This window comes from Anabrus simplex, chromosome 3, assembly GCF_040414725.1.
Source record: "Anabrus simplex isolate iqAnaSimp1 chromosome 3, ASM4041472v1, whole genome shotgun sequence".
NCBI lineage: Eukaryota > Metazoa > Arthropoda > Insecta > Orthoptera > Tettigoniidae > Anabrus > Anabrus simplex.
Window position 1 is genome coordinate 434,196,652 of NC_090267.1, and position 72,089 is coordinate 434,268,740.

Sequence of the window (72,089 nt, forward strand, 5' to 3'; positions counted from 1 at the left end):
ACTGCCTTGGTCTAGCAAGGAAACTAGAGGATGTACACGCTGCTGTCCAGAAGAGATTGAGAATAGAGAGCGACCAAATGAAGGTACGATAGACCAATGAGTGGACACTACCGGATATCAGGAAGAAGACCTGGTATGGCTGTATAACCCCATAAGGAAGACAGGTTTGTCCCTAAAACTCCAGTGAGCGTGGGGAAAGCCTTTACCGTGTTGTCAAGATAATAAATGACATCTGTCGCATACAACGGAGCCCGAGAAGCAAGATGAAGTTGGTGCATCTGGACCGATTGGCGCCTTACCGGGGAACGGCAGAGAAAGTAACCGATCGGGATGAACAGCTCTCGAAGGGGGGCAATGTTACTTGCCCAAGCGACCTTTAGCCCTGATGCAGTCCCTTAGGTATTACCAGCTCGGGGAACTTCCCAGCCCACCCGAGGAGACATGCCACGCCCCTTCTTCTAGTTTCTCCATGCGATTTCTGGAAGATACGACAGGAAAGTTTGATCTCCAGCAGAACCCTGAATGTTCTAGTGGCCCAACATCAAGGTATAAATACAAGGCCCCTGCAAGCGAGCTGTCATTGTAGTGTCAGAGCGACCAGCGAGTAGATGGGCTGGAGATGATGGAAACGAGTACGTGTAATACCTGAGAGTACTGTGTGCTTGTGTATTTCCATGGACTGAGGATAGGCCATGAGTCAGGAAGGAAACCCGCTATCGTGAGTGCAAGGATAAAAGGCAGTGTTAATGTTCGCTGCTGTATCGTCCTGCTGTTGAATACTGTACAGCTGTTTAGTTGTTCTCTGCATGTGACTGTGTGAATTACTGGACTGTCTGTGGAGTCGAACCAGTGAAAAGTCATCGTATGTTGAGTGGCCCGTAGCCCTGAGTTCAGATCCAGCGTCTATACACAACTGCTGTATGAGGTGACTGGACTTGGGGAAAGTGAAAGTAAGGATTAAGCATCGGCAGGTAGAGCAACGGGCTGGACCGCCCGCTATGCTGTAAGACAGAGGGACTTGTAAATAGATAGCAATTAGTGAGTGTGGCCATTCATGGTTAATTAGAATTGTGTGGGTATATATGTGTGTGTGCATTTATTAGGCCATTCGGAAATAAATTGGAATAATGAAACAGATGGAGTTTTATTCGTTACAATATTTATCACAACATTCCTGTGAAACGAATAGCCTTTCTGATGCTAAACCTGACTTATTCAGGCCATTCTGTGTTAAGGTACAGCCAGGTGTGAAACTGGAAAATAATGGAAAATCATCTTCAGGGTTGAGCCAACAGTCGGGTTTGAATCCACAATCTCCCGAATGCAAACTGATAGCTACAAGGTCAAAATACTAAATAACATGTTCTACGACAAGAGCACATAGCATATCAGACTACAGAAGCCTTAAGAGATATATGGACTTTCGATTGGCCTGCCCGTTACCCTGATTTGTCTGCCATAGAGCGTATCTGGGATGCCATTGGATGGCATTTGTCATACCAGCCTCCAGCTACAAATCTCTCAGACCTTACCTAACAATGCTTCAAGCATGGCAAGAAGTTTCTCAAGAGGACACCTGAAGAATTTTTTATTCAGTCATTACGAATATGAGAATGTATCCATGCAAGAGGTGGGCACACCTCTTACTAAAACTGGCCTTTGTTGTGGATGGATTAATCCCGGAACGGACAAACTTTCTATAATTTGATATGTAATATTTGATCATCTCCACAAGATGTGGCACATTTATGAGAAGTGGTGTAACACTTTAAATTTCTGCTAGTGTAAAATGGACCAGCTGGTTGTCTCTATGGATATCAATTCTTCTCCAAATTACAAGCAATATTGTCCCATACTGAGGAACCTGGAAGTAGTCCTGAGGGGCCAGAAGAAACTTTAAGTGATAACATGTAACACTACCCCTAAATACCATTGAACATCCAACTTGCTGCACTCAATGTGCATCCTGTTGGAGATGAGCAACATTTCCATAATCCTTCCAAACACATTGCAAAGTTTATTGGATACAAGTACATTGTTATTTGCTTTACGTCCCACTAACTACTTTTATGGTTTTCGGAGATGCAGAGGTGCTGGTATTTAGTCTTGCAGGAGTTCTTTTAAGTGTCAGTAAATCTACCGACACGAGGCAGACGTATTTGAGCGCCTACAAATACCACCGGACTGCGCCAGGATTGAACCAGCCAAGTTGGGGTCAGAAGGTCAGCGCCTCAACCGTCCGAACCAATCAGCCCGGCTATTGGATACAAGTCACATGCAACATTTATCAGAAATACCTCATGTCAATACTGGACAGTCCATCCCGTATGATGTGTACCGTCTTAGACAGAGAGAATATGAAGAAAGAAAGAAAGGAAAGAAAAAAAAAAGAATTGCAGTTATCACCCAGCAAAGTACATAAAAGTCACCTTTTGAGATTTAGAATAAGCAGAATGTTATACATTGGAATTTTTTCTTTTTATTTATTACTTGACACAAATTCAAATATAAAATAAACAGTTTCTGAGATCTACAAAAATATACACAGTTAATCATATGTAAACACAGAGAAAGAAAGAGTGGCTGAATTTGAGATCACATACACTGTTACTATAGCAAACAGAATATAATCCTATCCAAATAATTTCAAACATTCAATATCCAGCTATTAACATTAATTTGGATGTTATCTAACTATATCCCACTTTCCTTTGTCTGTCAGCATTCTTACATCACTTAGAGGCCATACTTTACACAAAGCTCGGCCTCTAATCAGACCTTGAGGCACTGGACCATAAGACCGAGAATCTGCAGAATTGCTTCGATTGTCACCTTCCAGCCAAACATGTCCTCTTGGTACCTAGATGAAGCATAAATAGATTAATGATGGACTGAAGAGGAGACCTTTACATATATATAAAACACACATTACCTAATAAATTGTCAGAAATCTTTAATACTAATTGTTAGTTTGGGCAAATAAATTTCAAGGTTTATAATGGAATTCAAAATGCTGAGACCTGCATATGATAAGTCTTGCATCTTATAATATGATTCAAACAGTCTTCTTCCACCGCTTTTCCCATATCCTGGTGGGGGTTGTGACATCAACCCATTACACAAGTGGAGGGAGCTTACATTGTTGTGCATTTTGGTTGCATTTAGTAGTGTGGAGTGTTGTGTATGTATAGATAGTTCTACTGAGACAAACACATCAGTTTGAGCTAGAGGAATTAACCAGATGCGGCTAAAATCCACGGCCCAGCTAGGAATCAAACTAATGAACCTCTCAACTTAAGGCCACAGTGCTAACTAGTGATGAGCAGCCTGAGACTAGATCTCAAGATTTCTCGAGATATCGAGAGCGTTGTCCCAGCATTGTGCGATGAGCACTGTGTCGTAGGCCTACAGGTAGTCGGAGCTGAATGTTGTTTGCGCCGAGTATGCGAATTGCCAACCACAGGCCTTCTCCATTTCGTAAATACGTGTCAACAAGCGACTAGAGCGTTCATTTCTACCGAGGTGTAATTTGACGCAGTATAACATAATTATAAAGGATACGCGTTATGGCATTGTACGCAGTAGGTACACGAATGAGTGATTTAAAAAGAACCTGACGGCTACTGTAGGTACACGTACCTGGATACTAGAGGTGTGCATTATTCGAACTCGAGACGAGGTAAGAAGCGCCTTGCTGCATATGCAACCACCATTACGCATGAGTGGAATGTGTAATCTAAAATGCTTCAGTTTGCTCCAATTCTTTCGACAGATAGGTGCACATCGTTACCAGACCCCACATTCAATAACATACGACCCCTGCTTGTGTTTACTGATATTTTGGTGACGAAGGAAATAATTCCTTACAATGTTATAGAGTGTTCCCATCATAATGAGGTACTTCGATATATGACGGTGCAATGTAAAATTGTACTAGTTGTAGAAGACGATGTCCGAAACGCAGCGTAAGTCGTGGATGTCGGTTATTTTGAAGAGATGTCACATAGCACAGCCTGCTGTTTTGCTTGTTCAAAAGAAGTAAAATACGTCGGCAGAAATACTTCTGGGATGATCCGGCACTTAGAAACGCATAATATCCATGAAGAGGAATCGTCACAGAACACCTCCGCCCCGGTCTACATCACAAGAAGCTACCCTGTCGACTAGTGATGGGCAGTCCGATAAGAGGTCTCGAGATTTTCCAAGACTACTGCAGACACTATTTCTCGCGAGAAATTTCGAGAGCGTTGTTTTTGCCGAGTATGCGAATAGCAAACCACGCACCTTCTCCATTCCGTAAATACGTTTCAACAAGCGACTAGGGCGTTCATTTCTAGCAAAGTCTATTTTGACGCAGTATATCATAATTATAAAGGATATGCATTCTGGCATTGTATACAGTGATAAGTACACGAATGAATAGGTTAAGTATAAAAACTGATGGCTACTTTAGGTACACCTACCTGGATACAATACTAGAGGCGTGCATTATTCAAACTCAAGACGAGGCAAGATGCGCCCTGCTGCATATGCAAGCACCATTATGCATGGGTGGAATGTGTAATCTAAAATGCTTGAGTTTGCTCCAATTCTTTCGATAGATAAGTGTACATCATTATCAGACCCCATATTCAATATCATATTATGAGCATTGCTTGTGTTTACCGAAATTTTGGTGACAAAGGAAATAATTCCTTACAATGTTATAGAGTATTCGCGTCATATGTAAAGTTAGCATAATCACCCAACAACAACAAGAGTACAACAAGCAATTCCATGATAAGGAAATATTACAAGAAGTACCACTAACTTAACATTCTCAATCCAGCATCATCATAAACAAATTCAGTATTTCCAGTGCTTAACACTACCGCTTACAATACTATAGGTTGAGCTTTCTACTAGCTTAACATTACAAGTACCGAGCTCGATAGCTGCAGTCGCTTAAGTGCGGCTAGTATCCAGTATTCGGGAGATAGTAGGTTCGAACCCCACTGTCGGCAGCCCTGAAAATGGTTTTCCGTGGTTTCCCATTTTCACACCAGGCAAATGCTGGGGCTGTACCTTTATTAAGGCCACGGCCGCTTCCTTCCCACTCCTAGCCCTTTCCTGTCCCATCGTCGCCATAAGACCTATCTGAGTCGGTGCGACGTAAAGCAAGTAGCAAAAAAAATAAAAAAAAATAAAAATACAATGATAATAAAGTGAAGTTAAACCATCATTACCCTACAACTATAACGACACCAACGAAAGAAAATATAACAAATACTACTAGTTCAACTTTCTAAATCCATCATCATTATACACAAATTCACACACAACGTAAGTATTTCCATTACTTAACACTATGGCTGACAATACTATTATAGGTTGAACTTGCTACTAGCTTAACACTACAAGTGACATTAAAGTTAAAACAAAACTACCCAACAACTACAACAACAAGCAATTCCATGGAGAGAAAATATTAGAAGAAATTCTACTAGTTTAACATTCTAAATCCAGCAGAAAATCACAAATTCAGTGTCCGTCGTTTACAGCTTTTACTTTTCACTTTCCACTAGCACTAATCATCATCTTAAACAATTTTGATACCGGAAGAGAATCTATCAAAGACTGCTGCAGGTAATTTATTCCAATCCCTTATGGTCCTGTTTACGAAGGAAAACTTGGCCACATCAGTATGCTGGTTATTATTACACTACCGGTACTGTAAGTGACTGCTGCCACTGGGATATTTCCCATTTGCGATGTATTTGTTAATAACAGACTAATAATATAATTAGGTACTTCAGTATATGACAGTGCAATGTGTAATTGTGTCTAGTTGTACGCGACAACTTGAAGACGATGTCCGAAATGCAATGTAAGTCGTGGATGTCTGTTATTTTGAAGAGATGCCACATAGATGCCCGCTGTGTTGTTTATTCAAAAGAAGTAAAATGCGTCGGCAGAAATACTTTTGGGATGATCTGACACTTAAAAAACACATAATATAAATGAAGAGGAATAGTCACAGAACACCTCCGGCCCGGTCTGAATCACAAGAAGCTACCCTGCCGACAACTTTTGTGAGGCATCCAGGTAGGTTTACTTCCTAATAACAGTTATTAATAAATTATACGGGTTAATCAGCTAAGAAGTCTACCTGAAATAACTTGTGGACAGTTTAAGATACTGGCATTCTGTCTTTATTTTCGTTAATGGTATTAAGGAGCTTAGTTCAACATGCAGTGCTTTCCTAGGCTTTTGACAAAATTTATTGTCACACACGTTTCCATATGAGAACTGCTGATGATAACTATCAAGCTTACACTCGTAGTTACTGGGACGTCGTGTCGCACAGCTCGCAGCACACGAGAATCAGTCTCGAGAGCGTTGTCCATCACCCCTGCTGAAAGAATTGAAGCAAAGTCGGGCATTTTAGATTACACGTTCCACTCATGTGTAATGGGGGTTGCATATATAGCAAAGCACATCTTCCCCGTCTCAAGTTTGAAAAATGCACGCCTCTAGTATCCAAGTAGGTGTACATCCTATCTACAGTTATTCGCAAATTATGAAGGGTTATTCAGCTAAGATGTCCACCTCAAATGAGCCGTGAACAGTTTAAGATACTAACATTCGGTTTTCACTTTCGTTAATGGTATTAAGGAGGTTCATAGTTGAACATGCGGTACTTTTCCAGGCTTTTGACAAAATGTATTGGCTCATACGTTTTCATACGAGAAAGTTATTTAACGCAAAAACTGCCAATGATAAACTAACAAGCTTACAGTAGTAGTTGCTGGTACGTCGCACAGCTTGCGCTACAGGAGGATCGGTCTCGAGTGAGTGCGTTGCCCATCACTAGTGCTAACCATTCAGCTAAGGAGCCAGTCTGACATGACTCAAAACAGTAATTTACTAAATTACAGCAGACACCGTGAGCGAAGGAGTTATGATAGTAATTTTTCTATTGGACTGTATTCACTGTCATCTTAATCCCAGCCCTAGTTAATAACAAATACATAACATAAGCCCTATAAAGATTAACATACAAATCATGAGGCTGTCTACTGAGAAGTTCCAATTTACTTACATCAAGTAATTACAATGCTGAAATAAAAAAAACATGCAACATCCTCAAGGACAAGGTCATTTTTATTCACAAGCGATGTGACAGGTACTTCCATCAATGCAGGAGTATTTGATTAAAAATTCATACCAAATAAAATATAAGTAAGTCACAGTAAAGGGGGCCCAAACATTCGCATCAATACACAGTGGGCCCCCTCCCCCACCTCTGGCGGCACTAGAGGCATGTATTCGTGTATGAAAACGATCAAAAGTGCCAAATGGCATCCTGTGGTAGATTGTCCCAAGCATTTTGCACCTTTTGATGCAATTCAGCAAAGTTACTTGCAGACTCTGGAGAACGTGCAAGTTCCCGCTTCATCATGCCCCACATGTGTCAACTGATCTTGCTGGCCAGGACAGTTGTTTTATAATACATAGACCGTGTTGAGTTGCAGCAGCTGTATGATGACATACAATGTCCTGCTGAAAAAGCACATCACCTTCCTGTCCAAGAAATGGCAGCAGCATAGGGACAACAACCTGTGAAATGTAGCAGGCACTGGTTATGTTACTCTGCAGAAACACCAACTGTGACTGTGAGTTGTAAATGATTGCCCCTCCAACACCATGAAGCCTGGGGTGGGACCAGGGTGTTGCAGGCAAATGCACTCTGGAATAGGCCACTCACTAGGCCAGACATGTGTACCTCCATTACTTGCAAACAGATAGAACCTACTCTCATCACTGAAGATAACAGAGCGCCATTGCCCTCTCCAGTCGAATCTTTCACGACACCAGAGCGGCAGTGTCAGTGGTAGCCTGGCCAGAGGCACACGTGATTGTCATCCTGCTGCAAGAAGACCATTTCCAATGGTCCTTGGTGACACAGAGGGTGCAATATGTGACCGTATTTTGTCCCTGGATGATGTTCGGTCGGCAACGGCTGTTCGCACAATGCGTCGATCTTGACGTGCGTCTGTACTACACGAACGTCTGAAGCCTGGTCTATGGGTGTGGGAATGTTCCACAGACCACTGCTGAAAGCAACGATACACCACCGATATATTGTGCCCAACATGCGCAGCAATCCGTCGATGCGCCCATCCGGCTTTCCGCAGGCCTACAATGCGACCCCGTTCATTTGACTGAAGTTGTTCAACAGGAGCCCGTACTTGTCAGCGGGGCATGGTTGTAGGAAAATGAATGTTACAAACACTGTTCACCTCTAACCTCACCACATTTACTGCCAGCAGAGTCAAAACAGAGTGCGCAAAGACAGGCCTCCTGCCTGCCATCTGACAGCCGATGTCCATAACAAATTAACAACTACCCCTCAATATGCACGTATTATAACTGGTGCCACTGAACACAGTCCTTGGAAATGTTGCCCGTATTTTCTCTAGCAGTGTATATTACATAATCACAGTATCTTTGGCCAAGCATCAAAAATAACTAACCAGTTTCGATCAATTATCTCCATATTTCCTGCACATGATGCCAAACAAATTCAAGCTATTCACAGAATACTGTTAGAGAATAAAATTTCTTCCAAGCTGCAGATAACATTCCTATGCAATATCTGGAAGAAATTATGTATTAGTAGTTGCTAAGTACTACTGAAGTAGCTCAGCCAATGATCCATCTAGAGCCTAGTTTATTGTATAGCTTTTAGTGCTGTGAGTGTCCAAGAACATGTTTGACTCACTTGGTGCAGGTCTTTTTAATTTGTTCTTCTGCATACTGATTTTCATACCATATTTCTCAATAATGTCATTTAAAGCCTCTAAATGGATTTGTACTTCTGTACTGTTGATTACCCAGATCACTATGTCATCTGCAAACAATATTTTCATATCCCCTCCACATCTTGCCTTTGTTTTCTTTAGAATTTCATCCATAACCATTATTATAAACTTAAGTGGAGACAAAAGACTTCCCTGTCTTAGTCTAATTTAGTTTCTAAACCAATCTGTTCTCCCCACTGGAGTCTGGACACAACTGAAACAATTTTTATACACTGCTTTCACTAGTTCTCTTGATTGCCTTCCACATCCTTTTTTCAGGGTTTCCCCACACCTTTCCTGGATTAACGTATGCATCAGAGACTTGGACTTTGACAGGAAGAAATGAGAGTAAAATTCAGGCCAGTGAGATAAAGTTCCTGAGGAGTATGGAGAAGAATAAATTGAGATGATTTGGACATGTTATGAGGATGGAAGAGGGAAGGATAACAAAACAAGTGTCGGAGGCTAAGATAGAAGGAAAGAGGGCAAGAGGAAAGCCCAGAGCAAAATGGATGGACTCTGTCAAGAACAGTATAAGGGAAAAAAAAAAAAAAGGCTGGACTGGAATACAATTACTGAAGAGTGTTGGAAGGTGTTTGGTAATGTTTCTTTTTCCAATAAGTGATGATTTCTTGGTTCTTGGTAACCTTTTGCCCTTGAGATTTCATTTTTGTTGCCCTCTGGTGTTTCTGGTGTATGATTCATTGAAATTTGTTCCTTTGATGAAAATTTTATTGGATAGTATTAAACATACTAACTTCACTTGCTAATGTGAGGGGTGGGCCTGGCTAACCAGGCTTAGCTTCTGTATGTCTAGTTCAATGTTTGTTACTTTTTGCTGTAAGTCTGAATCAAAATTTATTCCTATATTTATTTTTTATGTACACAAGTGAAGAAAATGCACTCTCACATAGACAAATTGAATGGGTGCTTAAAAAACAGGTTAACCAACATTTTGTCAGAACAGAGAAAAATCAGCTTTTGTTAATGTTAAGAAAAACTATACCATAAAAATATTTGTTTCATTACTTTATCTCATTGCAGTAGATTTAAATTATCAATACCATATAATAGAACTGTATTAAAAATGAAAGTTGCTTGGAAAAATAGGAATATAAAAAATGAAGAAAATCACTTTTGCATTGACTTAGCTATATAATTATAATACAGGGTGTTTACAAATTAATATCGGAGTTTAACGCCTTATAATATTGAATACGTTAAACTTACAGTTATACATTATATGTCAAATGAAGGAGCAACTCAAACAGTTTTGTTTGTTGGCACCAGTGCGCATGTACATGCAATGGTTTCACCGCAATCCGCTAGACAGCGATAGTAGCCAAGATGGCGACTAGTGAACAGAAAGCTTTTTGTGTTTTGCAGTTTGCAAAGACAGAATCTGTAGTTACTGTGCAACGTGCGTTCCGCATTAAGTTCGGTTGTGATCCTCCAAGTGATAATAACATTCGCAGATGGTATCATACATTTGAAGACACCAGTTGCCTTTGTAAAGGGAAGAGCAAGGGACGACCAAGATTAAGTGAAGAGACTGTTGAGCGAGTGAGAGAGTCATTCACTCGTAGCCCAAAGAAATCAGTCTGGAAGGCTAGTCGTGAATTACAAGTTCCTGCGTCGACCGTTTGGAAAGTTGTAAGAAAACGCTTACAGCTACGTCCTTACCGTTTACAGTTATTACAGGCTCTAAAGCCAGCAGAACACAGATTACATGCCAACTTCGCAAATGACATGTTGTTACATGATTATGAGTTTAAGAATCGTGTTGTTTTCAGTGATGAATAGGTCTTTCACCTTAGTGGACATGTAAACACTCATAATGTGCGCATCTGGGGCTCAGAAAATCCTCACGAGTTGGTACAAATGCAACGAGATTCCCCTAAAGTGAATGTTTTTTTGTGCCGTATCCCGGCGAAAGGTTTATGGGCCTTTCTTTTATGGTGAATGTACTGTAACTGGTACTTCTTAACTCGATACACTAGAGCAATGGCTCTTCCCTCAGTTGGAAGAAAATGAGCCAGAGAACTTCATTTTCCATCAAGATGGTGCGCCACCTCACTGGCATAACGACGTACGCGATTGGATGAACGTCACTGTACCCGAGCGCTGGATAGGCCGCAAGGGCCCCAATGACAGGACTTGCTTGGCATGGCCTCCACGTTCTCCCGACCTAACGCCATGCGATTTTTTCCTTTGGGGCTTCATCAAGGATCGTGTGTACGTGCCTCCGCTACCAGCTGACCTTCCTGAATTAAGAAACCGGATTGAAGCAGCTGTTGCCGAGATTACTGAAGACACACTTAATAATGTTTGGGAAGAACTCGACTATAGACTTGATGTATGCCGCGTAACAAATGGTAGTCACATTGAACATTTGTAAAGTTCATAATAAAACTGTTTGAGTTGCTCTTTCATTTGACATTTAATTTATAACTGTAAGTTTAATGTATTCAATATTATAAGGCGTTAAAACTCCGATATTCATTTGTAGTTTACCTTATATTTGTAACCAACCTTTATGATCATACAATACAAGAAAAAGGTGTTTTATACACAGTAAACTACATATAAAGATGCAGCAAACTTATTTTGGGATATGGCATAACTTTCTCCCTCATGGAACAATCATCAGTTGTATGGGGCATATTCTAATGCACTGAAGAATGATTCCTTAGCCACTTCTTGGCCATTGCCAGCCGTCTGTTCTCTGTACAATGGTGATATCCTGAAAGGACATATTCAAGTAATTCAAGGAAGTCCTTAAGCTTTGCTGACTTTACTGGCCTTGTACCATTGTACTTTTGTGGCAGCTCAATACCAGCAAGTGATGGCCAACCAGCAATACTATTCCTTTTGTTAATTTCAACACAATCATATTCTTCAACAACATCATATGAATATTTAAAAAGAACTTAAATGGTTCATCTTTTTTAAGTAGTATGCTTGAAATTTTACTAATTAGAACTCTTTGCTTATTTACAGGAAAGTTGAGTACTCACAAACTTATCACTTGTCCTTTTTACTACTTAGCACTTCTTTTACGTTTTCTGTAATTACCCAGGTAAAAATCAACATCATTTCCATCTCGTTGGCAATACTACCATCTGATGAGGCCATTTTTAGTAAACAATCAGGATAGCCAACACAATCCAGAGAGGAAGGTTTTTTTTTTTTTTGCTAGTTGTTTTACGTCGCACCGACACAGATAGGTCTTACGACGACGATGGGACAGGAAAAGGCTAGGAGTGGGAAGGAAGCGGCCGTGGCCTTAATTAAGGTACAGCCTGGTGTGAAAATGGGAAACCACGGAAAACCATTTTCAGGGCTGCCGACAGTGGGGTTCAAACCTACTATCTCCCGAATACTGGATACTTGCCGCACTTAAGCGACTGCAGCTATCGAGCTCGGTTAGAGAGGAAGTTCCGCGTATATTTTGTCATGGAATGTTTAGTCGCACATTTCAGTGTCAAACTCATGGCAGTGCAAAACTCATTTTAAAATTTTTTTGTTGGTTAGCCCATTTTTGCAAGCGCCCATTCCAATTGTACAAGAATGGAAATGACACTGTTCCACTTTTTAACTCCTTCATAGCACAAATCTCTTTATATGATTATGCGAGTATTTAGGGGTTGTAGTAAGAATGTAACACCCTGTATACGTCTTTGGTAAGACCCCAATTAGAGTATGGTTCCAGTGTATGGGACCCACACAAGGATTACTTGATACAAGAACTGGAAAATATACAAAGGAAAGCAGTGTGATTTGTTCCGAGTGATTTCTGGGTGGGTGGTTTGAAGAAAATGAAGGCCCCTGCTGCAATCAGTCAAGTCATACCCAGCCGCTATTACTATTAGAATGTGCTGAGATAGTGATGCCATCCCTGTCCCTTTGTTGAGAGACATTTCCTTAAAACTGGAAGTGCACAGATATTGTTCCCATCTTTTGGAAAGAAGTTAAGAAGCTGTGAAGGTTAAAGTAACAAAGGAAAATACAGAAATATAGTTTTTTGTAACTACAGCAGAGGGTACAATATTTTTTCCTTTCCAATCGTGTGTACCAGTAACCAAAGGCTTGCACACCAGTATTGGTAAGCGTACGACAGAACCCCTGTCTTAAGAGTAACGTCAATCTTGGAGAAATTGAGAGAACACTGTATAAGATGATTTGGTCACCTTCAACAACAACAACAACAACAACAACAACAACAACAGGGGAATAGGAGGCTCAGAGTGGATCGACTTGTAGTAGATGATCAACCAGCCGTGATGACCCAAAACGAAATGAAGGGCCTGTGTTAGGACCTGGACAAAACCACAGCCGATATAAATAGAGTCCAAGATAGAACTGGGAAGAAATTGCCGTCAATATTCTCACAGATTCTCCAAATGTCAATCAGCATTTGTATAGAAGGACAAATTACAACTCAACTAAATGTGTTGATTCGGGGATAGCCACCTATTTAGGGGAATCATGAAAAAAATTGAATCAATGAAAAATAGGCATTCTATATTTGAAATATTATTTAAATATTGTTTGGAATTTTTTTCCAATCTGCTTTATGCCGCAACGACACATGTCTCACGGCGACAGTGGAATAGGAAGAGTGTTCTTTTTAAAGTTATTAGAGTAAAACTCTAGAATGGTGTCAGTGTCATGAATGATGGTTAACGGTCCTCAAAACTGTGCTGGTAAATTCAAGTGAAATGTCAGATTTTGGTCTCCTTTGAGTAGCTTATATATCCCAGGCAGAGCAAGGCATTAAGAGTTAGACTGTTTACGTGTGTGTATTAATTTACCACTATCAGTCTGTTTACAGCATATATGCCAAGCGTAGCAAGGCAAAAGGAGTTACATTTGATCATTTGTGTGTGTATTAGTGCATCACCATTCACTCAACATAACAGGTACGCAAGTACACATTTAAATATTATCTCATCCCTGGTTGAAATTTATAGCCAGTGGCCCTGTTCAGCTGATATTGGAAGACACCTGTCATCAGTCCAGGCATTAGTTCACTGTAGGACCCACGAGATTAATACCTAAAGGCACCTGCACATCTTGCCCTTGCACAAGTGTCTTTTTGTTAATTCCTTAGCTGCTCAACCTGCAGTGCTTACATCAGTGTATTTACTTTCAAAGAATTGTTGCCAACAGCATAACCATGGTTCAACATTGCCATCGTTTTCTTTATTGGTCTGTGCACATTCTGGCTAGTGACAGAAACTCACTGGACTAACACATCTGGGGAGTTTTGCAAAGAGCCTCTTGAAGAGAGAGAGCTGTGTCAGCCACTGGCTCACAGTGTTTAGGATTTTTTATTGTACAGTGGTTGCTAACCAAATCTATGTGTATTCACTTCTGGGAATGATGTTATATTCTACGATATTTCAGCCAATGGAAGTAGTAGCTGCAGAAAGTACAAAAAAATGACATGCTTCCTTATATGACGTTCATCATCATCATTTCCCTTTATCCAGCTGTATCTGGGTAGGGGCAAATATGGTTCCTCTCCATTTTCTTCGGTCTTTCCACCACTCTTCCCCCAACACTGTGTCCCAGTCCAGGTTTCTTCCTATAATACTGCGTTGGATTGTGTCCGTCCATCTCAATCGTGGTCGTCAACGGCCTCTCCTTCCTTGCATTTGCATTTCCATCACTTATTCGCTTCATGTGCCCAAACCATCTTAGTCGGCTCTTCTCAATTCTATAATTCATTTTTTCCACTCCAATTTCTTCCTGGATTTTCTCATTCCTTATTCTGTCTCTTCTACTCTTCTGTATTATACTCCTAAAGAACTTCATTTTAGCTGCCTGTATTCGACTCTCACCCTTCTTTGTCGTTGTCCATGTTTCTGCCCCGTAAGTAGTTATGGGTACATAATACATCTTGCACATAGTTTCCTTTGCTTCCATTGGCACATCTTTGTCCCATAACATGTTTCTTACACTATGATAGAAACAACTTCCAGCTTGAATCCTCTTACTAATTTCAGCATCCGATCTAGCATTCTCCATTAATTCACTCACCAGGTATTTAAATGTTTCCACTACTTCCAGGGGCTTGTCTGCAAGTCCATACCTGCCAACTTTACAAAGCCAAAAAATCAGGAGATTTAGAGATGAAAATCAGGAAAAATCGGGAGGAATCAGGAGATACAATTGCTCAAAACTGCTTATTCTACATATCTTGCGCAATACAGGAGTACTATGGTACCGTATATTATAACACTTATTGTCTCAAAACACGACTGTTGTTATATGAGGCTCACAGGAAGTATGTGAGCGAGATAATCGGTCTCTGATAAGCCTACCGAAAATAGTATGAACTCATGCTCCAGACGTGTGAATCAGTCATGCGCTTAGATGCCATTACTTAGAAAATGCATAGATTAATATACTGCATCTCGCGCCGGCACGATTATGAGAAGAGCAATATTATTTTTATCAAGTAATAAATTAAAACTCGCCAGAATTGTCTCCAAATGGCTCCTAAAATCATTAGGAAATTCTATCACTAAATTACTAAAACAGACTCCAAATCTAGCGACTAGTCTCTAGAATCGACTAGACTGATGCGAACGAACAGGAACATAACACGCGAAAACGAGAGATTGACAGTCGATATACGCGTCGCGATAGACTCGTTTCAATAAACATCGCCCATTCTTGCGCATTTCTCGTATTAATAAACGTCGATATTTTTCATTTCAAAGAGGCCAATGAGCAAAGGACATCGGCCACTTGCGTACAAAGCTGAAATGGTGGGATTTGAAAACAAATGTTTAAAGTTCACTAAAATAAGTTAAAATCGGGAGAAATATTAGAATAATCGGGAGGCGGGAAAAACTGTCGAAAATCGGGAGTCTCCCGCCTAAATCGGGAAAGTTGGCAGGTATGCAAGTCTAATTTCACCTTTCCCTTCTTTCTCCCCTCTAGTCATAACAAGGGTTTTACTCTTCTCTACACTTATTTTCAACCCACATTCTTCTATTTTCCCATTCACCACATCCAACTGTTCTTGAACCTTCCTTTACAATGGCGAAAAATGAAAGTATCCTCCTATTCAATACATCATATATTCCGTCATTAGACGGAGTAAACAAGTTCAGACATGTTTCGGCTCGTTTGAGCCATCTTCAGTGAAAAAATTAGGGGGGTTGGAAAAATTTACATAATATGAGTTGAAAAAATGCTATAAAACATAATGAAAGCGCAAATGAAAAAACAAACAAAAGAGAGCCTAGACGGAAACAAAATAGTACAAATATACAATATTTACATCAATATGCAGAGCAAAAAACAACTTAATGCGACAAAATTCAGTGACACAGGTGTTAATTTGAAATAATAATTGATACTAAAAACTGCGTTAACCTAAGAAACAAGGGAATGAGAAAACAAACCTTCCTGTCGTCCTCTCCGCAAATCACAATAACATCTGCAAATAACAACATGTTCATTTCTCTTCCTCCGTATTCTGCTTTTGCTGTTCTCATGATGTCATCCATTACTATTGTAAACAAGATTGGTGATAGAACACTTCCCTGCCTCAGCCGACTAGTTATTTTGAACCAACTTGTGTTTGCACGCAACTACAACATTCCTTGTACATTGCCATGATCATTTTTATTACTCCCTGTCCAATTCCTTTTTGCACCAGACAGTCCCAAACTTTAGTCCTGGGGACACTGTTATATGCCTTTTCAATGTCGATGAATGTCATCACCATATCATTCCCGTACTCCCATTGCTTTTCCATTAGCTGTCTGATAATGAAAATGGGCTCTATTGTTGACCTTCCCCTTCTGAAACTAAACTGATTTTCCAGTATCTGATTCTCAACCCTCAACCTTATCCTACTTTCCAGTATCCTCTCCATTATCTTAGCAACATGGGATATTATAGCAATTCTCCTGTAGTTCTTCAAAACTTTCTTATCACCTTTCTTGAAAATTGGGATGATTATTCCTTTTTTCCAATCATCAGGGACCTCCTTATTCTCCCAGACAATCCTGAGAACTCGATATGCCCACTGCAGGCCTACAGCTCCAGCTGCCTTTATCATCTCCACTGAAATTTCATCTATTCCAGCATTTTTTCCATTCTTCATCTTTCTTACTGCCATTTCAATTTCATTCATTGTAATTTCTTTATCCATTTCTTCATCAACTAATTGCCTTTCCTGGTCGTCCATTGAATGACTCATCAGTTCTTACGTTCAGCAACTTCTGAAAATACTCTCTCCATCTATTCCTTATTTCTTCTGGCTTTGTTAATATTATGCCGTCTTCATCCTTCATAAATCTGGTGCTTACTTGATCTCTCTTTTTGTTTCTTAAGATACCATACAGTAACTTCTTGCTGCCCTGCATATCATCTCTCAATTTCTGTGTGAATCCAGCTCTTCCTCTTTTCTTCCTCCACTACTTTCTTGGCCAAATTCTTTGCCTCCACATATTTTCTTCTACTTTCTTCAGTCTTAGATGTTTTCCATGCTTTTTTTTTCCCCTTCATTTTAATCTTTACCCTATCATTCCACCAGTGTGTCTCTTTGTCCTTCACATTTCCTGATGTTCTACCACATACCTTTTCTGCACATCCAACGAGTGCTTCCTTAAATCTTTTCCATCTTCAACACTCCCCACCTCCGTGCTGGGTACCAAGGGTATTATTTCGCTTTGAAATTCTTCTTGTATGCTTTTCTCCTTCAACTTCCATACTTTAATTCTTTTCTCTCTTCTTAAGGGGGGTTTTTCAATCTTTCTCACTTTCAATTTTCCTACCACAACTCTATGGTCTCCACCAAAGGCTTCTTCAGGCATAGCTGTAACATTTAAAGGTTCTTTCGGTGTTCTTACTCTATGATTATATAATCAATCACGTTCTTTGTTCGTCTGTCTCCCCAACCATACCTTGTGATCTTCTGACTGTTCTTCTTCCTAAATCAGGTGTTTCCAACAATCATTTGGTTCCTCATGCAAAAATCCACCAACACCTCCTCGCCTTCTGGGTTTACCTTTCCATATCCAAAGGGCCCTACATCATCTTTCTTTCCTTGTCTTTCCATTCCCACTTGTGCATTTAGATCTCCCATCAATACCACTTCCTTATCTTCTATCTGCCTCTCCACTTCCTCTAAAAAGTCCTCCAGATGTTCATATATGCAACCCGTTTGTGGGGCATACAACTGAAATAGATCTTTCACACCATTTTCAAAGTGGAGTGTCATCACCATCATCCTATTGCTGACGGATTTTGTATATTCCATATATTCTTGGATTTCTTTTCAATACAAGGTCAGATTAGCATCACTTACCTTTACTATAATGTTATTAACCATGTAGGGTCTTTAGTGAGGGTTAGACTTTTGTCAGCAATTGCCTCGCATAGTTTATGAACTTTTATTATGCAGTGGTTGGTAACAAAATCTGTGTGCATTCCTTTCTGACAACGATGTTATACTGTACAAGCTTTCAGCCAATGAAATGGTAGTAGCTGCAGAAAGTATGGAAAATGACATGTGCTTGATTATATTAAGTTATATTTAAGTAAAAAATACTTCTAGGGACAAGGTCCATACATTCACAACAACCGTACCTCTCCTCTAAAAGCAACCCGAGGTAAGATTAGCATCATGTACTTTTCACTAAACTATAATGTTATTAATATTACAGAACCTTTAGTGAATGTTACACTTTACTAGCAGGGGTGCATAATGCCTGGAGCAGTTTGCTTTTGCCTCTGATAGAGGCCTCATGATGTGTGACCACACAGCTGCCACATTCCGTGAAAAATGAAACTGCAAAAATTTTAAGTGCTATGGTGCGTGCCCGATGCATCTGTGAAGTGAATATATTAAACAAGAAGGAATAAAACAAATAACCTCAACAGGTAACAAAAGACAGCACATTAAAGTGCAGTGCACGCAGTGATAGTTCTAGGTACGTGTGTATATTTTAATGTTTTTATAATATTTTTAGACATATCAATGTTCTTATCACTACCAGTACTCTCTCAGGGAATACGACAGGCCTGTGGACCACTTCACTGGCTTGGGTAGACAACACATCAGTAGAAGTAAAATTTGATACTTCTGTGTGTCTTAAATAGAAGATTATAATGGTCTGAAGCTATACCCTGCACGGCTTTACTTCTAAACTGACATTTCACAAAACACATGAGTATCGCCTTTCCTCTGTTGCCAGCGTGTTACTGCCGCGAAAACAGCTGATGCTATACGACTGCAGCAAACAGCCCTTGTGAAATGTAATACCATTCTCAGAAAAGCTAACGAATCTGGATTGAAAACAAATTCACAAACTACACTTACTAACAACATCAGACACTAAAAAGAGAATATATTATTAAGAATAAAAGAGAACGAAGAAATAACACAGCACTCATCATTAATGCATACCTGCCAACTTTTACAACTCAAAAATAGGAAGATTTTTTAATTCTTGGATTTCATCACGTATAGTTCACCACAGTCTACGTGAAAATAGGTCAGGATAAAAGGCATATATATCTACAGTTACAGTGCGAATTGATCATTAAATTTAAAATCTTAAACTAAGAAAACATAAAAATGGTTACAAGAAAATGTACCTAATCACTCTCATTTATGACACTTACATACGAATAATAATATTTATGTCACACCAACACACACAACAAAATCCATAATACCATATTTTCTCGCGTAATTAACGCACTTTTTTTGACGAAAAATACAGGCGAAAACTGCGGATGCGTAAATTATTCAAGGAATTCAGATCTTTACAAATTATTTATAATTCATTTACGTTTAAAAGATACATCAAATACATCAAAGACAATTGGTTCAACTCATTTGCGATTATCGTCATACAGCGTAAAATTCCGGCGTGAGATTTTTTCTGAAAAGTCAAATAGGGTACATCAGGTAAGTTAGACACGTGGGTTTCAAGTACCGACACTAGAAAATACTCTTCTCATTACGAGCTGAAAATACGGCCTGAATGGCATACCGGAAAAGAAAAAAAAACTATCCAACACGAGAAGGGCCGGGCATCGAAGAAGGGACCCTGCTACATTACCCCAAACCGTTCGTATCTAATCTTGTACGAGTGACGTGTCCATCCATCCTTTCTGTTGAATACGAACGTGGATCACTCGCGGAAATTTTGCTTTAGGCACTGTTTTTCGTTTTAGAACAATGTAAGGTGTAACCTTTCTACCATCAGCAAGCATTGCAGTACATCGTTGTTTTTGGCTTCCGATAGCGCGTACGATAACACTATATGTTCCTTTCTTATCGATTCTTCGACTTTGTGGCGTACGGAAACCGATTGGCGTCTGACGTGCGGTTCCTATAAAGGGAGATCAAATATTCCTTCATTTCACGCTTCTCAATCACAAAGCGATGACAATGGTTGAAATCATTCATCATTTTTTGGCATAATGTTGTTCTTCGTCGAAGAGAAAGTTCATTTCTCTTCAGAAAATTAATCAAGCCTCGGCTAACCTTCAAATCCGGGACACTGGTTCCATGTGCCGCGGCTATTTCTCATTCTTTAAAACACAGCATTTCGTGAGAAACGGCTTATCCAACATTGCGCAACAAAATCATATATTTAAGAAGATAATCCTGTACTTGCAGAAACTTGCCGCTTTTTGGTCCGCGAAATGCTTTGGGAGACTTGTTGGCCGCTTGAAGTGCACTTCTGTTACCGCGGTAGCGCACGTTTCAGTTGGACACTGAATACTTGCTGCCCGCTGCTCTATTCCCGTGTTTCGAAGTAAATGATCACCGCGAGTTTGTATGATGCAGTATTACTGGAATACTGTGGACGGACAAACAATTTTGAGATCACAGAAGGTCCCGTACCCGAAACACTCGTAAAACTAGTGCATTGGGATTTCCTGACGGCTAATAACAGCAAGTTGCCCTGTGTGTGGAATGCCTGCTTCGCGATAGGAAGCCTGCTACTTGAGTAGTTGGCATCTTTATTTCGAAACGCATCCGGAGCTGAGTGATGGATGTTCGAAGTTGTGGGTGCGACAAATACGTGAACATTTCTTTTTCTCCACTTTGGACCCAAAATTATTGGGATGCGTAAATTATGCAAGGGCGTTAATTACGCGAAAAATACGGTAGTTTCCCTTAGACGGTGAAATGAACGGAAATTTATAGGTATCTCTGAACACTTGGAGATAACGTTTGTTATATTTTTTGGCCATAACGAGAAAAGAAAATGCCAGAAACTGTCACCGACAAGAACCCCCTTAAAAACATTAAATTCATTAAAATTATGCACTTAAATACGTGAAACTACCACATGCAAAACAATTCAATATGTCCCATACATTATTAACAAACGACTTTGACAGAGGGGGGAAAACACGTGGCCTACCACTCCGACGAAACTGCGCACAGAAAAGATGTCAACAGCGCGCGAACAGCACAATAAACTCGTTCTTTCGTCCCGATTAACTGAGTCGCTAGCGCGCGCTAGCCTCTTGCTTGCAGGACGATTGCCGCCCCGAATCCCCAGCTGCATAAAGCGCGCACGCTGTTGTGGTGTGCGGGAAACACGATACACGGAGGCGACGGACGAAATATTCACGAAATAAAGCAACAAATAAATACGCTTGAAAATAAGGTTTCGTAAATTACACAAGTACGTAAGAATTTGTCCTTTATCGAAGGGGAAGAGTATTGGCGGTACTAGAGGTTATATTAGTCAAAAATCGGAAGAAGTAACAATAAATCGGAAAATCGGAAGACGAGTTAAAAAAACCGGAAAGTTTCCGGGTAAATCGGAAGGGTTGGCAGGTATGTTAATGGCTGGCACAGGAAGGAGGTTACGGGCAACAAAAGGAACACTCTACTGATCTCAGAGTCATTGAAACCCTCCAACAATGAATCACTGTCACTATCACCAGCTCCCAAAGATATTATTAAACTTTCGGCGCAGTTCTCCACTATACCTTTATTTTCCCACACCTCACGTATAAGTGTTATGTATATGGCGCACAACATTCCTCCAGTTTTCGGCATTGACATTCGCCACGGCTTCGGCTAGCATGTTTTCCAATTCGGGAACAGTAAACCGCTTAGTACACTAACCAATACACGTTTGTAAATGAAACTACAGCTACTTTTATACACTGAAAACAATTAAACCTGTATTGTACTAACTATGCTATACTAAACTGTAAACTATGCTATACTGTACTATACCCGTACTAGAGAGATAAAGACTAATATGAAAAACACTAATTACTGAAGAAAAATGCAAAAGATTGTGAACCATACCGAATACCGAGACAGGTTAACCACGTGGTGAATGTAAATATTACAGTTGGCAACTAGGTTTCGAGATAGCACTCTGCCGATATAAGTCGATATGAATGGCAGCTTGGGATTGGTTGCAAGTGTATGTTTTAGCACATAACCACCAGACAGAGCCAAAATTGGCCAAAACATCAATTTAGACGTAAAGCAGTGCGGATTGCACGTTATAAATTTCATATTAGAGCCCGTATTGTCAAAGTATCGACTTGTGAAAATTTAGATTTTATAATTCCACCTTTACAATACTGTAATTGTCTTTATTACAAAGACTAAATTAAATTACACTTATGAAACATGTTTCGTCCTCTTATAGGACATCTTCAGTCACAAATACATAACATTAAAAATGAGGCGAGGATACATTAAAATAAGTAAATGCAAAGTCTTTGTATCCTGTGACGCGGCGGATAGCGTCTTGTCAATCTTCAATGTTAAAATGGTGCGGTGTGAACATGATATGAAGCATGAAGTCCAATTAAAATCATATGTTAAAACTGTTGTTCAAAACAACGAATTGTTAATTATAAAACACCGTAAATGGCTATCCAAATAAATTTATGTGCATATTGTACATAAAACAGTGTTGTGGTGATGCCACGTTATAATAGATTTCTTGATTAGGAGGTGGAGTTATACTGATGCAAGTTGAACCTGATTGTGTGTTGACAATAGGGGCCTAAAATAGAAAAAGAAAATATGAATGAACTGAAGAATAAAATTCCATTAAAATGTGAACTAAGTGCCCATCCAGTCACTCCCCTCCTTGCCCGTCCTACGTCGACCACTCCACCTCAAGTGCTAAGGCTAACTGAGTGACGTCCTCGAAGGTCGTTGAGGACTGACTGTGAGGGGAGGTTGAGAGGAGTTTAACATTAGGGGAGAGGCGTGAGGTAACGTATTACTCACGCGCCTTCGTGAAAAGAATTTATTGATAAACTCCTCGAAAAGTATATTGATATCCTCTGATATCTCATTAAGATTATAAATCGGGTTGCATTTTTGATCAATATTTATAAAGATGTTTTCTAATATATTCAATAGATTTCTTTTCTTACATAAAAGGAGAATCTGAACGTCTTGTATGCCCGTGAATGTATGATTGGTATCGTCTATATGAGAACCGAATGTTGAGAATCTGCCGTACTTTGATGCATTAACATGTTCATTATACCTTATGTTAAAATTGCGGTCTGTCTGTCCAATATAACTGGCGGGACACTGCTAGCACTTTAATTTGTAAACACCTGATTTCTGAAATTTGCTATTGCCGTTATTGATAGTGTGCTGATTGAAGAAAAGATGAGTGTTGTTATTGGTTGTTTTAAAAGAAACTTTCATATTAAGTTTCTTGAAAACATTTGTAATTTCGTATATTTTACTGTGACTATAAGTAAAAAAGGGCGTAAGTATCTTCTTTCTTTTTGGTATCCTTGGTTAATGTGGAAAATGATTTTTTCTCAATTTTGCTAATAATTTTATCTACAAATTGCCTGTTGAACCCGTTTCTTTTTGCTATAAAATAAATAGTATCCAATTCATGTTTACGATCTGCTTCTGACATGGGTATATTATAAACTCTATAAATCATACTGTAAAAGGAGGCCCTCTTATGTTCTGCCGGGTGTACAGAATTTTGTTTAATTATGTTTCCCGTTTGAGTAGGTTTCCTAAATATTTTAAAACTAAGTTTATTAGAGTCATCAATAATTGTAATGTCAAGAAAGTTTAATGCTTTATTATTTTCACTTCTGAAAGAAAATTTAATCTGTGAATCTATATTGTTTAATTGTTCTAATATGTTGTTAATTTTGCTATTTTCAAGAAAATCCATATATTTCCGCCATAATTCCCGAAGACCTTCCTGTTTATATATTTGACCGTTGAAAGTAAAGTAATTATTAGCGACGACGAACTCCAAAATATTAATAAAATCGGCTATCTCTTGCCTACTCAAATTACTGTATTTAAGTAGATTATTCTTTACAAGATTGATCGTTTTTGATACTGGAATATTCGAGAACATATTTTTGACGTCGAATGAATAGATCTTATGGTTCGATTGTATGTTTAAATCTTTAATACGATCGCAAAACTCTTTGCAATTCTTAATAGACCTATTACCCTCAAATCTATAATGTTTTTTTAAAAATTGTGTATAAATTTAGACGTCTTATATATAGGGCTATTTCTGAAATTAATGGTGGGTCTTATAGGTATATTCTCTTTATGCACCTTCGGTAGTGCCTTAGCCGTCGGAATGCCCGGGTTCATATTAGTTTTTTGAGACTCCCTTTCATTAAGAAGTTTCTTTAAGTTTCTCTGAATGATATTCATCGGGTCTTTTTTTATAATTTTGAATGAATTCTCTGCGAAAAAGGTTTTGGTTTTCTGTATGTATGATTCTTTATTCATAATGACCGTCGCATTCCCCTTGTCCGCCTTAGTCACAATCAAACCATTCTCCTTAATTTTCTGTTTCAATGAAACTATTGTTTGGTTATGATGTGTAGAAACTCTATCTTTGTTATTATTTATTAAATTAGAAAGTTTTTTCTTTATATTAAATCTCGTCTCTGTTTGGTTCTCTATCGGTAACTTTTGTATTGCACTTTCGGCTTCCGCCGTGATCGTGATCGCGTCTTTAAGTTTAAATTCAACGGGCCAATTGAATTTGGGACCTTTCTCCATAACACTTATTTCAGACTTATCAAAACAAGTCTCTGAAAGATTAATAACCGGCTCTTGAAATACAGGAATGGTTGAATGAGTCTGATTATTATGATCCTTAGATGAGGGAGAATCAGTCTTAGTTCTCTTACTATTGCGCCTAAGTGTATCAGTTTTGTTGACTAACTTGTTCTGTTTATCTACAAGTAGGTATGCGATTTTATCATTTAAGTAATTTTGAAACAAACTCCATTCTAATGGGGCAATGGAGGCAGACGCAATGAGATGGGCCTCGTATAACTGAGTGTTAAGTAATGCTTTTTTCCTATAAAGAAATTTAATTTTGTTCCTGATCCATAGAATGTTGGATTTATCTTGTGTCTTTTTAGTTGTGGTCACAGTAAAATATACAAAATTACAAATGTTTTCAAGAAACTTAATATGAAAGTTTCTTTTAAAACAACCAATAACACCACTCATCTTTTCTTCAATCAGCACACTATAATTAACGTCAATAGCAAATTTCAGAAATCAGGTGTTTACAAATTAAAGTGCCAGCAGTGTCCCGCCAGTTATATTGGGCAGACAGGCCGCAATTTTAACATAAGGTATAATGAACATGTTAATGCATCAAAGTACGGCAGATTCTCAACATTCGGTTCTCATATGGACGATACCAATCATACATTCACGGGCACACAACAAGACCTTCAAATTCTCCATTTATGTAAGAAAGGAAATCTATTGAATATATTAGAAAACATCTTTATAAATATTGATTAAAAATGCAACCCGATTTATAATCTTAATGCGATATCAGAGGATATCAATATACTTTTCGAGGAGTTAATCAATAAATTCTTTTCACGAAGGCGCGTGAGTAATACGTTACCTCACGCCTTTCCCCTTACGTCAAACTCCTCTCAACCTCCCCTCACAGTCAGTCCTCAACCACCTTCGAGGACGTCACTCAGTTAGCCTTAGCACTTGAGGTGGAGTGGTCGACGTAGGACGGGCAAGGAGGGGAGTGACTGGATGGGCACTTAGTTCACATTTTAATGGAATTTTATTCTTCAGTTCATTCATATTTTCTTTTTCTATTTTAGGCCCCTATTGTCAACACACGATCAGGTTCAACTTGCATCAGTATAACTCCACCTCCTAATCAAGAAATCTATTATAACGTGGCATCACCACAACACTGTTTTATGTACAATATGCACATAATTTTATTCGCATAGCCACTTACGGTGTTTTATAATTAACAATTCGTTGTTTTGAACAACAGTTTTAACATATGATTTTAATTCGACTTCATGCTTCATATCATGTTCACACCACACCATTTTAACATTGAAGATTGACAAGACGCTATCACTACGCGTCACAGGATACAAAGACTTTGCATTTACTTATTTTAATGTGTCCTCGCCTTATTTTTAATGATATAGATGTTGATTCCCATATGGAATCTGAAATATTTGTCCTGAATGAGTAAACATATCAGATTCCGTATGGGAATCAACATCTATATCATCTGATGGCCAAGCAGGCATCAATTTTTGGTAATGAGACAAAATCTCTTAGTGCATTGGCACTGCCGGTGGCTCCAGTTAGCCTACGCAGTGGCCTCCATGGTATGCACTAGCCAGCGTATTGGTAGGTGTGCTAGGTACCAACTGATGAGCCCACCCTAGCACACGAGGGCGAAACGCTGGCAACCAAGAATGAGTTAGCTGGAAAATTTATAATGTCCAATAACGGACCATTTATATTGGTATTATTTTTAATGTTATGTATTTGTATTTGTGACTGAAGATGTCCTATAAGAGGACGAAACATGTTTCACGAGTGTAATTTAATGTAGTCTTTGTAATAAAGACAATTACAGTATTGTAAAGGTAGAATTATAAAATCTAAATTTACACAAGTCGATACTTTGACAATACGTGCTCTAATATGAAATTTATAACATGCAATGTTGATGCCAACCAGGCAGGCAGAGCTAACAAATATTTAAATCTTAAGACCAAAATTGCGAGAATAGATAAGGACATTCTATTCCTGAAAAGCTGTCTCAAGGAGGGACTCGTCCCCAATTTTTTGAAATCGGTTCAAAACAAGAATGTATTGTCGTACTGGCATAGAAAGACACAAGATAAATCCAACATTCTATGGATCAGGAACAAAATTAAATTTCTTTATAGGAAAAAAGCATTACTTAACACTCAGTTATACGAGGCCCATCTCATCGCGTCTGCCTCCATTGCCCCATTAGAATGGAGTTTGTTTCAAAATTACGTAAATGATAAAATCGCATACCTACTTGTAGATAAACAGAACAAGTTAGTCAACAAAACTAATACACTTAGGCGCAATAGTAAGAGAACTAAGACTGATTCTCCCTCATCTAAGGATCATAATAATCAGACTCATTCAACCATTCCTGTATTTCAAGAGCCGGTTATTAATCTTTCAGAGACTTGTTTTGATAAGTCTGAAATAAGTGTTATGGAGAAAGGTCCCAAATTCAATTGGCCCGTTCAATTTAAACTTAAAGATGCGATCACAATCACGGCGGAAGCCGAAAGTGCAATACAAAAGTTACCGATAGAGAACCAAACAGAGACGAGATTTAATATTGTACCCGTTTAAATGGTGCCTGATTGAATTTGGGGAAGCTGGAGTAATTTTTGTAACGGAACATTGGTTTACAAGTGAGCATGCATCAGCCGTTACCGTGCCGTGCCGCTGCGGGCGAGTGTGAACTAGGTCAACAGCCCGGTGAAGGTCGCCACGTCACGCAGTTTCGTCACCTAGCGCGCCGACAGCCGAGAGGGGAACGACATTCTGGAGAAATCTACTTGCCGGTGTGAAGGACGAATCACGTCACAAGGAGGTCAACAGCCAATGAAAATCGAGGAAGGTGCTGGAAGGTCTTAAGATCTTTCTAGAAAGAAGTTGAAGAAGAGTCTCTAAGGAAAAGTTGAAGAGACCATTACAGTCTCGAAGGGAGAATCGAACAGAAGAGTCTCTAAGAAGAAGTCAAGTAATACAGTCTTCTGGAAGAACGTCGTATAATTTTAGCCTCTAGGGAGAAGATGAATATTCGTGGACAGTGTTATTAACGGTCTATTTCTTGTATGGCACAACCACCGTTTTATATGAGTGCTAGTTCAACTTTTCGTCAGCCTAATTCAGTATAGAGCGAGGTTGTTACAGCCGCACATTTCACCGCGTGGAACTTGCAAAACCACAGACAGTTCGTGCGCTCATTTACGCCGAGTGTTGCAGTAGAAATCTATGGAATGTCTCATTGGAAATTATAAGGGAAGTGAACTATCTGAAGTGAATATTCGAGAGGAAACCTGGCCTATAAAACATCGTACTACCCGTAATAATGTTCCGTCAGCTTCAAGACTTACTGTAATCTTGTGAATGTGTTCAGAATTCGAAGCTTGGAGTAAAACTGAACCTGAGTGTACATCATTGTGCCAGTTAAGTGTCGTAAATAATTTAGTGGTATACAACTAGTGTGGATCCTATTTTCTGATATAAAATTTCAGTTTCAGCTACCTCTGTGAAGACTAGCCAACAGCATGCAACGAACGAGAGGAAAATCCTGGAATTTTCTGGAACATTGTTGGAGTGATTCAACGCTGCTGTACGTAGCCGTAGTCATGATGGGTTAAGCCAAAGTGTGCACGCCAGCGCGATGAACTTGTCCGTCTACAAGCCTCCATAGCGGAAGAAGAGGACGCCGACGCCCATAGCTGCATCCCGACGCCAAGGATTTCCATCGGAACCATAAGTACCATTGTAAAATTTCTTCTCTTTCAGTAGATGACTAGTAGATTGTATTTTTGCTTAGAGGAGTGTAGTTTCTTTTGAAATGTTGACTTAAATGGTGATGGTATTCATGCATTCTTTGATTTATGGTTTCTACATTTTCTATCTTTGCATTCTCTTGGAATAATGTTCGTGTTTGTGATTCGGTGATAAGTAATCCCAGTTGCCAGTGAGTTTTACGAGGTCATGAATAATTAAGATCTTCAAAAGGAATTATGGGGGATTAAGACCTAAAAATAAGCATCATAATAATAATAAGAAGAATAAAATGTGGTCATAATAATGACGAGGAGGATGAAATTAAATATAGGAGTAAAATACTAATAAACCGAAGGCTTAATGAACTATTAGTTTGTGATATGATTGATATCAGAAGGGACGGTAATTGAAGTGTACTAGAAGCAGCTCATCGAGAAGACATTTTCTAGGAGCCATAGTAGGAGAAATAAAAATAATTATTATAATAATAATAATGAAAGGCGGGTATTTGACTGGTTGTTGAGAATAAAATTGAACGGTATTGTGATGGTGGATTTTACGATGAAATTGACGATATGGGACTACTAGGGTGCATGTCAGTCATAGTGATTATGGTGAATTATAGTGATGATAGTGATTTATGGTAATTTGATTATATTTAGGCTCTAATAATAGTTCTTTCCTTCGCTCAACAACCGATATTGAATAATGTATGACTTACTTACTATTAGCCTTTCCTGGGGCTCACAGACGCATCTTTCCGATGATGGTGGTGGTGATTATTTCTTCAAGATTAATTTAGTCATCCTATTTCGTCTTGTAACAATAGTCTTGATGAATTCTTATTAAGATCGGTTCATGCTATAAGGGTCTTCAATAAAATTTAAGAGGAGAATATAATAATAAATGAATGATAATGATAAAGTATGAATTTCAACTGTGTGACAAATCTGCCTATAAACTGTTGGTGTGATTATGTTGTTACGAGACAGTTATCTATGTCTTTCCAGGAATGCTTATTCTTTTCGTGTTTTTATGTGGTTTATTTAGTCAATGATGTTGTGTTGATTACGCGTGGTGTTACGTGATGCTCTACCCATCCATAAAATACTAGTCAGTTAGAAATCGTTGTTATGCTTTATAAAGGAATACAGTCGAGCGAAATCTGCGAGAGAGGGGAAATACGCCAAAGAATTTCTCAAAATTGTAAAGCATTTCTCGAAAATTGGTAAAGAATTTCTCAAGAATAAGTTGTAAAGAATTTCTCAAAGGTAAGAGAAAATGATTTAGGAAGGATTTCTCATAAGTATGACAAAGTAGTTTCTCAAGAAATTTTTCTCAAATATGCCCATATAAATTAGTTAGAAAATTTGTCAAAGATGTGCTAAAGAAAGAATTAATTAATGGGTAATTCGTAAAGATTAAGGAAGTAATGAAATATGGTTATTCATGTTCGGTGTAACATTGTTTTGTTGCAATTATAATGACTATCACTAATTACATGATTGATCAAATGTTGCAGAGAATGGCTTCGGTTGGAAGTTCATTGAAGGTGTAATTGAATCCGATGAATTCGCTAAGCATGCCAAGGACTCATAGTCATTTTGTTAACGAGAAGAATAATCAGTTGAATTATGTTGAAGAAATGTTATAATGTAATTTCTTTCCTAGCATTGTCCAGACTGAATTTTATTTTCATTTTAATAAACCAGTTTGTTGTTTTGTTCTGATTTTTATTCCACATTATGTCTCCTATCCAGTCACCAATGGCCCTGCAAATATATATCTTCTGAAGGTCGGTCCCGTGATAGTAAGTTGGCCCTGCGAACAGTCCACCCTTTCGGGACTCTCGCTCCGCCAACTGAGCGACCCCAGAGAAGGGGACATTACAAAGAAAAAACTTTCTAATTTAATAAATAATAACAAAGATAGAGTTTCTACACATCATAACCAAACAATAGTTTCATTGAAACAGAAAATTAAGGAGAATGGTTTGATTGTGACTAAGGCGGACAAGGGGAATGCGACGGTCATTATGAATAAAGAATCATACATACAGAAAACCAAAACCTTTTTCGCAGAGAATTCATTCAAAATTATAAAAAAAGACCCGATGAATATCATTCAGAGAAACTTAAAGAAACTTCTTAATGAAAGGGAGTCTCAAAAAATTAATATGAACCCGGGCATTCCGACGGCTAAGGCACTACCGAAGGTGCATAAAGAGAATATACCTATAAGACCCACCATTAATTTCAGAAATAGCCCTATATATAAGACGTCTAGATTTATACACAATTTTTAAAAAAACATTATAGATTTGAGGGTAATAGGTCTATTAAGAATTGCAAAGAGTTTTGCGATCGTATTAAAGATTTAAACATACAATCGAACCATAAGATCTATTCATTCGACGTCAAAAATATGTTCTCGAATATTCCAGTATCAAAAACGATCAATCTTGTAAAGAATAATCTACTTAAACACAGTAATTTGAGTAGGCAAGAGATAGCCGATTTTATTAATATTTTGGAGTTCGTCGTCGCTAATAATTACTTTACTTTCAACGGTCAAATATATAAACAGGAAGGTCTTCTTCCTATGGAGGCCCCTGCTTCGGGAATTATGGCGGAAATTTATATGGATATTCTAGAAAATAGCAAAATTAACAACATTAAAGGAATAATAAGCTGGTTGAGATACATAGATGATACGTTTACAATAATTGACCATAGCATTACTAATGGACAGGAGGTATTAGAACAATTAAACAATATGGATTCACAGATTAAATTTTCTTTTGAAAGTGAAAATAATAAAGCATTAAACTTTCTTGACATTACAATTATTAATCTCTAATAATATTAGTTTTAAAATATTTAGGAAACCTACTCAAACGGCAAACGTAATTAACAAAATTCTGTACACCCGGCAGCACATAAGAGGGCCTCCTTTTACAGTATGATTTATAGAGTTTATAATATACCCATGTCAGAAGCAGATCGTAAACATGAATTGGATACTATTTATTTTATAGCAAAAAGAAACGGGTTCAACAGGCAATTTGTAGATAAAATTATTAGCAAAATTGAGAAAAAAATCATTTTCCAAATTAACCAAGGATACCAAAAAGAAAGAAGATACTTACGCCCTTTTTACTTATAGTCACAGTAAAATATACGAAATTACAAATGTTTTCAAGAAACTTAATATGAAAGTTTCTTTTAAAACAACCAATAACAACACTCATCTTTTCTTCAATCAGCACACTATCAATAACGGCAATAGCAAATTTCAGAAATCAGGTGTTTATAAATTAAAGTGCCAGCAGTGTCCCGCCAGTTATATTGAACAGACAGACCGCAATTTTAACATAAGGTATAATGAACATGTTAATGCATCAAAGTACGGCAGATTCTCAGCATTCGGTTCTCATATGGACGATACCAATAATACATTCACGGGCATACAACAAGACCTTCAAATTCACCATTTATGTAAGAAGGAAATCTATTGAATATATTAGAAAACATCTTTATAAATATTGATCAAAAATGCAACCCGATTTATAATCTTAACGATATATCGGAGGATATCAATATACTTTTCGAGGAGTTTATCAATAAATTCTTTTCACAAAGGCGCGTGAGTAATACGTTACCTCAGAGCCTCTCCCCTTACGTCAAACTCCTCTCAACCTCCCCTCACAGTCAGTCCTCAACGACCTTCGAGGATGTCACTCAGCCTTAGCACTTGAGGTGGAGTGGTCGACGTAGGACGGGCAAGGAGGGGAGTGACTGGATGGGCACTTAGTTCACATTTTAATGGAATTTTATTCTTCAGTTCATATTTTCTTTTTCTATTTTAGGCCCCTATTGTCAACACACAATCAGGTTCAACTTGCATCAGTATAACTCCACCTCCTAATCAAGAAATCTATTATAACTTGGCATCACCACAACACTGTTTTATGTACAATATGCACATAATTTTATTCGCATAGCCACTTACGGTGTTTTATAATTAACAATTCGTTGTTTTGAATAACAGTTTTAACATATGATTTTAATTGGACTTCATGCTTCATATCATGTTCACACCGCACCATTTTAACATCGAAGATTGACAAGACGCCATCTGCCGCGTCACAGGATACAAAGACTTTGCATTTACTTATTTTAATGCGTCACTTACGGTGTTTTATAATTAACAATTCGTTGTTTCGAACAACAGTTTTAACATATGATTTTAATTGGACTTCATGCTTCATATCATGTTCACACCGCACCATTTTAACATTGAAGATTGACAAGACTATCTGCCGCGTCACAGGATACAAAGACTTTGCATTTACTTATTTTAATGTGCCCTCGCCTTATTTTTAATGTTATATATTTGTATTTGTGACTGAAGGTGTCCTATAAGAGGACGAAACATGTTTCACGATTGTAATTTAATGTAGTTTTTGTAATAAAGACAATTACAGTATTGTAAAGGTGGAATTATAAAATCTAAATTTTCACAAGCATTGGGGAGTATAAAACAAGACTCAATTTAGGGCATCTTCTATAAATATTATTATTAAAACATTAATATACACTGACTTAGCAAATGTCATGGGATAGTCACCTAATAGCGTGTGGGTCTTCCTCTGGCCCTGCAAACTGCAGTGAGATGCCGTGGAATTGAGTCGACATGTCCCTGGTAGTCCTCTGGACGCAGCCGACACCAAATCGTTTGCAGAGCGGCCGCCAATGCTGGTCTGTTCATGCACGGAGCCTGCATCCCAGGACATCCCAGATATGCTTGATAGGGTTCATATCGGGGCTCCTGGGTGGCCATGGCAGTCGTTGGACTTCCGCTGCATGTTCCTGGAACCATTCCCAGGTGACGTGGGAGCGATGTGGCGGCGCGTTATCATCTTGAAATACCGCAGAACCGTCTAGGCGCTGGAAGACCAAAAATGGGTGGAGATGGTCTCCGAGTAGCTCAGCATACCGCGTACCATTCAAAGTCTCTTCCAGAACAACTAGGGGGTCCATTCCATACCAGGAAAATGCAGCCCAGACCATAACAGACACACCAGCGCCCTGGACCACACCTTCGAGGCAGGCGGGATCCATCGCTTCATGTGGTCTGCACCACACACAGTGCCTACCATCAGCACGGTGCAGTTAAAATCGTGATTCGTCCGACCATATCACGTTACGCCATTGTTTCAGTGTCCATCCCTGGTGACTGGCGACAAATGCGGGTCGTTGTGCCCGATGACATTGGGTTAACAGTGGCATCCCATACCCCATAGAACCCATGTTCTTACGGATTGTCCAGTGGGAGACGTGTCTAGCAGGGCCTGTGTTGAATTGAGCCGTGATTTGTTGCACGGTTGCCCGCTTGTCACTATTGACAAGCCGTCTCAGATGTCATCGGTCACGGTCATCGAGGGTGGCTGGACGGACGGCCGGTCGTTCGTCTGTTGTGGACTGTGATACCCGCATTCAACCATTCACGATACACCCTGGACACTTGATTGTGTGAAGCCGAATTCCCACACCACTTCCGAAATCGCACTTCCCATCCGTCGGGCACCGACCACCATACCCCGTTCGAACGGTGTCAGCTCATGACGACGTTCCATGTTACACCTGTCGCATACACAGCCACTGCTCACAAGGTCTCCTATACAACTGCCGCTGGCACAGGGGGCGCATGGTGCGCAGACAACACACCTGCACATCAGTGCTCCACTATCCCATGACATTTGCTCAGTCAGTGTACATACATCAGACATGACTCTTTATTTTGCTTTAGTAACTTTAATCGATTCTTGAAATGATGGACATGCCAAATTTAATAACATAGTCATAATTTGTTAATTACTCTTACTATTTGTGCAAGGTTAATGTTTCATTATTTGTGAAATAAAGAATTGTCAATCATTGTAATGAGATGCACATCATATAAACACCTGTGTTGCTTATGATATCTCTCTGAAATCTGCATCAGTAAGTCCGGCTCCTTGACTGAATGGTCAGCGCAGTCGCCTTTAGTTCAAAAGGTCCCGGGGTTGATTCTCGTCCAGGTCGGAGATTTTAACTATAGATGGTTATTTCTCCTGCCTCAGGGGGTGGGTGTTTGTACTGTCCCCAACATTCCTGCAACTCACACACCACACTATCCTTCACTACAAAAGCATGCATTTCCCATACATGGCAGATGCCGCCCACCCTTGCTGGAGAGTCTGCCTTAACAAGGGCTGCACCAGTCAAGACTAAAATGCCCTCGGACACTCCCAGCATTAATAAGCCATACGATAAATAAATAAATAAATAAATAAATAAATAAATGTATCAATAGGATATACAGACTTCACAGACATTCTTAGTATTCTTTTGTATCAACCCTAGACCTCAACAGATAACAAAAGATAGTGCTAATGAAGAAAGATAACAAAAGATAGTGCTAATGAAGAAAGCCATGTATGTGCAAAATATATATATATATTTATTTTTTAATGATAATACTTAAGGAATATCCCTTAAATTTACCGTACTCTTGTTTTAACTTCATATCATTACGATGATCTATTTAAGATACATAAAAATAACAAACAGGTAAATCTTTACAAACTAGTTGGTAAAGGAGAGATGTAACTGAATGCATTTGACTTGATTGCTGGGAATGATGTCGTATCAGATCGTCTCTCAGCCAATGGAAATGCTATTGGGTGCTTCAGCAATGAAGAATGGCAGATGCTAAATTCCATTAGGTTATGTAAGTAAATGTACTTCTTGGAGCTGGTGGGTGGGTCCCTGGTCGCAGTGAACATATCTCTCTTCTACAAGGTATTCCACATCATTAGTCCAGCCCGGGAGCCAAGACTTTCACTCACGCGTAACTACTGTCTTTTGTTTACTCGCTCGAGGCCTTCTCAAAAAGGATGTTCTCCAGCAGTGCTCAGTGCTGCCAACCTCTGTACTTAGGAACTATGCTTCGATAGCTGGTAGTGGTGGTGATTATTGTTACTCCATTGGTGAGGAGTTGTTCTTTCTGTGCGGATGGTTAGGATAGGATCTGGACAAGATTCTTGTCATTCGGACGGTTAGGATAGGATCTGGGCAAGATTCTTGCCGTGTGGACGGCGGTTAGGCTAGGATCTGGACAAGACCATTGGTCTGGAAGATTAGAAGCCACGCTAGGCCTCTAATTTTGTGAGGAAACACGATTGGCCTGGATGGTTAGGATAGGATCTGGACAAGATTCTTACCATGCAGACTGTTAGGATAGGATCTGGACGGTTCGAAGCTGCGCCTAGGCCTCTAGTTTTGTGAGGCAACACGATTAGTCTGGAGACTGAGACGATGACAGCAGCGCATTCTATGAGGTCTAGTGCTTGGAATATGAATTAGAAGTTTCCTAGACTAGACCTGTCCATTTTCTTAACATGTTACAGTTACTTGCGCTTTTATTGTGCTGCGGTTGGTAACAGATTATTATTAACTTTCTTCACGGGAAGGAGATCACGTGCCACTTTATATTGGCCAATAGGAATACAAGCAACTACTTCAGAAATGAAAATGGTGTGTAATAATCTTAATTAGGTTATAAAAGTAAATGTATTTCTTGGGGCGGAATGTTGGGTTTCTGGACATCGCAATGAACACATCTCTCCTCTGAGATGCTCTTCAAGTAAGATTGCATTAATTTCCACTTACTAATAATATTAGAAATATGTTGGCCCCCTGGGCTGGAATAATACCTGTTCCACATACAATTTGAACTATTTCAAATCCATTATAATGTTATAAAACTTGTGGCAGTCACTGAATTTCTACCATAGCCTATATCTAAATACTCTGCTTACCACATGATATGAAAACCCATTCTTCATTTTATCTCCAGGAAGCCCAGTCACCCTCTTGCAGATGTGCTGCCTGGGATTTGATGGAGATTTAGCGATTACAATATCACCTCTCTCTATCTTCTGCAATCGTGGAGTAACATGTTCTGTCAAAAGCACGTTATTAGAGAATATTGTTGGTTCCATTGAGGGTCCCGTACACTGAAAAAAGACACAAATCAATAAAAACGATACAAGAGAATGAAATATTACATTATGATATTAAACTACTTTTTTCCAGTAACTTACCACAACAAAGTCGGCCAAGTATTCAAGAGCACAGTGAGTAATACAACCATACTGGATCATGTACGCAATCACATGCCCAAGTTTAAATGAATAGTGCTTAATGTAGTTTATTCGTTCCATCGATCCGACGAACACTGAAGATTCCGACAATAAATCAAGCCACAGACACTAATACACATGAATCACTTGTTGGAAATACTCAAGAGCAAATATATATCATAAATCCGGAACATTCTAGATCTGTGATACATACTGTTATATCAATTCCCTTTAGAGAAATGCGTTCATCACACAGCTATATATAATCGAAACCTACTACGAGATTACGCTCCTTCACTACACGGTCACAAGAACGGCAATATCACCCAATAACAGTCAAAAACACTCCACGAAAGACAAAAATGCTAACTACCTAACCCTCAAAAATCTCACATCACCTACGCCATTGATCTCAACATAATAACATAGCACACTGACCAAAACAACAGAAGATACCTCTATTAACTATAACTTGTAACCCTTACGGTCATAGACTATTCGATATGAACGAACATATTTTTAACAGATATCTCCACCTAAACCTACAATTTTATTTCTTTCCAATTAGCATAATAATCTTGACTTTGATGGTACAACTTATAAATGACAGTCTTTTGTTCACATCCAATTTGTCCATCTGATGCCAACTTAACCATATTTTTAGAGCTGGGAACGGAGCAGTTGTTCCTATGATTGCAATCGGTAGTGCGAGTGCAGCGCTCCCTCCGGTATTCTCCGGTAGTAAACGGTTGCTTAGAAACAATCCTATTCTATCCTCTTTGAACCAATCGGTGTTTTCGGTGCGCGAGCGGAGGACGGAAGAACAGTACCGAATGTGTACTGCTTTGCATTTCCAGTAGTGGAGCGCAACGGATGTGGTAGCGACGTAGTAAATACTGCTTTGTTAGTGTGAAGAAGGCGAATATATGAAATTTATACATTCTCATTTATCGTTAGTGTAAGTCCATTCAAATAGAATACACCTTTTTCATTATATTTCCTTTGAACTATAAATAATGTCATCCGGCCTCGCGGTGTAGGGAGCAATGCGTCCGCCTGTCACCCGGCGGCCCCAGGTTCGATTCACAGCCGGGTCAGGGTTTTTAAATTGAAGTGATTAATATCCCTGGCCTGGGGACTGGGTGTTTTTGACGTCCTTAATCTTCCTTTCCTCACACATAACATTCCACACTACCGCCATTCAAATTACACGCAGGTTCATACAATATGGTGCCAGTAGGGGCAAAAGATCCACATGGATCGACGCCCCGAACAAATAGCATTTTAAAGAAAATGACCAGTGTTGAAAAACAAAGCGAGAAGTGGGGCTCAACTCAGCGATTACGAAGCTTGAACGCTAACCACTCGACCAGCGCCGTTTCGTGTTCGTGACCCCAACGCACCGGTACATATTCGACGCGAAAATTTCTCTTGCGATTTTCTCGAGACGCCGTACTACTTGCACATTATGTTGTTCTAATGGACTGCTAAATGTGTACAAAGTTTGCAGGTAGTCCGTGATCCGTTTTTCGTGGCCTCCCCTTGTAAGTGTATTGTACCTTTATTCAGTCTGTGCTTATTAAATTTGCGTCTATATTTCCTCTGCTTGTTACTAGGAAACATCCCCAAAGCATGGAAAACCTCCACATTGAAGGTCTTATACAAAAGAAAGGGTAACTTGCTTGATCCAAATTCCTATAGAGGGATTGCTCTGGAGAATAATTTGATGAAGATACTCACCAAGCTAATAACCACTCGACTGACGGAAGAAATCGAAGCCAAAATTCCGGAAGAGCAATTTGGATTTAGAAGAGGAAGAAGTACTCTACACGCAATAAGAAATCTACTGGACGATATACATGACACCTTACGACTACCAAAGGGTAAATTTCACACAGTGTTCATAGATTTCTCCAAGGCCTTCGATAATCTTAAAAGAAACATCATATCGTCGAAACTAGATTCTCTTGTAGAGGACAAGGCGCTCACTCTTTTGATCCATAACATGTTGATAAATAACACTGTCATCATCTCAGACAATATAACCTCATCGAGGGAGATCACGCAGACAAATGGCGTTCTACAGGGTGACCCTCTCAGTCCTCTATTGTTTAATGTAGCTACCTATGATGTGGTCCAAGCGATAAAAGAGGTGACAAACGAAGTAACCACGTATTTATATGCCGATGATATGGTTCTAGGATCACACGATGTTAAAGAGCTACAAAAAGCACTGGAGAAGTGGGCAGATATAAATGAATTGCAGGTAAACATCGAAAAGACTGTCTACATTATTTTCAGGAAGGGTGGACGAACATCCTCAAGTGACAAAGTGACGTACAAAGAAGAAACATTAAACGACGTGAACAGTTTTAAATATCTGGGCTTGACGATGCAGACGACAGCAAACTCCTTTAGACTTCATATTAGACTACGTGCTGCGGCAGCTATGAAAGCGATATTTGACATCAAGAATCTAAACAGACTATCTCTCAAGACGGCCATTACCCTGTTTGACGCAAAAATAATCCCTATTTTAACATATGGGATGGAAATCATTTGGGATAAGCTAACAAAGAATGACCTACACATTCTAGAAAAAGTCAGAGCCCGATTCTTAAAGACAACCCTGTGTGTGTCTAGATTCACTAGATCAAGACTGGTTTATGAACTCGCAAAGGAGCCTTTCCTAATTGAAGATTTGAGATTCAAGCTTGCTCTACCTTATACACACCAATGGAAGAAACTCCTGGACGAAAGAGTGGCCAAGAGGAATGATATTTGTCCCGAATTCTATACGACTGAAGCAATGACGAACAAAACATGGACCAATACAAACCAGGACCTCCGACATTTTATCAATTCTATGGCAATTCATGGATACCACTACAAACTCTGTAAAACCAGGATCTTTCATGAACCGGACGAGAGTTGTGTGTGTACACTGTGTAATTTGACTTGTTCTCGTTACCATGTCGTGGAATGCTCTAAAGGCGGGTACAGACATGCGCGCCGAACTCTGTAACGTAACCACGTCGCGCGCCAAGGTTAAACGGGGCAATGTTACGCACCGCGGTTGCGAGGTAAATTTTTCTACCCCGCGCCGCAGGTCGTAACGCGTAACCTACCAGCGTTCCGCCAGTTGAGACAGTGCAGCTTTGAAAGATGGACTTAGCTGCAGCAGCCTATATTTATTTGCATTATGCAACCAAACGGAAACAGGCGATGGTGGCAAACTCAGCTATATTCACGTAGAACTGCACATGGTGGTTCAAATTTGCTGGCTGACATGAAGTTTCAGACAGTTAGTGGGCATTATAAAAATTTTACTAGAATGTCACCTACAGACTTCGAATACCTCATCAATTTGATAGGGCCTAAAGTTGCTAAGAAAGATACCACATTCAGAGAGGTTATCTCGGTGCAAGAGAAACTGGCAGTGACAGTACGATTTCTAGCAACCGGTGATTTATACACTAGTCTGCAGCATATTTTCCTTCAAAATATCCAAACAGTCGATTAGTGTTATCGTACCGGAATGTCTCAAGCTCTGATTGAAGCATTGAAAGAAAATATAAACGTAAGTAAGGAATTTATTGCTGGGATATTCTATGTTACATAACTTACATCAAACATTTTTAATTGCTTATTCAACACAGAAACACTACTTTGTAAGTCTAATCAAGTCCTGAAAATCCATATCCACATCGTGGGAATTGCTTACTGTATTTGACTCAGTGGACAGATTGGAGTTGGAGTGAGGAGAATTGGGTGTAGTAGTAGTATTCGGTGAGGATAAGGAAGCTGAAGGAGGAGTGGGTGTTGAAACGGTGTAACCTTGTGGTGGTGTTGGTGGTGGTGATTATTGTTTTAAGAGGAAGTAAAACTTGGCAACCATCCTCTATATAACGCTAATCAGAGAGAAAAATTGAAGGGATCCAACACTTCGAAAAGTGAAGGTATCGGCCAAAGGAAGACAAGGGCCACGAAGGGCGTGAAAATTAAAGACTCCCTAGGCCTCCATACGTAATACCGTCGGGGTCGGAGAAGAACAAGAGTTGACCAAGGGAGGTCGGATAGGATAAATGAAAGTGAGGAGTCGGGCACAAGTAAGTGGAAGCAGTGCCAGGACTCAGTTAAGGGCCCCGTGGTCGCCAACCCACGCTCCAAAGTTCAGAGCCCCTGTGGCCCCTTTTAGTCGCCTCTTACGACAGGCAGGGGTTACCGTGGGTGTTATTCTGCCGCCCCCACCCACAGGGGGAGGTGTAACCTTGAAAATGTGATGGGTTCGGCAGCTGATGAACATTATGCTGTGCAGCATGATGGGGATGTTGGGAATATGTAGAGTGAACCGGAGAAGGGAGTGGATGGGGAAAGTGGTCATACTGTCCCCGGTCTGCACGAAGTAAAATGTCCATCATAGAATGTTCAATTTCGGCTCGATTTATTGGTGAATATTTCTGCATCCTTTTGACAACCAAGTTCCCGAAGATCTGGCATTCGTCCTCTTCTTGATGTTTGCTTGCAGATTCGGTCAGTATTTCAAATGCCTTCTCTAGTCTCTCATCGTCAACTCGTCTTTTCCGTTTATGGAAAACAGGCTGCGGGGACACGATATAGTTCCTATGGTGCCTTCCGCATGTTGTGTATCTGCTTGTTCTTGTTCGTTGTCTGGTGTCGGCATCTATATTAAGAAATGTCGTGTATAGGCTACACATGCATATTTAAGATATACATTACTACTACGTTTATTATTATTATTATTATTATTATTATTATTATTATTATTATTATTATTATTATTATTATTATTATGTACAGATTCCTACAACAGAACAAGGATGGCAGGCTGTGGCACAAAACTATGAACGCATGTGGAACTTGTCTCATTGTTTAGGAGCCCTGGATGGCAAACATGTAGTCCTACAAGCACCTATTAAGCGTTGACCAATCAACTACAACAAAAGAACAGCTTGTCTACCAAAAGCGAAGCCCTTAAAATGAAGACAAATTCCAGTTCCATACTTTTTCATCGGGGACGATGCGTTTGCTCTTAGTGAGAAGTTAATGAAACCGTATCCAGGATTCATCCAAAGTATTGATTAGAACGGCGTTTCAATTATCGACTTTGCCGAGCACGTAGAGTGGTGGAAAATGTGTTCGGTATTGTGTCGGCTGTCTTTCGAGTACTTCGAAAGCCAATGCTGCTACAATCTGACAGGGCTGAATTGATTGTGAAGGCAGTGACTTATCTACACAATTTCTTAAGACGAAGCCCTGGCTCAGTCAATCTTTACAATCCACCTGGGACATTAGATCATGAAACAGACGGACAATTAAAGGAGGGAAACTGGAGAGCCGACATTGATAACATGACGTCATTACTTCCTATCAGAAATGTGCCACGTAGATCAAGCTTATCGGCGAAACGAGTTAGCACATTTTTTCCAACATGAGGGACAGATTCCATGGCAAGATAATTACTTGTGAATATTTTCGTGAAATTCACATGCTTTAGGATATGAACAGTTTGCTGTTACTCTACAACCTGTTGAATAGTTGAAACATATAGTGGACCTAGCCACAAAAATGTAGATTTACATGTTCAAGTGTGCAGTGAAGAAACAACCATTAAATATACGCGGCGATCCATATTAGCCTCTACCATTCTTGATCACTGGTAACAACTGCCCCGTAAAAATGAACACAGATGCAATCAATTATGAACTTACATAGTGTTATCAAGAATATAAAGTAATTCTTTTATAAGAAACCTTTTTGAAAAATTGTTTTTTATGTGTGTTGAAGAATCAAAAACAGGAAAATAAATGTGTTACTAGTTTCACTTTAAGAATTTTAACTCTTCATTTATTAAGTGTTTACTTTGCAGTAAAAATGTACTTAAAGTGCTTAAACCATCTCGCGGCTTGTCTTTGTCCCAGACGCTTAAAAGCAAACCATGTGCTCTGATACACCTCGTCAGTTGCTGAAAATGAAAAAAATGCATATATTCAAACATCGTAAAATATAGTACCGTACACACTGTTAAAAGCGGAAAGCTTAGAATGCGTCGTAGCATTTAAAGTCTGATGCCATGTTTTATAAGTAATATCACATAGTTTTATTTAAACACACCTGATCCTGTTCCCGTGCTCTTCTTTATTTTGCCTTTCGCCCTTCGGAGTGAAGAAGGCAAGGACGTCATTTTCTTCCGGCATTCCATGGCCGTTGTGTTCAGTTCTGTCGCCAGCTCCTCCCATGCGTCATTCCTTAAAATGGCTGGCTAACCACAACATTTCCTTAGGTCTGTACATTTCAATAAAATGCAGTGTTTTTTGCTCGGTCCACTCCATGTTTACTGATCAAGCAGACAGAGGCGAATGCGTGTTACGCGCCGAGGTCCTGTGTACGTACAAGCTTGCTGTAACTTCCGCGCGCGCAGCTCTTTGATGTGACGCGGGAAAACCGACAAGCAGTGGAACGCAGCGAACCTCGTTCCGTATCGTTCATGTTGCGGGCTAAGGTTGCGCGACGTGGTTACGCAGTACCGTCCAGACAGGAGCGCGACGCGGTTACGTTACGATGTTCTGTTACAAGTCTGGACGCGCCTTAAGAGAAATAGGCCTATAATTGACTTATGTTTAAATGACATGTAATCGCTTTAAATACACAAATTGTGTGCTATTAAATTATATATATATATAGGACAGTGGCGGTTCGTGACATTTTACTCTGGCAGGGCTGTGCCGTCATATTTCCTCTGCTTATTGTGTTTTGTAGATAATGCAAAGTATATTAGAAAATAATTTGGTATTAGTTTGCTATTTTTAGATGGTACCGGTATTCATGTTTTAGAATATTTAAAGGAATTTAATAAATTTTTACAGAAATTTGCACCACAAATGCCACGAAGACCGTCTGATGCATGGCATTTCTTAGAAATTACTGATGATAAACATCATTTACGCGACGGGTGGTAATGCATCACATTTGTGGGATCATATCAAGAGGTATCACACGGATGAAATGAGCAGGTCGGCTTCAGCAGCAGAAAACAACATTGCTGTATTAAGCGAGACAGTTATGTTGTGAGAAAAAGGCATTGAATAGATGGGTGAAATACCGTGTTTAAACGTCATCATCATCTGTTTACCCTCCAGGTTCGGTTTTTCCCTCCGACTTAGCGAGGGATCCCACCTCTACCGCCTCAAGGGCAGTGTCCTGGTCGGGGGATACAACTGGGGAGTATGACCAGTACCTCGCCCAGGCGGCCTCAGCTGCTATGCTGAACAGGGGCCTTGTGGAGGGATGGGAAGATTGGAAGGGATAGGGAAGGAAGCGGCCGTGGCCTCGCCTGGAGGAGAAGTGGGAAACCACGGAAAACCACTTCCAGGATGGCTGAGGTGGGAATCGAACCCACCTCTACTTAGTTGACCTCCCGAGGCTGAGTGGACCCCGTTCCAGCCCTCGTACCACTTTTCAAATTTCGTGGCAGAGCCGGGAATCGAACCCGGACCTCCGGGGGTGGCAGTTAATCACGCTAACCACTACACCACAGAGGCGGGTGTTTAAACGTTCCGCTACATTACATTCACTCCGTAGTTTACTCGGTACAACCGGGTGATGACGTCACAACTGCTCCTCTCCGCTCCACTAGCCAGCGCTCTAACGTCTGAACTACTCAGCCAGTTACAGCACATAAACAATTCCAATCAGTTCTTTCTCTTCAGTAATAAATGAGCTACGAGTATAATTTATGTAAGAGCATCGTATATAGCACCTGTTCACATGCAATGGAATATAATTATTACTTAAACATTTTAACTATTATAATATTGTAAATGCATTTGCAAGGGCATAATATATGGCAATATTCAGTCTACATTATTCTATCCACCTACACCTATTGCGAACTTCTCCTTCTTTTATCTGTTTACCCTCCAGAGTCGGTTTTTCCGTCGGACTCAGCGAGGGATCCCACCACTACCGCCTCAAGGGCAGTGCCTGGAGCTTCAGACTCTGGGTCGGGGGATACAACTGGGATACCTCAGCAGGCGGCTTCACGTACTATGCTGAAGAGGGGGCTTGCGGGGGGATGGGAAGATTGGAAGGGATAGACAAAGAAGAGGGAAGGAAGCGGCCGTGGCCTTAAGTTAAGTACCATCCGGCCATTTGCCTGGAGGATAACTGGGAAACCACGGAAAACTACGTCCAGGATGGCTGTGGGGGGAATTGAACCCATCTCTACTCAGTTGACCTCCCGAGGCTGAGTAGACCCCGTTCTAGTCCTCGCACCACTTTTCAAATTTCGTGGCAGAGTCAGGAATCGAACCCGGGCGTCCGGGGGTGGCAGCTAATCACACTAACCACTACACCACAGAGGCGGACGCAAACTGAATTTCAACAGATCAAAATCTGTTATCCATAGCGTAACAAATAATGAGGCAATCTTGAAACGACTGCAGCATTTGCATGACAAACATAGAAAACTCATGCACCTGTGGACTTAGTACTGAAACCTAAATTGTTATTCCACCCAAGATCACCGTTACTACATTGCCCACATTAAAGCATTTTAATTTTCCGCCAGTGAATTCAATAGGAGGACAGTGGCGGTTCGTGACATTTTACTCTGGCAGGGCTGTGCCGTCATATCCTCCCCCCCCCCCCCTTCCAACGGCCCAGTTTTCACTGTCCAGCACCACGATAATTGTAGATGAAATATAATAATAATAATAATAATAATAATAATAATAATAATAATAATAATAATCCGATGACACTGGCTAAATACTGTATGTATCTTCTTCCGAGGCAGAACGATCACGTAGCGAAAATCAGATTTCTGTACATAAAAACCGTACTTACACATCGTGCCTTGAAGTTCCACCTTCTGGTGGCATTTCTTGGGATGCGCCTTTTTACCACTTCGTCCAAAACAGCAGTTCGTTCCGCAGATTTGTAAAAAATGATGAAGACCCTTCTAAATTACTTTTTAAAAAAGATCCTGACCTGCTTATTCTGAGTAGCGCATCGCTCAACAATTAAATTTAATTGATGCGCGTAGCAGTGCACAAAAGGAGCGTTTTTGTAAACGACCTTGACCCTTGCTTGAACGCCAGTCTGCCTTTCACTCATTACTGAATGGCCGTCGTACGTCTGCGCAATGACTTTGTCCGGAGTTTGGTCCAGCTTAAGTTTTTCCAACTCCTGGAATACTGCAGAATACTTCTGCTGAGTGATTATCAGGCAACACAAAACTTATGAATTTTTCACTTATTTTGCTACCCAGCTCGTACCGTACAACAAAAACGAGTTAAGATAAGGTGGAACAATCGGTGGTTTCATCAACTTGAATTGCCACAAAATTTGTCTGAGAGATTTCTTCCGAAATCATTTGATGGCACACGGCATAGATTGAATTCAGAAGCTCGTTCTGTATGGTATTAGATAACCCAACAAATACTCTGTTATTTGCTCTTTCGATATGTTCTTTCAGTGTGCTGTCTAGCTCTGACATTAAATTGACTAAACCTCGAAAAATGTCTGGTTTATCAGACAGACGTGGTCCCTGAGCGCTAGTTTAAACTTTCCACAGAACTTAATAGCATCAATTAATTTACTAAGAATGTATCGATTCTTCGAAACCTGTTCATTTGATTGTTTAATTTTAAGTCTGCGCTGTCTAACTGGCATCGAATATCTACTCTACCAAGCATAGCAAATTCAATACCAGCATTTATACGCTTCGCGTTCAGTTTATGCTTTTTCACCTAGGTGTTTTATGTCATACCCCGAATGATGTCCATGGAGCGTCAACGACATTCATTGCTAAACAAGAGTAACAGAAGAACGCATTCTTTATCTAACATCCGCACAGCCTGCTTATAAAGTGACGGACTGAATTTCCTAGTATATGCATTTTTGTTCTTGTGCAATATTTAAATTCGGCCGAGGAGACCCTAATTTCTTCAATTCTATCCTATGTTCAAAACTTAAATTCCCGTCACTACTTAAAATACTATTTTCAGAATTCATCTTCCTTGTCTTCCTAAATTAAGACTGTAACATTTAGTTTTCAAATGGGCAGGTAAGTCCTAAACACACGAATGAAGATATTAAAACGACACTTAAAACCGAAGGTAGAATTTACAATGTTATTTAAACTATTATGGTACCGTAGTTTTATCTACTGGACACTTGCACAGCAACACTACACTACAATGGCATTTAAACACACACACATTAGGCGGCTAACAGCCACTGCAATCACAGCTACTCCTGTTTCACTGATCACAAACGACAATGACATTCACGAGAACAAATAAACAATGCACGCCAGAATTCCTTTCGGCTTCCTCAAATCTTAAAGAAATGTGACCAACGTACAAATAGTGCCGTCACCTTATGATTAGATTTTAAATATTTATTTTAGCTTATTTTTAGAACTGAATTGTTTAAATAGTCAGTCTAATGGAATCCATTGTTTTGTAAACAGTTTTGGAATTAACCTCTAACAACAGTTAACGTAAGACGTGTGGGAAAAGGCCTAGGTACATTGTAAAGTGGTTGGCGACATTGCTACGGGCTCTGCCGGACAGCCCATATAACCTTCAAGTATTAAATGCTATAAGCATACACCCCGCCTGCACTCTTCCTTCCCCTGACAAGCCCAAATCGTCTTCCAAGGCTCCCCCCGCACCCCTCACTCTTGTTAAACTCTAGGAGCTTACTGAGGGCTCTCCTGCCAGCACCCGACCGCCTAATGTCTAAAGAAAAAACATTGTGCTGGACCAAAGAGAAAACATCGTGCTTGCTGAACGGATGCTACGGTCAGACAGCCTTTGCCTTGTCTTTGAAAATAAAAAAAAGTGAAACGTTTACAGCCAAAACAATAAAGATAACATTGAATAACTTAATAACACAGTACCATAAGTTAGACTTTGCTACATTGTCCATCTCTTTATATAATCAGCTCCGGAGTGAAATTATGTTACGTGTTTTAGTAAAGGCGGCGGGGCGGCGCCCGAAAGCCCTTCAAGCACGAACCGCCACTGTAGGAGGATTACCAAAGGTCTCCAGAGGAAGAGCGAAAACAATTGCTCCGCTCCGCTCCTACCTTTCTCAGTTCTAGCCAGTCTGTCTTCGTCTTAGCTATGTCATGTTCCACAGTTTCATACATCGGTTCGTCATTGGACGTAGAACTGGGAAACGGAGCAGTTGAAACAAATTTCACGAAAATGAATGTAGCAAGAGCTAAAAATATTGTATTTTCCCCCGAAACAATCTCTGGTTTGAAAAGTATGGAGGCGGTTTTGTCCCGAGAGCATAAAATACAGTTTAAAATAAGCCATTTGTTTTATGGAGCATTTTATGAAATTGTTCAATGCGCATAACGTGTGCAACACCCCACATGGGACATATTCAGGAACGAGAACATACGAGCATCTTTTAACCGGGCGAGTTGGTCGTACGGTTAGGGGCGCGCGGCTGTGAGATAGTGGGTTCGAATCCCACTGTCGGCAGCCCTGAAGATGGTTTTCCGTGGTTTACCATTTTGACACCAGGCAAATGCTGGGGCTGTACCTTAGTTATGGCCACGGCCGCTTCCTTCCAACTCCTAGGCCTTTCTTATCCCATCGTCGCCATAATACCTATCTGTGTCGGTGCGATGTAAAGCCACTAGCAAAAAAAAAAGCATCTTTTAGTACTGAAGATGAACTCCTCAATTGGTTAATTAATGATTTCCTGTCATATTTATTTATTTATTTACATAGTTTACGCCCACGTTGGAGCACCTAAATCAAACCCAAATACATTTACGTTAACAAAGAATTAACTGAAGATTTAGCTTGCATCATCTTCTTCCTTTCCCAAAACCTCTTCATTCTGGCTGACCTGGCTGCTCTTTCTTCATCAGATATGACATATTGTTTGTGTTGTACAGTTTTTAATGACAATCTTATTTGTTTGTTCTTGAGAATCCTTTTTTCTTCTCTATTTTTAATTTGCGTCATTGTAATATTCATCTCTTCTAAATCATTCTGAACTTCTTTAAACCAATTATTTTTTGTTTTACTTTTCCAAAAGTAATTAAATAGTTGTTTTATTATCCTATTATCATTTAATCTAGAAAGATGACAGAAAAAGGCAATTCTTCTTTTTCTCATCGTATCTATTATAGATTCACTTTCCCTATAAACCACTGCATTAGGCAATAATCTCCATTGTCCATCCACCTGATGTTTATTTTATTAATGATTGTTCTGAGTATCCTTCTGTCAACCTTTTGCAGTGTATCAGTTGTTGCTTTGGTGTTCAATTTAAATAGTGTTTCACAAGCATAAGTCGCTTCCTGTCATATATTAAGAAACTTAAAATGCATTCAGAGAAAGTAAAAAGGAATCACGAGAGAAATGTATCAGGCATAGATCTTGAGTACCCAATCCACTGTGGCCTGCGTAAAATACCTCATAAGTATACATTTGCATTATGCATTGACGAGGAACCTAACGAGCTATGACATCGAGCTCTTCTTCAGCTACCTAAGACGCCAAGCGGAATACAATGACATTATGGTTCGTGTGGCAAAAGAAAAAAAGACTGTAAAGGCTGTTTAGAACATCTCTTCGCCAGCTACTCAACGTCTAACATTGTGTCTTATTCGTTTTCAAGATCGAGGAGCCCTCAGATACCGAAAATCATCGTCTGTGGCACTTATGCAGTGAACGACGGAATTTGTCACTTCCGCTACGCAGTATTTCTCCCGAAGAGAGTTACTAAAAGGTGTACGTTTATTTTTTCGAAAGACATGTTCAACAGAGAAATTAAGTGTGGAAAGTGTAAAGGCGACAAACCACCTCTTTTTCTACTATGAAAATTTCTGAGACCTCTGTTAGACAACATTGCTTTGAGCCACTCAAGTAGAAGAGAGAAAGTTTTGAAACTTGATAAGAAGCCCCTCAGAAGGAAAGTTTTGAAACTTCAATGACACATCCAAGCCAATGCAGCACTGCTCTATAAATAAAGTGTTGTCAATACTCGCAAAAACATTCAGTTCCTTTTATTTAGGACTAGCTGTAGTACCCGGCGTTGCCCGGATAGTTTCTGAATATTTACCTTTAAGATTTGCATTACCAGTTAGTTATGTGTGATGTGAATTTTTATAGAATTCCTTTTTGACTTGCAGATTGATATGTTATGATCTATTATGTAGTTTTAAAATTATTTAGATGTGTTTGATTTCAAGTTTTAGATTATTTAATTTCCGAGTAAAACTTCGGCCTTATGGAAGCTCGAATCGACTGGGAAGTATTTGATCCTGTCAAAAATTAATAAGTGATAACTATATGTATTTAGCCGTCGCACTATAGATACGATGTACAGGATTTCAACTGTCAATGAGACTGTCCCCCTCCCGCCCTCCACCACTAAGAGATATAAAATCTGGATTGTCACCATTCATCTCAGTGACCCAGAAAACTGTAGATTCGACACTGTTTTCGATTACTTTTATATCTCACTCCCCCTCACCCACACCCCAAAGGGGGCTGAACATGAATTTAAAAAAATTCGGAGTATCACTAATTATTTCAGCTACCACGAAAACTATGGATTCGATAATATTGTAGAATATTTTTATACCACCCCCCTCGCCCCCTGCCCATAAGGGTGTTAGGGGTGTCTTACCCTCACGCGGTTTGTCTCCTGATACTAATTGATAAGTGTACCAAGTTTGGTGAAATTGCTCCAGTGGTTTAGGAGGAGATGTGTCATTTACACACCCACATACCCACGCACACACATACATAAATTTATATATAGTAAGAAGAAGAAGATGATAATATTTTTATATATAGTTTTTCGATTAATTTTATATCTCAACCCCTTCGCTCCCCACTTGGACTTGTAAAAAATCCGGAGTAATACTATTCATCTCAGAGACCCTGAAATCTATGGATTCGAAACTGTTTTTAATTATTTCTATATCTCACCCCCCCTTTGCTCCCCACCTAAAAGGGGACTGGACTTTAAAAAATTCTAGAGTATTACTTTTCAACTCAATGACCCCGAAAACTATGAATTCGACACTATTCTCGATTATTATTGTAACTACCCCCCTGACCCTCTCCCTTAAGGGCGCTAGGGATGGATTACCCCCCACAGTGATCGTCTCCCGATAGTAAGTAATACGTGTACCAAGTTTGGTTGAAATTGCTCCTGTGGTTTAGGAGGAGATGTGTCATTTACACACACACTTCCATTTCTATATATAGTAAGATTTTTATACTCGTACTTCACCCCCTTTCCATCCCCGCCCAAAGGAGTCCTATGAGTGCCTTACACAACAGTATATTTCTTCCAGATATTAAGTCTTATTTGTACCAATTTTGGTTGGCAGCTATGCCCAAATGTACATACATAATCTCACTGCTCTAGAATCCTGGAGCTGACGTTGCCATGGTTACGACAGTTCATTTCTTTATCCGATTCTTAGAGCAGGGGTAGTGTGGTGCCAATATCTCCGTAACGGTTGGTTTTAGGGCCTTAAAACAAGGTTTTCGGGCCCGTAGGGCTTACCGAGTTTCGTTCTTTGCGTCAAGATGATTAAATTAAGCTTTGTCTCGTCCTTATACGACAAATTCGATATTTTGCCTATAATAGTATAAGAGAAAAAGGTTTTCCTATAAAACCCCCGTCTTTTCCAAGATTTTAAAATGATATGCATATCGAAACCTTCCCCGGGATGAGTATACTCTAAATATGAAGTTTGGTTGAGATCTATCCAGCCGTTTCGACGTGATGGTGTTACAAACAAACAGACACTTCTTCTTCTTCTTCTTCTTGAAAGGTGTGGTTGGACTCATGTGTTATCGTCCAGTCACGAATACAAACAGACACGAATAACTTTATTTATAAGAAGATATACTTTACTTATTGACATATACGGCCATGCGAATACAAGGGGACAAGACCGCGATCCTAGCGGCTGAATGGTGAACTAGGAAGCAACCCGTTTCCACGAGTGTATTTCAAGGCCTTGTATTATAACGGAGGCAGCGCTCCACCACCTTTTGAGCAGACTAAAGCGGAAGTGACGTCATTGCTCGTCACACTCGCCGTGGTTGCCAAATGAGCCGGCGCGCGATTCAAAGTTGTACTCCACCACTATAATACAGCACAGCTCACAGATTGAACCTCGAATGAATTTAAAATAATTAATACATTAACGCATGCGTATTAGAATCCCATACAGGTTTTTAACGGCTTACATCTTTAAACAATTAATTTACTGAATTACATTTTAAATGTGAAAACCTACAATCTGTTTTCCAGTCAATGACCGGGTCAGGGATGGAATAAATGAAGCCCCATCTTGCGGCGAGGACAGGAATTGAGCCGGCTGCCGAAGCCTGTTTCACTCCTCTAGGGCAATGATTAATGACTGACAGATGAAATTAAATGATACTGGAGAGTGATGCTGGAATGAAAGATGACAGGGAAAAGCGGAGTACCCGGAGAAAAACCTGTCCCGCCTCCGTTTTGTCCAGCACAAATCTCACATGGAGTGACCGGGATTTGAACCACGGAACCCAGCGTTGAGAGGCCGACGCGCTGCCACCTGAGCCACGGAGGCTTTCACAATTTTAATGTACTAACTACAATTTCAGAGTACAATTTCAATAAATTAGTTATTACAAATATATTTTTATACAAATATTCTTCTTCTTCTTAATCTGTTTACCCTCCAGGGTTGGCTTTTCCCTCGGACTCAGCGAGGGATCTCACCTCTACCACCTCAAGGGCAGTGTTCTGGAATTTAAGACTTTGGGTCGGGAGATACAACTGGGGAGAATTACCAGTACCACGCCCAGGCGGCCTCTCCTGCTATGCTGAACAGGGGCCTTGTGGAGAGATGGGAAGATTGGATGGGACAGACAAGGAAGAGGGAAGGAAGCAGCCGTGGCCTTAAGTGAGGTACCATCCTGGCATTTGCCTGGAGGAGAAGTGGGAAATCACGGAAAACCACTTCGAGGATGGCTGAGGTGGGAATCGAACCCACTTCTACTCAGTTGACCTCCCGAAGCTGAGTGGACCCCGTTCCAGCCCTCGTACCATTTTAAAAATTTCGTGGCAGAGCCGGGAATCGAACCCGGACCTCCGGGGGTGGCAGCTAATCACGCTAACCACTACACCACAGAGGCGGACTATAAAAATATTATTACATATTATTATTATTATCAACTGAGTAGAGGTGGGTTCGATTTCCACCTCAGCCATCCTGGAAGTGGTTTTCCGTGGTTTTCCGTGGTTTCCCACTTCTCCTCCAGGTGAATGCCGGGATGGTACCTAACTTAAGGCCACGGCCGCTTCCTTCCCTCATCCTTGCCTATCCCTTTTAATCTTCCCATCCCTCCACAAGGCCCCTGTTCAGCATAGCAGGTGAGGTCGCCTGGGCGAGGTACTGGTCATACTCCCCAGTTGTATCCCCCGACCAAGGGTCTGAAGCTCCAGGACACTGCCCTTGAGGCGGTAGAGGTGGGATCCCTCGCTAAGTCCGAGGGAAAAACCGAACCTGGAGGGTAAGCAGATGATGATGATGATGATTATTATTATTATTATCAATAAATATATATATAATATTTTATTATTTATTATTCACTATTATTATCTAAATATATGGCCTGATTTCTGATTGAAACGAGTTGCTACTCACGAGCGATTTATGGAAAAGGGAGAGAAGTGAGTATTATATATGGGCCTACTCGTACTGGAATTAACTTGGAACTGACAGATGAAGTTGGGGATCCAGGCAAAAACCTGTCCCACCTCCGCTTTGTCCAGTATAATTTCAATAAATTAGTTATTACAAATATATTTTTATAAAATTATTATTATTATTATTATTATTATTATTATTATTATTATTATCATGCAGGAGGTTTCAGCGTCAGCTTACCTTGAACCGCAGTAATTAATCTGTGTCACTATCGAGTGGCTGCACACCCAAGTCGGAATCAGAACCGGGGTCAGCACACGAGGTAAACTAATCCCGCCGTCAATACTATTCGCTCGGAAATGCTTATAAATAGACAGAATCATATTTCTTTCGCCGGAAGTAAAAGTCTTGCGTTTCTTCTTCAACTGATAACAGTCTGGTGAATTTTTGTTCGGATCCATTGCACAATAATATCCAATAACGAGTAAGAAGAAACCTACAAACGTACAAGAGACTACAAGAATTATGAATTAGCACACAATACGCACATACACTGTTTTTGTAAAAGCGAAGCACACTGATAAAATTCTCTCACTGATTTTTTACACAGACTGTGATTGAAACTGCACCCAGTTCCAGTAGTGGTGCGCAACGGATGTGCTAGCGACATAGTAAATACTGCTTTATAAGTATGATGAAAGCGAATATATACATTCTTATTTATCGATTACTTTTGTAACAATTTGCTTTACATCATGACGTCTTATAGCGACGATGTGATAGGAACGGCTAAGGAGAGCAATTTCTAGGTAAGAAAATGGAAAATGACATAAAACCATCTTCAGGGCGGCCGACAGTGGGGTTCGAACCCACTTTCATCCGGGAGATAGTAGGTTCGAATCCCACTGTCGGCAGCTCTGAAGATGGTTTTCCGTGGTTTCCAACTTCTCCTCCAGGCAAATGCCGGGATTATACCTAAGTGAAGGTCACGGCCGCTTCCTTCCCACTCCCAGGCCTTCCCTATCCCATCGTCGCCACAAGACCTGTATGTGGCGGTGCGACGTAAAACAAAACAAAAAACGTATCCCCAACCCAAAGTCTCACACTCCAGTACACTGTCCTTGAGGCATGGATCCCTCTCTGCATCCGAGGGAACACCCAACCCTGCAGGGTAAATTGATAGAAAGATTATATTATTATTATTATTATTATTATTATTATTATTATTATTATTATTATTATTATTATTGTACTCCCATAACCCCTTCTGTGGTTTTGTGCGACGCTAAGATGCCGGCATTTTGTCCCACAGGAGTTCATTCATGTGCCGGTACACCTGCCGACATGAGACTCTCGTATTTGACCACTTTCAAGTACCGCCCAGCAAAGTCGGAATTGAAACCGCAAGCTTGAGCTCAGAAGGCTCTACCGTCTGAACTACTCAGCCCGGTACAGCATATAACCAGTTCCAAACAGTTCGTACTCTTCAGTAAAAATTGAAATGGCGTATGAATCTTAGTGCCGGGAGTGTCCGAGGACAAGTTCGGCTCACCAGATGCAGGTCTTTTGATTTGATTCCCGTAAGCGACCTGCGCGTTGTTATGAGGATGAAATGATGATGAAGACGCATACACCCAGCTCCAGTGCCAGAGAAATTAACCAATTAAGGTTAAAATTCCCGACCCTGCCGGGAATCGAACCCAGGACTCCTGTAACCAAAGGCCAGCACGCTAACCATGTAGCTATGGAACCGGGCGTACTCTTCCGTAATAAATGAGCTATGAGTATAATTAATGTAAGAGCATTGTATATAATACATGTTTACATGCAATGGAATATAATTACTACTTAAACTTTTTTACTATTGATAATATTGTAAGTGCATTTGCAAAGGTATAACCTATGCCAATATTCAATCTACAGTATTCTATCCACCTATACCTATTGCAAACTGAATGTCAGATGATCAAAATTTGTTATTCATAGCGTAACAAATAATGCGGCGATCTTGAAACGACTACAGCATTTGAATGACAAACGTAGGGGAACACATGGATCTGTGAGATTAGTAATGAAATCTAAATTGTAATTCCTCCTAAGATCACCGTTACAACATTGCCCTCATTAAAGCATTTGAATTTTCCGCCAGTGAATTCAATCGGAGGACTACCGGAGGTCTCCGGAGGACGAGCGAAAACAACTGCTCCGCTCCGCTCCTACCGTTCCCAGCTCTACATATTTTGTATCTCTGTGATCTCTATCCACAAGGCAGTTCTTCTTCTTAGGAATTGCTTGGGCGCTGCAGAAAAGCCATTACCCAGTCACAACACGTGTTGTCGCGAATCTTCAAGAGAAACAGACTTGTCTTGTGAAAATTTGATGGGCTTCGCGGGATAGCGGTGTACCCAGTCACGCAAGAAACAGATTTAAGTTACAGTTCTACTACACTGACAACAGCCCACATCTACCGGTAAGATTACAAACCTCATGCGTCCCGCTATTCTGGCAGGAAATCGCCCGTTCTTCCAGCACTTCCAGGCCTTGTATATTATGTAGGCAACGGATCAGCTAACGTTACTTGTACAATAGTGTTGCCTGCGAGATGTACCGTACAAGGCCGGGAGGTGGACAGATAGAAATGCGGGTCGCAAGTAATTTTACGAACGTCCGCTAGAGGTCTCGACTTTGTCCTATGCTGCTTGCGCGAAATACATTCAATTAATAGTACATGTTAGTCTTTAAAGTCCTAAAAAACTACAAATAATGAAGTTAGGACCACCTAAATGTGATTTAGAGTGATTGGATGTAAAGTAAAGCACATTTAAGTGATATCTGGAATTATTTTAGGCGAAGTCAAATGCAATAAATAATCAAAGTAATACATTAAACTGATTTATCATGATAACAGCTCGTATCACTCACATTTTTAAGATCTTCCAACTTAAAGGCTTTGTCCTGAAGTTCTTTTCCAAGTCATGAGCATCTGCAATTTTGTGAGCTTCATTGCCCAGTCATCATCATCATCTGCAGTTTCCAGTTGTTGGCCGGGTCTGCTTGGGACATAAGCCTCTCCATCTCCTCTTGTCTTCCCACCACTTCTCCCTAGTCACTCTTGCCCAGTCCTCACCTCTTCTCTGTATGCACTCTTCCACTCCTTTTATCCACCCGTCTCTTGCTCTTCCTCTTGGCCGTTTACCTGTTATCTCCATTTTGTGCATCCTCCTCGGTACCCTTTCCTCTGTCGTTCTCTTTATGTGTCCATACAATCTAAGTCTAGATGCCTCTATCCTATTCTGTAATGGCTCTTCTTTTACTTGTATATCTCGAACCTTCTCATTTCTCACCTTATCCCACCTTGTCACTCCTATCCTGCTTCTCAGAAATTTTATTTCACTTGCCTGTATTCTATTCACGGCTCTCTGCCTCATTACCCAAGTCTCAGCTGCATAGAATAGTTATATAGTACGTCCTGTATATCACCGTTTTGCTTCTCTGAGAGACATCCTCGCTCCAAACCAGGCTTCTGACACTTTTCAGGAATGCTCCTGCTTGTCTTCCATGCTTGATTATTTCCTTATCATTTCTTCCACTTTCCTCTATGATACTTCCTAAGTACTTGAAACTCTCTACCTTCCTAAGCTGTTCCCCTCCAAGCATTATCCCTCTCGTAGGTCTCTCCTTCTTTCTAGTTGTGATCACTATCTCGCACTTTTGGGTATTAAATTTCATTCCATATTGTTCCACCTCATCTACCCAAGCATCTGGATATCCTCTTCCTTTCCTCCCCAGACTAACAGGTCATCTGCAAACATCATCACTTTCATTCTTCCTTCTCCAATTTTCCTTGCCACTTTTGTTATTATCTCGTCCATTGTTACTGCAAAGAGCAAAGGTGACAAAGCACTTCCTTGTTTTAATCCACCTTTTTGCTCAAACCAGTCTGTTCTCTCTCCTCTTATTTTCACACAACTGACACTCCCATTGTATATCTCCTTCACTCTTTCTATGGTTCATTCCTCGACACCTTTTCTCTGTAAGGCTTCCCATACCTTATTTCTACACACATGGTCATAAGCTTTCTCAAAGTCCATGAAGGCCATCACAAGATCTTTACCCCATTCATAATGACGCTCTTGTAGTTGCCTTACTGCGAATATAAGGTCTACTGTCGACCTTCCTGATCTGAAACCATACTGCTCTTCCCTTAACTTTTCTTTCACCTTCTTTCTGATTCTATTCTCCAGAATCTTCTCAAACACATTTGCACAGTGGCATATTGATGTGACTCCCCTATAGTTCTTAAACTCTTTTCTATTCCCCGTCTTGAAAATGGGTATGATTACCCCTTCTTCCAATCTTCAGGGGTCTTTCTTTCCTTCCATACTACTTTCAACACACTATAAAGCCACTGTTTCCCTACCTTTCCTGCTGCCTTCACCATCTCAATACTCACTTCAACTAACTCTGGGGCTTTCCCTCCTTTCATCTTGTCCAGTGCTAGCTCCACTTCTGCCCATGTTAAGTCTTTTTCTTCTTCCATATTTCTTACTTCCTCCCTGCTTCGACTTTCCTCCTCAGTGCATCCTTGTGGATTTAGTATATCTTCAAAATACTCCTTCCACATTCCTTTGAGTTTCCCCATTTCCTGCACTTCATTTTCATTTTTGTCTATCATTATAACATCTTCCCTCTTGCCTTTCCTCTTACTCTTGACCATTCCATACAGAACCTTTCTATTTCCTTTGCTATCCTCTTCCACTATGTTTGTCCACTTTTCCATCCATTTTTTCTTCTCCTCTGTTACAACCATTTTAGCTTCTTCCATTTTCATCTTATATTCTTGCCTCCGTTGTCCTCTGCTGAAACGATACTCTGAAAGCTTTATTCTTCTCCTTAACTGCCGCTTTGACTCTGTTGTTCCACCATGGGGTCTCCTTGCATCTTTTCCTGGAACTAGTTCTTCCACAACCTTCCTCTGCAGTTTTTACTAGTGTCCTTTTGAACCTTTCCCATTCCTCCTTTACTGTTTTTGTATCATCTGTTGGTACGTTCAATCTTATTTTTTTCTGGTATTCTTCCTTGGTTTCCTTTTTCTTCAGTTTCCATAATTTGATACGTCTTTCTTGCTTCTCTGTTCTCTTCCTTTCCGTCATTGTTCTCAGTTTCATCACCAGTAGTCTGTGGTCAATATCTAGGGCCTCTGATGGTATTACCCTTACATCTATAATATTCCTCTTCATTTTCCAGTCGTAGATCATGTAATCTACAATGGATTTCCTAGACCAGTTACTGCTAAACCATGTTATCTTATGGCTTTCTCTCTTTTTGAACCACGAGCTCCTGACCATCATCCCATTTCTTTTTGCACAAATCCAGTAGTCTTTCTCCTTCCTTATTCCTATTTCTCCATCCTTCCACTCCAAGCATGCTCTCATAACCCTTCCTTTCCATGCCTACATGGGCATTCAAGTCCCCCATTACCACGTTATTTTGTCCATTCAATTGTCTCTCCAATTCTTCCTCAAAGTCATCTTTATCTTGTTGCGTGCATCCTGCTTGTGGAGCATACACTTGTACAATTTCCCAGGTTTTTCCTTTGACTGTTATTTTGACTTTTATCAACCTGTCACTTATCCCTTTTACTTCCTCTTTCAATCCATTTCTTACTACCACTCCTACTCCATTTCACTTTCCCTCATCATTTCCTATCCAGTACAACCAAAATCCATTCTGCAGGTCTTTCCTACCCTCACCTCTCCACTTAGTCTCTGACCGCCCTAGTACATCCAGTTTTCTTCTTTCCATTATGTCTACAACCTCTTCTACTTTTCTGGTCAATGTTTGTATATTCAGTGTGCCAATTCGTAATCCTGTTCCTCGCCAGGGTCATCACCTGTTACATCCATCCGGCTTATCGTTTCTTGTTTCTTTGAAAGCGAGTTAATATCCATCACTGGCTTGCTAGGCCTGTCGTGACTTCACCAGAGCCCCGTTAGCCGCCATCTTTTTCAGGATTCCTGTAGGGCCTTCACAGCTACTGTAGCGGTCTCGGGGCCCACACGGTCCCCACTGTACTTCACCCCCACAGGCTATTACCTACTTGATGACGTTGCCCATCTCTCACGACGTGGACGAGGGGTTGGACTTGTGGGAGGCTCAATGCCAAGTATTGGTTTTAAATGTTTTTTACTGAGAGTTACAGTCAGTGCTCTCTGATCACACTCATTACATTTGAATGCCTCAGTGAACTTCAGAACAACAAAAACAATAAGTTTTTAAACCAAATTCGCATTGCCCAGATAACGTAATGTAAGGAGTGACGCATAAAATTCAATATATTTTTCAGAAAGTAAATAAATTTTCTTGAGGGGTAATGTAATGCTCCACGATCTTTCATCCTAATGAGGCATGTCAGTGGTCTGTCAGTAGTGGCTGAGGATATCTGTCCCAAGCGTGATTCACAATTGGAATTTTCTTCCGCAACTCGAACAAGATAACCACCTATCATGGCCAAGGAAGACAACTCCAGAGTGACAGGTATCTCTGAAAATGCATGATTTCATTTTAATACCAATAGCGTCTAAGACAATATAAAACTTGCAGATATTTTAGGCCTATTAAAAATAGTACATCTGAAAGAAAATACAATAATCACGAATTGATTAGTTAGCTTACCTTCGAGCGTCTCATCAAGTAATTCCAAAACTGTTGTTGGTCAAGATTATGACTACAGTGTACTCTGGGCCATTTCATCTATGATAAGGGATCCTCCATGCATGTCAAATTCATGGCTTCATAATGGAGCCCTCCTTTAATGAGGGATGTTATTCCTGTTTCTCCATTCGTAAAGCTAACATAATTCTGAAGTGTCTTTTGATGTGGAAGTCGGAGGCAGTGAAGTGATCTAATGAATCTGTAGCCCATAAACTGAAGTTTCAATATTTAAAATGAAAACTACAGACTCTGGATGAAGTCCCAGGCAACCGAAGGGAACCTAATTTGCCCCCTTGTCTGGATATAGAAATTCTCCACTTCTCCTTTAAAACTGGATCGGCAGGAAATGATTGAAAACTCCAATTTTCTCCTTTCTTTGATGAATTGGACTTACAGTACAATATACCATATTTTATAGTGTATGTGAAATTTACTTGGAGTTCATTTGAACACTAACAATAAGTGAAATCTATACATAAACTTAAAAACACCTTTCTCCATATGTTAATACACTACAGCACATGCAAACTATAGCACAATGTCAAGACATTTGGCGGCAGTACTGCGAACCTGGTTGGGGACGGTTTTTATGCTCAGAACTAGTGCACACTTCCCGGCCTTGTATTACAGACCAGCTCCAATACTCAGACCATAACATACAAGTCAAGTATGATAGCGGCCGAAGAAGCCCGGCTAATGTGAATATCTTACGTACATATTACACCTTGGCAGTACTTTCACATGATAATGTAACTATCTTAAGCTTGTCCCAGTTATTTCTAGGCTTGCTGGGGCCCCCAGATTAATTTTGGTTTTGGTCAGGGACTGAAGACTGGATGCCCTTTCTGACACCACGTGATTCTTGAGATGAAAATGTCGACCCGGATCGACCGAGATTTGAACCTCAGTCTTCTGGAAGAGAAGCCAGCACCTAAGCCAGTGAGCTAATCATGCCCTCAACATGATAAATGTGGTATCATAGGGAAAATCACTGTTGCATAAAAAAACCTTTGCCAACAATTACTTATCACATAGTCCGGCTCCATGGCTAAATAGTTAGCATGCTGGCCTTTGGTCACAGGAGTCCTGGGTTCAATTCCTGACAGGCTCAGGAATTTTAACCATAATTGGTTAATTCCTCTGGCATGGGGACTGGATGTATGTGTCGTCTTCATCATCATTCCATTCTCACCACGACGCGCAGGTCGCGTACGGGCGTCAAATCAAAAGTCCTGCATCTGGTGAGCTGAACCTGTTCTCGGACACTCCCGGCACTAAAAGCCATACGCCATTTCATTTCATTTCACCCATCACATATATTCAGCTACCGGTATATAGAATCACATATTATATTCTACTAGAATAAATGGACATCTGCATGTTAAAAGAAAACAACAAGTTGATTATCTAGACTCCCTTCACCAAATAATTACATTTTCTCTTGAGTTTCACTTCTCTGGATATATATTTAAAAAAACATGATAAAACTGTTAAAATAATTTTTATAACATCAATTTGAATTTTCGAAAATAAATTCTTTCTTTCTTAACCCATTTACCCTCTAGGATTGGTTTTTCCCTCGGACTCAGCGAGAGATCCCATCTCTACCGCCTCAAGGTCAGTGGCCTGAAGGATGAGACTTTGGGTCGAGGGATACAACTAGGGAGGATGACCATTACCTCGCCCAGGTGGCCTCACCTGCTATTCAGAACAGGGGTCTTGTGTGGGGGATGGGAAGATTGGAAGGCATAGACAAGGAAGAGGGAAGGAAGTTGCTGTGGCCTTAAGGCAGGTACCATCCCGACATTTTCATGGAGAAGTGCGGAACCACGGAAAACAACTTCCAGGATGGCTGAGGTGGGAATCAAAACCACCTCTACTCAGTTGACCTCCCGAGGCTGAGTGGACCCAGTTCCAGCCCTCGTACCATTTTTCAAATTTCGTGGCAGAGCCGGAAATCGAACCCAGGCCTCTGGGCGGTGGTAGCTAATCACGCTAACCACTACACCACAGAAGACCGGGCGAGTCGGCTGTACGGTTTGGGGCACGCAGCTGTGAGCTCGCATCTGGGAGATAGTGGTTTCGAACCCCACTGTCGGCAGCCCTGAAGATGGTTTTCCATGGTTTCCCATTTTCACACCAGGCAAATACTGGGGCTGTACCTTAATTAAGGCCACGGCCGCTTCCTTCCTATTCCTAGGCCTTTCCTGTCCCATCGTTGCCATAAGACCTATCTGTGTTGGTGCGATATAAAGCAAATAGAAAAAAAAAACACCACAGAGACGGACTTAAAAATAAATTAAGGTGCACAATTAATAGCTGTTAATTTGTCTAAGTACCATACTTGGATTAAGAGATGACTTTTTTATTATTTATTGCTGTAAATAAAATTGTAACTTGTACTCTGTAATAATAATTGTTGTCGTACTTTGTAACAATACTTGTTATCATCTGCTGAAATAGAATTGTGTAGCTCCTGAACAGAGCCCCAGGTTTTGGGAGCATTCTCTATGCAACAAATTGAAATAAATTCCTCAGTTCATTCACTCTCATGGGAATTATAAATATAACTTGTTGCCCTTTGCCCTGAGACAAACATTTTAACAAAGATATTACAGAGCAGAACCAATTGCTGAAAAGGTGAGGGCTGGAATCAGTGTTGACAATGCCTGTTAATGAAATTAACCACTCAAGATAATCAGAATACCCTCTGATTCAAAATTACTTACAGCCAACCATACAGAGATATCATCACAAATTATTCATTATGTTAAAATTAAACCTTCTTTTGCTTATAAGTTAGAGTTTTCTGGGACTGAGTAAAGCCATAGACTGCTTCTTGTCATATTTCTTACCAGTTCAAAAGAAACACATCCTCCCTTGGTTCCTATTCCCTCCCATTCAGCCATCATTTTATTAATATGTTTGACAGACTCTGAATGTCTCATTATTTCAGATTTATGTGCTGTTATAAATTTATCACATACCTTGTGGACTTTGCAGTGCTCCAAATCATGTCCTTCTCTCCATTTGTTGCTCTCTCTTTTCTAACCAACCAATGGACAAATGCATTCTGGTAAACTTAGCCAAGGATCACTAAATCTATTTATTTTAGATTTCTTTCATTTCAGCTTTGAAGAACACGATGTTGTTGTAAATGAAGCACTCTGGTCTTTTCAGCAGGCTCAGTGTGTAAGTTGTTAGGTTTAGAGAAATTAGAAATGTCAGAAAGATCATCTGAATTGTCTGCAGATTTGACACTAACATTTGCTTTATGCAACCACTTATTCATTTTAAGGAAACAATACAAACACTACAAATAATTTTATTACTGAACTATTTCTTTCACTTACCACAACTATCACCAGCAGAATAAAATTCAATCAACTAGAACAGTAAAACCTATCTAGGCATGCAGCAGCGAGCTGCGAGATACTCGTAAATTGTGTTAGCATAACCATCAGTTCAACATGCCAGCAGCCAAAGAGAATGTTTGAAGGGGCTAACACAAGTATTTTTTCACCCAGGTGATGATGGTGATTATTGTTTTAACAGGAAGTATAACTGGGCAACCACCGAGTTAGTGACTGTGCAGTTTGAGTTGTGTAGCTGTCAGCTTGCATTCTGGAGATACTGGGTTCAAACTCCACTGTTGACAGCCCTGAAGATTGTTTTCTGTGGCTTCCCATTTTCACACCAGGCAAATGCTGAGACTGTACCTTATTCAAGGCCACAGTCGATTCCTTCCTACTTCTAGCCCTTTCTTCTCCCATCCTTGCCATAAGACCTATCTGTGTCGATGTGACGCAAAGAAAATTGTAAAAAAATATAATAATATATATTATTATGGAGAGTTAAGGTCTCACAAACCTAGTACTGTTGTGTTGTTAGAGAGCAAGAGTTGACCAAGGGGGTTCAGATAAGAGAGGTGAAAGTGAGGTGCCTGGCATAAAGGCAAGCAATGTCAGGATCAACTGGGAGAAACATGATCGCCAATCCATGCTCCCAAGCCGAGAGCACCTGGTTTCACTTGTAGTCACCTATTACACCAGGCATGGGATACTGTGGATGTATTCTACCAACCCCAAACACAGGGGGGTATGTTTTCATCCAATTAGAAACTTTTTCTGAAATCGATGACCTATAGTTTTCCAGAGTTTTTCTTATGTCTATAATGATGTATAAAGGAAGGTATCAGAATGAAAACAGAGACATATATGCATTAACGAGCCTCTTCCAGTCACTCCAGAAACTTATATGGGATGGGATAGCCATGTGGCACAGCCACTGACTTCTTACCAAGGTGGCCACAAGATTTTTAAAATGAAAGGGCACGTGGTCATTAAGAACAGTGAAAATAGGCTGTTAATTTAGAAATCTCATAGAGGTCTCATTTTCCCCTTGGTTTACACTGCTCTTGACATCTTATATTTACTGTATAATCCATTATTTCACAATATCCATCTGGCTAAATGGAAGCCTACAATCACCATATTAAAATGCATTGATATACCATACAGTAATAATGAATACACAAGAAAGACTCATAATTTGAAGTAAAATAGAACCTACTAAAACTTACCCATGGAAACTTCTGCATCTGCACGTTTTTACAATTTACTACACCACAGTGGGGTATTATTACATTCAAATTATTTACAATATTACAAGTCACAAATCCAGCATACATTACAATGATGCATGAGGAAGGTATAAGAGAGCATCATATAGCTTCAGTGCTGGGGGGGCAGGTAAGAGCAGGTCAGTGGTAACGACTTTCAGTATTTCTAGAACCGTTCTTATTGGCGGGCATGTAAACTCTTGTCCTATGCACGGCATGTGTAGATACAATTCGACCATACTGAGTGTGGTTTGTTTTGATGTTATTAAAAATTTTCTCTTTTTTTTTATCTCAGTCAGCTTTTCAAACTACTTTGAGGACATAGGGTATACTTCTTTTTGAAACATCAGAAAAATAATCCAGTTAATAATCTCTCAAACTTTATAATGTTATTTAAATCATACGTATTTTCACAGAATTTTTCATGTAGTTGTCCAAATTATGACATATTTTTGTAAAAAAAAAAAAAAAAAAATTAAATATAATTTTCGAAGAAAAAGGAATATATATATTTTTGTATTGTAGGCTTGTCAGCCCATGGGATAGTTAGGGAATGCAAAATCTGTACCACACAATGCAAAAGAACAACTATTCTTATAAACAATGTATTCTAACTGATAAAGAATGGTACCGGTAGCCTAACTGAAAACAGATACCATATAATCATATTTGAAATGATCTGATCAGCTACCTTGAATTATAAAATGCTGACGATTTTGCACCTATTAACAGTATCAAGTCCTATTTTTAAACTTCAGTAAAATTCCATGAAAAGGTATGTCAAAATTCAGAAGCATTAGTTCACTTCTGCCACCTACACTAATGAAAAAAATCAGCTCATCAAAAGTATATGAGCCCAAAATACTGAGTAAAAGTCCTACTACTTTGAGGATATTGGGTAGGGCTACACTATTTTGTTGAAACAATATAAAAGAAATTAATCCATTTCATTTCTCTCTAACTAGATATTATCATTTAAATGACATGTATTTTCACAGAATTGTTCATGTGGTTGTCCAGATTCACTTTATATTGTAAACTGAATACCTCCCACTGCAAATTTGAAGTCTTCATACTTCATTTCCTGGCACAATGAAAAGTTTTTCAACTAGGCCTATGAATATAGTACCTACAATTTGAGTTGAAGTCATTCTTTTCAAGAAAACTTTGTGGTAAAATTCATCAAGATAATTGATAATTATAAACTGAGACTGCTAAAATAATGATTTTAAATCTGCTTCAATGAATTTCTAAAATACTGTAATTCTCTTTCACTATTTGCTCATTACCATACTTAAGTGATGACAAAGATTTCAAAAATTCTAAAATGCCATGAATTTGGGGGAGTCATGAATTCCTTTAATATTCTTTTTTAAAGGAGCCCATGTATGTACCAGACTATTAACTGCCAGTGTTAAGGGCAATCATCTCATCAGTATATGTATGAAAAATTTGTAACTGATTTCACGTTCACTAACAACAGTGCAATATTTGCTGATAATAATGGAGAAGCCACTAACATCTTGTACAACATTGCCCATACCGCACAATCTTATGTCTTCATAATCAATGACAATGACAACTTGTGGGGACCAACCAAGTTGGCCATGCGGTTACGGTTGCGTAATTGGGAGCTTGCATTTGGGAGATGGTGGGTTCAAATCCAACCATCGGCAGCCCTGAAGATGGTTTCCCATAGTTTCCCTTTTTTCACACCAGGCTGTACCTTAATTAAGGCCATGGCAGCTTCTTCCCAAGTCCTAGCCCTATCCTAATCCATCGTCGCCCTAAGACCTATCTGTGTCGGTGCAACATAAAGCAAAATTGTAATCTTTATCTGTGAAACAATCATCAAATATGATTTGATGGTGCCAGGAAGATCCATATTATGGGTTTTGCAAGCAGCCTACTGCAGTGGCTGCATATTCATTTGGCTGGAGTGTTGGTATGATCACAATTATAAGACTGGATTTCCCCACCTAATCAATACTTGTACTTATATTAAAGTATTTAAAACATTTTTCAGTACTGGTTTTGGCCTTTATAATCAGGCCATCTTCAGCTGCTGAAGAACACAAATCTTTGTTAAAATAACATACAATGTTAAACACTACCTATTCTAAGTTTAGGATGACTTATTTCTAAGTTTAAATGACATATTGTTGTGATAAAACATGCATCAATGAGAATTATAAAAGTCTAAAATGATCTAATAGTTCATTGTGAAGCTAACAAATTATGGCGTGTTGGTAGTTATGCCAATATAGGAAGCTGAGCAGAATTTATGCTGAAGCTGGTAGATGGTGTTGATGAAATGCAGTCATAACAATCTTGTATAGTGTAAAGCTTGTTGGTGATGCTACTGCTAAAAGTGGTGATGGGTATATGTTGATGGCAGGTCTTACAGCGGTTGTGTTCACAGGGGAAAGAGCCAGAAAGAGGTAAGTGTTGGTGTGTTTTGTAGCAAGCGAGAAAATTTTTGAGTTTTGGACGGTCCCTGAATGTGACATTGCGGCTTTTCAGAAGATCACAGGTGTGTGGTGAGGATGAGTGAAGAATGCTTGTTTTAAAATGTGATTGATTTTGAGGGAGACTATGACAATATGTGGTTATGAAGGTTACTGGATTAGGTTGTCTGTGAAGTCTCGGGACAAAGTTCATGGTTCTCTAGATCTGAAGATCAATTAATTGGCTGGGATAACCCATAGCAGTAAATGCCATCTTCAGATTGTCATTGTAGAAGGCACAGGCTTTAGAGGTTGAACAAATCCATTTGCCCCGGATAGCACGGATGAATAGTAGAGATCATTTCATGTGATATGGGTGAAAACTTTTATACTGACCAAGTGAGTAGCTGCGTGGTTTGGGTCATGTAGCTGTAAGCTTACATTTGGGAGAAAGTGGTTCACACCCCACTGTTGGCAGCCCTGACGATGAATTTCTGCCAGGTTGTACCCATGGTTACTTCCTTCCTGCTTCTAGCCCCTTTCTATCCCATCATCGCCATAAGACCTAAGACCTATGTGTTGGTACAATGTAAACAATTTGTAAAAAAAAAAAACTGTTCTACTGAAGATAGTGCTGATGTTCGGTGGGTTTGGTGTTTACAGAGGTATCAATTCTGCCATCCTGGAGGTGAAGGTCAACATCGAGAAAAGTCAGAGAAGTGGGAGAGATATGCTAAGTGAAATGTTAATAATAATTGTACCAGGAGGTACACCCCAACGCCGTGCATTTAAATCTAGCGCCTAAAAGAACTCCTCTACTGGTGAAATAGTGAAACTGAGGGAAAGGTCCAAATCATCAATTATGTAAACCTTCTTTTCTAAAAATGTAACTTTCTGCTGGCTAATGTAATAACTTCATAAAATCTTCAACTGTAAATCGGGGATAGAGAGTGATGTGACCTCTCGAGCTCCCCTTCATCTTGGTTTGAGGTGCCTCATTTCGTTTCTGCAATGTATTAAAGTTATTTCCATGCATGCAACCTCAGTGGTTTGGGAATAGCCCCTGTTTTGTCGGCCAAGCGCCCTATAGGTTTTAAGTTTTTGGAGCTCAGTCTTCGACTCCATTCAAATTGTACTCGGGCCGTTTATTTAACCTGTTTCTTCTTCACTAAGGCCCTGTAGGTTGGGTACTAGATACCTCTGTGTAGTAGGTTTTCTATTTTTAAATAGTGCCTGGTAAGGTCAGAGATTATTAGAGTTTCATGCTATGTTGCCTTGAGTAGGCTTGGAAAACTGAGAGCACGTTAGCTCTTTTTCAAGTGTTGTAAAAGTGCCTCTGGGAGGCCTGACATTGTAATTTAGGGAGCAAGTGCTCCATGTATTGTAGGATTTCTGCCCTTGAGTAAATTTGTGCTCTTTGTAAATTTGAGCTAGGAGCTCAGGAAAAGTGAAGCGAGGGCTTGATGCCCATGATCTGTTAAAACCACTAATCTTGGATTTTTCCCAATATTGTTCAATGATTGCTACTTGTACCTGCAATATTGTCATAAAATCTTGTCATGTGTGAAGTTCTGAAAATATAACCTTCAGTTTAAGTTTTAAATTCAATTCTTGACATTGTAGTTAGACCCATTCACCCCGGCACCTTCTTTCACCTCTGCGATCCACAAAATGCCACGGAACAATAATAATAATAATAATAATAATAATAATAATAATAATAATAATAATAATAATAATAATAATAATAATAATAATAATAATAATGTTATTGGCTTTACGTCCCACTAACAATTTTTCGGTTTTCGGAGACATCAAGGTGCTGAAATTTTGTCCTGCAGGAGTTCTTTTACATGCCAGTAAATCTACTGACATGAGGCTGACATATTTGAGCACCTTCAAATACCACCAGACTGACCCAGGATCTAACCTGTCAAGTTGGGGTCAGAAAGCCAGCACCTCAACCGTCTGAGACACTCAGCCCGGCCCTAGTGAAATGGGCAATGTAATTAGGGTTGAGGCAATGCAGGAATGAGTCTAGTAGGTTTGCTTTGTTGTGCTACGGGAGAAAGATATCATGAATCTCCACCAGACTACACAGGCTGGAGAGGCTCAGTAGTGAGGAAATCCTTTTCATGTTTCCCTATGAAGAGACTGGCATATGAAAGGGCCAACCTGCTGCCCATAGCAATGCATTGAATCTGGTGGAATGATTGCCTCTTAAGTGGAAAAAGTTGTGGGTTCAACATAATTCCCAAGATGCATAAATCCTGAATGCCCCATAATTTTTTTTTTTTTTACTATTTGTTTAACGTCGCACCAACACAGGTAGCCTTATGGCAATGATGGGATGGAAAAGGCCTAGGAAGTGGAAGGAAGCGGCCATGGCCTTTATTAAGGTTCAGCCCCAGCATTTGCCTGGTGTGAAAATGGGAAACCACGGAAAACCATCTTCAGGGCTGCCGACAGTGGGGCTCAAACCCACTATCTCCCGATAACTGGATACTGGCCGCACTTAAGCGACTGCAGCTATCGAGCTTGGTCCCATCATTTCTAGCCAAGGTTCTTTCACAGAACCTATTTCAGCACTGCTTGACCAACAACTTCAACTTTATACATTCCCTTGACTCTTACATTCTTTACACTGGTCATTTTCTAGTATGTCTTGCCACTCTTCCCCCTCCCCCCCCCCCAGACTCCCTTCTAGTTTACACTGTGAGCCATTCCTAAACACACAACAGCCCAGCGCCCTGCCCTGTACTTCTTTCTTTGTCTACCTCACACAATACATCCTAACCCAAAACATTTTTCAGTCTAAGGAGGAATTATTCCACCAAAAGACAACCTTTTAAAGTCATCACCATCATCCATACCTAGTGGTACCATACAATCTTATAAAGCATTCTCTTGCCAACATTTCATTCATCAACCAATGGTTCTTGTTCCTTTAGGGTAGTACTTGAGAATTTCTCTGGAAAATCTTACTGTATTCATTCTTCAAACAGGATTTTTTCCACCTTTCTTGATAACTATATATACTGTAGGCCTATATCATACTGCTGATTCAATTTTTAGTTCCTTCAATATCATTTTACTTCTTTTATGATTTCTCATTGTATATCTCACTGTTCTTCAAATGTATTTCATTTCATTTATGATAATTCTATTAGTAGGCCTATCAGTTTTCCTTATTGTCAAAGCTTTACTTCCATAACATAGGACTCATCTTGCAGGTATATCTTTGAACTTCATGGCTTTATAACCCGATTAATAACTTTCAATGTTGTTGTATATTTTGTGATTTTTTTGTGCTACCTAAGTCAGCTTCCTCTCTGGAAGATAATTCATAGCCCAGCTAAGTAAACTCATTTACTCTTTCCAGTAATCCATTGTTTAAACAAATTTAAGCAAATTTTAGCTTTATGTTTGTATACAATTTTGTACAAATTGTGGACCGATTGTTGAGGTCATGTCAAAAGATTTAGACCTCATGATCTTGAAGATGGTTTAAATTGTTTACAATTAAGAAATAAAATGTCAACAATAAAAGTTCATATCTGTAATGAATAGATAGTTTATTTCAACAATACCTACCATGCAGTCATGCCCCGACACAGCCCCATTTAATTCTTTTTATAAAGAATTCTAATTTTTATTAAGAGCAAAGTTGCACTGAAATTTCTTATAAACTGACAGAGGACTAGATTCTAAGCGACAAAATGTAATATGAATCTGACGACCACTGTTAATGTACATTAAATTACATTAATACAGTATCGTCACTATAGAGTCTTTGATGTACATTTTTCATCGCTATGAGTTGATTAACTTTTTCTATCTTTTGCTTGAAAATAAAAGCCTTTAACTAGGCAGGTAGAGTGGGTGGTTTGGATGTATTATTTTCCTCTGACTTTTACTGCAAAGGGAAATAAGAGTAGGCAGTTAAATAATGGACCATATAAACCTCAGTCAACAAATGATACTTGGTTGCCAAGAAGTCGCCAAGGAGCAAGGTGTCAGGCACACACGTGGTGGTGTATTCATCACAGTTTGATGTTTTGAAACAGACTTGTCGTGAGCTTGAAAGGTATTTTCTTTATTTTCCCACTGACTATTAAGCAATTATTGATGAAAAATAAATTTTAGTATACATGTGAAACAAGCCAAATTACATAACAAAGTTCTGGGATGGTCTTGTCGCTGTTAAAAAGTAGTGCGATGATTTGAATGTACCGTATTTAAGAAAATAATGGAATGCAATTTTTTGTGAGAGTCTTTTCACTGATTTTCACATGTACTGGTACGTAATATATTGTTAATGAAAGAAATACTTTTTTGCAGCATGTTTAATATCACACTAATTCATGTAGGTTTTCAGAGATAATGGAGAGAAAAAAAGGATAAGACTAGAAATGCAGCAGCTGTAGTCATTTTAGGATTGAAGAATATAAATACATTTTGACTGGCTGTGAGATGTCTATTACCCTTCGGGTGGGGCGGTAGAATAACACCCATGATATCCCCTGCCTGTCATAAGAGGTGAATAAAAGGGGCCCCAGGGGCTCTTAACTTGGCAGTGTGGGTTGGCAACCATGGGACCCTGAACTGAGTCCAGGTATTGCTTCCACTTACTTGTGCCAGGCTCCTCACTTTCATCTATCCCGTCCGACATCCCTTGGTAAACTCTTCTTCTTTTGCGACCCC

At 39.8% G+C, this 72,089-nt stretch overlaps 1 protein-coding gene across 2 annotated transcripts; it reads right to left on the reverse strand.

Annotated features, from left to right (window-relative positions):
* Positions 1-2,456: 2,456 nt before the first annotated feature.
* On the reverse strand, positions 2,457-37,493 carry LOC136866471 (mitochondrial inner membrane protease subunit 1). Of its 2 annotated transcripts, XM_067143462.2 has the most exons (4): positions 37,098-37,493; positions 36,845-36,978; positions 36,560-36,757; positions 2,457-2,860 (listed from the first exon to the last, which is right to left on the reverse strand). In XM_067143462.2, coding segments are annotated over exons 1-4 (507 nt in total). In that variant the 5' UTR covers positions 37,099-37,493; the 3' UTR covers positions 2,457-2,686. The 2 variants fall into 2 exon arrangements, with proteins under 2 accessions (XP_066999563.1, XP_066999564.1); XM_067143463.2 differs by having other exon boundaries at positions 36,845-37,491.
* Between the last annotated feature and the right edge of the window lie 34,596 nt (positions 37,494-72,089).

Coding starts and splice junctions, on each gene's coding strand:
- LOC136866471 (XM_067143462.2), bottom strand. Junction 36,758..36,844: donor ACTTGGCCGACTTTGTTGTG/GTAAGTTACTGG, acceptor GTCTTTTTTCAG/TGTACGGGACCCTCAATGGA. Junction 2,861..36,559: donor ATGGGTTTTCATATCATGTG/GTAAGCAGAGTA, acceptor TGCTTCATCTAG/GTACCAAGAGGACATGTTTG.